The following is a 57547-nucleotide window of genomic DNA, read 5'->3' on the forward strand; positions in this document are numbered from 1 at the left end:
CGGTTACACTCTGACTGCAGAGTAGCGCCAACAATTCACTTCACTCACTGCGCATTCACACGCTGCGCTTGGCGCAGCCTCTTTTTTGTCCCTGTGACGCGGCTCGCCTCCCGCAGCGTCAGTGCACTCCGACGTGAACTCTGCCTCCCCCTGCTGTCCTCTGCCCATTTCCCACCCGGGGGAGGTGAGGGGGGGGGGGGGGGGGGGGTAAGGTCTGTCGGTCATCATGGCAACAGGCAGAAGGCTCCCTTTAGCGAAGGATGACATCAGTTGGGCGAAAACGTGGCAGGGCAACCTCAGCTCACATCAAGACTTTGATAGCGGCACGCACTCGCTCCGCGACGCCGTGTGAGTCAGGCTTTGCGTTGCGGGTCAACTCTGTTGCGCGGTTGTTCCGCAATGTCGCGTCTGTATTTGTATTCTTGCCGATGCTTGCGCAGCGGTGCGCGAATCCAAAATCATTCCAAAAATCCACGAGACGCCTCCCCGTGTCAACAGCGGAGAAAGTCAACTCTCCCGGTGACTATTTACTCTGTTCGGGGGCGTGGAGGCTCCGGAGCCGAGAAGCCCAACGGCCAAGTCCTTAAAGAGCCCGCTTCTGCCAAACCCATTTATTTCCCCTTTTAACACTTGACAAGTCAAGTAAACCTTCTTCCTGGACCGTCAACTAGCTTAAGCACTTTGCATGGAAGGCACAGGACGCTAATACTGAGCAGCACCACCCAGAAAACAGCAACTTTCAAGTGCTAGTGGCATCACTAGAGCTTTTCACGAGGAACTTGGGCAAAGCCGGCGCTTCACAGAAGAAACAGTGTGGAGGTCGAGGATTGAGTGTCGGGGTTGCGATGTTAACACCCGATAAAGTGCAGTCAGAGATTTCTTTTGAAAAACGTTAAACATGCTTGGATGGATTTGCTTTGGGCTGGCCTGGCCACTTCAGTACACAGTACCGTATTTCATCCACAGCAGTCTTTAAGCAGATTCATTTTGGTGGTTCAAACGTGTAGGCCGCAGCATGAGAAAGCTAGTCGGAGTTGTAGCATCCATTTTTGCAGGTCAAAGAAGTGATACTCGATTGACAGGTTTCATCACATTCAGCGGACCCGCCCACAGAATGATCGGCAATTGTTTTCATGCTTCAAAGTTGACATGACATTTTACAGCGACTTTAAACGTACTTAACATCGGAAAAGGGTCAAGGTAAGCAAACAGCTGGCGTCTTCACTTTTCTGCCACTTGCAGGCCACCGCGGGTATTGCGTCAGATTTGAGCCTCCTCTGTCGCCATGGAAGCGTTGTCAGCACACTGTGACGTTATCTGTGCACTACTAAAAGATCCAAACATCACCATTACCACCCACCACGAATAGCCCACACCCGTAAGTGTGTGTGTGTGTGTGTGTGTGTGTATGGACACAGTGTTTATCTGCCTGTGTAAACGGCGACGTCCAGAGGAACATATGAATGTGGATTCTTGGGGGGGCGGAGTTGGGGGGGGGGGGGGGGTTGACGTATTACATGACCCCCAAATAGAATTGGGCTAAATGAACTCATTGTATGCGTCCTCAATGCAACCTAGTGTGGCAAGAAACAAATATCAATGCCCCTCTTTACACACGCGCACACTTACACACAGACCCAGATAACTGTTGATTGATTGATTGATTTTGCGGCATATACAGTAGTTATTGCCGTAAATCCCTGTCGGGGTGTGCGTCTCAAGCATGCATGACTTTCAACCGTGTTTGGCACACGGTAGCATCGGTCCAATTATGTATGTTGACCTTTTTACTCTCATCTGTGGGAAACCTTGATTGACCCGGTTCAATTTTTCTCACGAAGGATTGGACGGCAGTTTGCTCAATTTAAAACCAAACAGATTTGGAATACGGTACACGCTAATGCAAAGCTGCTAGAGTCGCAGGCGCCAGATATCACATACTGTAAGTATGTGTGATCCACACACACGCGGTTACATTTTAGTCCCTTTGGTATTTTTGATTTGATTAGGGGGGGGGGCAGTACAGTATAGGAAGGGCGTAGTGATATACAGTATGTGCGTGATTGCTTTCACGACTGACTGCCGTAAAGTGGTGTCGTGTCGGAGCTGTTGTGAGATCCTTGTACTTCTCATTTTTCTTGCATTTACAGGACTATTAATTAAATATGGATTCTGTGAGGATGAGCGGTTAAGATAATGCAAGGTTGGAAAATTTTAAGTACTATGCACTCTCGAAAATGAATGCGGTCTCGGTCACGTGTCCTCAAATAGGAGTTTTTTTTTTAAGTACCTCAAAGCACGTATTCCATTGATTCGTTTACAATGGCTCTTTCAATAAGTGGCTCATGAAGGGAGAGGACAGGTTCGATGTCGGGCTTCCGCAGAGCTTGCTGATGATCTGATCATTTGAATCAGGCGTGTTGCAACAGGGAGACTTGGAAAACATGCAGGACAGCGGCCCTCCGGGACCTGACTTTGACACCTATGCGCTAATGTGTCAAATATGGAGGAAGGAGGGGCTTGGGTTGTTTTCAGACAAAGTTCCTGAAGTGTCCTTGATGCCTTCCAGGTCCTTTTCACGGTTGTGTGGGTCAGTCATCAAGTTGGCCATTGTGGCGTGGCTCTATCTAGTGGTCGTCTCGCGCCACGCAGGCAGACAAACACTTGCGCTCAACGCTAAGCAGGCGGTAGGGGGCGGTGTTGCCCGACGAATAAGCTTCCGTTGCCACGGAAGGAGAGACTTGTGACATGTTCAAACATCAGCTTTCAATATTAAAACGGATTGGAAAAAAGGAATCCCATACCATTTTTGGAAAAAGACATTTTCGTTTGAATTGTTTTTCAGATTTGTGTGTCAAGAAATGAACAATGTCTCAATGTTACAATGTTACAATGTTACTACTACCAGTTGGTTACACACTTCTGAAAGAGCAAATTTGCTCAAATAAGATAAGATATCCTTTATTTGTAATAAGCAAATAAGTTGGTTTTACCAAAAGCATGAGTTGCTGACCAAAAGCAGCAAAAAATAACTTTTTTTGTGAAAAGTGACACGTCAAGCAGAAAAGTGGCTTTGACGCTAAAATTATTATTATTTTTTGCTATTGCAACACTTATTTTCAAAAGCGCTTTTGGTGGGAAAATAATAATTCCCTAAATTGACAGCTCAACATAGATAAGCAAAAATAAGATAAACCTTGAATGAGCACCAGAAGGGATATTCAGCTTTTACAGTGGCACACGGAATATTGTTTGAAAAAAAAAATCAATCAATGAAACTTAATAAATACAACAACTGAGAAACTGGACTTTAGCTAGTGTCATTCCAAAACCTTGATTTTTATTTATTTTTTTCAAAGCCATTTCCGAATTTGACTTACTGGCGTTTTGGATGGTTGTCGTGCTGCAGAAGCCAAGTTTGCTTCAGGTTGAGGTCACAAACTGATGACCAAACGAAACGTCTCTCTGGATTTTCTGGTAGTCACCAGAATTTAGGCTTCCACCAATCACAGCAAGTCATCCCAGTCCTGAGGAAGCAAAGCAGCCACAGAGCATCAGAGCACCATCACCATGATTTTTGACGCTTGGTACGATGTTCTTTTTCTCAAATGCCAGGTGTAAATGAGACACAATCCTTCCCCAAATTGTAACTTTTGACACATCAGTCAATAGAATATTTTCAAAAATGTCTTTAGAATTTTGGGGTCAAATTGACCCAACTGTTGAAAAAAATGTTTGGTAAACTCGAAATTTCACAGTAAGTTAGGGCAATTCAACAAAATATTTGAAGTTTTGCTGTTGCAAAAAATTGGCTTCCCTGCATTTCACAACAAAAGAAATAAAAATTTGCAGAACGGTTGTCCATTTTATTGAACTCCACTTAAAAAAATATCAGTCAAAACAACTCAGCCAAATGTTTTGGAGCAAACAACTTTAACTGGTTTTGTTGACTAAAGCCACGGTGATGCCTTAAATGTCAATCATTTATATTTCGTTAAATTACTGTCCGTCCCCCCGCCCCCCGAAAAAAAATAGAAGTTGTGTTTTTTTTTTTGTTTTTTTTTTACAGGGTCGTGGGTCAGGCCCTTTTCGACCCAGGTGTTTTTCGTGTTCCAAAGTTCCGTTTCAAGAGCTCTGCCGACGCGTTAATGAGCGTTAAGAGAAGACGTTTTACTGCTGGCCTCCGGGAGACGTTTAAGATGTCATCACTCCTCACCTTTGACAGCTCGCCATATTGCAACATGTCCTTTCATTACAATGTAGCCACTCCTCCGCAGCACTCGTAATTATCAGCGATTAGGAGCCACAGAAAGCCCCCCCCCCACCCCCACCCTTAATTATTGCAGCACCGGGTGCAATTTTATGAAATCTTGTCATTTCTTCTAGCGCACGTCTGACACATGGCCTCTTTTCCTTGCTCGCCGGCTGGCTCTCACCTTACGAATAAAACGTCGTCATTTGGCATTTTTAATTCACGATTCAAAGAAGAGCAACTAAAGTTCCTTTGCTAGTAAAGCTGCATCGCAATTTTTCTTGGATGACTTGAGCTCCATTTTCAAGTGGAGATTTTTTTTTAATGACCTCTGAAAGACAGCTTTCATGGTGTTGTTGTGCGGAGCAGGGTTGTTTTTCATTGTCATTGGTCGTCTTATTTTTATTTATGACATTTTAAACTTGGATTACAAACACGAACGTTTCAGGAGTTCAATGCAAAAAGTGCAACACGGGATGAATTATTGCACGGAAGTTCCCCCCCCCCCCCCACCCCCACCCCCTTCTCTAACTTTTGTGGCACCGCGAAAGCAGGCATCCAAAAGAGAGCCACTTTGTGATTGATTTTGTTGAAGAAACGTTGACGGGTCGGTTTTGGCTCACGGCCAGCCTGTCGGGGTTTCTCCGCGGGAGGTTCGACTCGCGTTTGTCGCCCCCCCGCCTTGTGATGGGCTGACGAGTTTTTTTTTTTGTCAGGACTTGCGCGTTGCGAATTGGAAAAACCGACAGACGAAATGGGTTCTCCGTGTTGTTTGAAGAATTGTTTTTTGTTTTTTTTTACGAATTGTGGGATTGCTCATTTTCCTTCGCGCGATGTAACCAGATGAATCCAAAGTGGTATGCATTAAAAAAAATCTACAAGAACAAATTGACTTTAAAAAATGTCAATCATTTATTATTCTTATTGGCATTTGTAATTGGATATAGAGGATTGGAAATTCTACAAAAAAATCGACAATGATATACTTATTTATATTCTGTTACTTTTTTTTAAATTAAATTGATTTTTTTGATTTTATGCAACCTGTACTGAACACGATACATTGGGACGGGAGGTGTTTTTACTTTGGCATTTTCAATTTTGTGGAAGCAAATGAAAACAGTCATATCAATCCAAGGCGTGATTTTATTTGATGGTTATTATTTTGTGGAGCCTAATCATATGGATCCAAGTTATGATTTTCCATAACAACGATATTTTTCAATCGTTTCGGAGTTAGTTTAGTGGGCGTGAGGCTCAAGCCGAGTGAAAGCAAACTTGTCAGTTTCCCCGGGGCAGGTTCGACCCCCGGGGAGACTTGCGCCGTGTCTGGGGTTGACCACGCCCCCTCGCGCGGTGATTGGCTGCCGATCTTTTCGCTGTCAGCGGCGTCAATACAATTCAAAGAAGTTTTGCACAGCTCCTGACACTTGTTGAGAGAACCGGCCAAAAAAGAGAACACCTCCACCTCCGGCCGGCCGGCTTCGCTGCACCCCTCACCGGGAGTGATGATCGATCCCGAGTCCCACCAGCAGAGCCAGCATCACTCTTCCGTACCCAAAGGCGCCCAAGAGCCCGCCGATATGGCCGTGTACTGCGACTCTCTGAGCGGCATGTACCACCACCACCACCACCACCATCACCATCCCTCCCACCACCACCACCACCACCACCAGCAACAGCAGCAGCAGCAGCCGCCTCAGAACCTCCAGCCCCCCGCTCACCGAGCCGCCGGCTTCGGCCTGGCCGAGTACGGCTCCCCGCCCAGCCCGTACCTGTGGGGCGTCAACCCGGCCCCGGCTGCGGCGGCGGCGGCGGCGGCTGCGCCGTACCTGCACGCCGGCGGCCCCCCCGGCCCCTTCGGCCCGCCGTCGTACGGCTCCCCGCGGCCGTTCCTGGCCGGCGGCTCGTCGGCCTTCGGCGGCCCGGAGCTGGGCTGGCTGTCGGTGGCCAGCCAGGAGGAGCTGCTGAAGCTGGTGCGGCCGCCCTACTCGTACTCGGCGCTGATCGCCATGGCCATCCAGAACGCGCACGACAAGAAGCTGACGCTCAGTCAGATCTACGCCTACGTGGCCGACAACTTCCCCTTCTACAAGAAGAGCAAGGCCGGCTGGCAGAATTCCATCCGACACAACCTGTCGCTCAACGACTGCTTCAAGAAGGTGCCCCGCGACGAGGACGACCCCGGTACGTGAACGCACCACTCGCACTGGCGCCACCTTTCAAGGGCCGCTCCACTTGCACCAAGAAAATCGGAAACTTCTTGACTTGTCCAGCGCAACTTTCAATTCATCTCATTTCTTGATTATACGGGGAGCCACCTGGTATCGGTGAAAATTTACGTGATCAAGTTCACACGCGAACGTGATTTTATGCTTTACCGCAAACACGTTTGAACAGAAAGCATCAAATCTATTAGAAAACCACAAAAGTGGATTGCTGTCGCACCTGTATCACGTTCTCATAAATTCGACCCGTTTTAGCGCGGTAAATGTCATCTTTTAACCTCATAAATGTCACAGTATAACGTGATAAGTTCCGGATCATAACGTCGTCAATTTCACGACGTAACGTAATAAATTTCACGTGTCGTGATACGTTTCGCGTTGCAACGTCATAAATTTCACGGAAGAACGCGGTCAATTTCGCGTTCCAACCCGATCGTGTCACGTTCAAACGAGTCGCGTTCGAAAAGGTGAAGGGCATCGCGTTATGACGTCAGGTTGAACTTTTTCTTTTCACCTGTTGTGGCAGCAACCCACTTCCGCATAAAATGTCAACATCAAATTCGGTTGATTATTTTGACTTGTGGTCCAAGGCCATTGCGAGACTTGTATTGATTGCACCAAATCAAAACAAGAGAGGCAAACACATTGAAGCTTCTTAAAATACATTTTTAAAAACCACCGCAAGCCTATTTCAACACCAAACAAAAATTGCACGACCAGCATTATTTTCTTTCATATTTTTCTTTTCATTTCTTTACACAACCGGTTAAATGTAACAATTTTGCGCATCAAAGTTTAGTGTGTCACCAATAAGTGACATTGATTTTTCAATGATCCCGCAGAAGGAAAATTGAAACATTACAGTTTTACCTGGCGCATTGTTGAAAATATAAGAAAATAAAAACACATTGTAAGCAACCGTACTCATACCATGACTGTGGCATGTGATTTTTTTTTTTTTAGCCACAGATTAAAAACAGAGCAGCACTAAACAACGCAAGACATTTTTGTTGGAAAAAAAACAAAGTACTGAGGTCAATAGGTATCCCGCACATTTCATTGTTTTATATTGAACGGGTGATTTTTAAACGCAGATCGCAAATGAAAGAAGAAATAAAGGTTGGAAAATTTCTGACCAAAAATTTGATTTATTTTTGGGCAGCGTGGTCATCACGTTTGTTTCTTGCATGTTATATTGCGTGTGATTGAAACTGCTTCAATCACAACCAGTTTGGAGGTTTGAGGCCTTTGAGGCAACTTTGAGATCATCCCCCCATCCCCATGATTTTTTTGTTGGATTTTGATTGGGGGGGGGGGATTTCTCCGATGGTTGGCTGAAAAAAAGTCCAGATTATTTTACAAAGTATAAAGTGAACAAAGTGATTTTTTTTTGTGTTACCTTCATGACTTTGTCTTTTAATATTTGTTTGAGTTTACAACAGAGAAAAACAAAAATCAAGATTATCTTTCGATTTCGGCTGTCGACATCGAGCGTATTTAAGCTGTAAACTACGGCTACCCGAGCCCGGTCCTCGAGGGTTGCCGTCCTGCCCCTTTTTGAGGTCCCGCTCCTCCAACACACCCGCTTCAAACGCCCAGGATCCTGATCAGGCTTCCGCAAAGCTTGCTGATGCGCTGATCATTTGACTCGGGTGTGTCGGAGGAGGGGAAACATCTCAAGCGGGGCCCTCGAGGCCTGGACTCGTGCCAGTCGGAAAAGAAATTCATGACAGATGTGAATGTGCACACTCCAGGCAAGGGAAACTATTGGACGTTGGACCCCAACTGCGAGAAAATGTTTGACAACGGCAACTTCCGGCGGAAAAGGAAACGAAGGTCCGACCCGGCGTTAGCGCCGGCGCCAGGGGCCACCAAGATGGAGGACGGCACGCGGGCTCCCACGCCCAAACCCTGCGACAGCCCCCAGCTCCCGGGCCCGCCCTCGCCCTCCGACATGGACGCCCTGAGCGAGAGCCTCAAGACGCCGTCGTGCTTGAGCAACTTTTACGGCAGCATGTCCACCCTGGGGGCGCCGGCGGCTCCCGGCGGGCGACCGGCGGGGCCGCTGGGCCTGCTCAACGAGCTGTCCAGTAGGAACATTAGCGCCTTGCAGGGCCCGTACCATGCGGGCGGCCAGCAGGACTCGGCCGGGTCTGAGCACGGCGCCGAGGGGCTGCACTTCAACCGCGGCGTGTACTACAACGCCTTTGCAGGGGGGCAGGGGGGACAGTTCAACAGCCACTTGTACAACAGCTTCAGCGTCAACAGTCTCATTTACCCTCGAGACGGGGCTGAGCTATAGTTCCCCCCCCAACACACACACACACACCACCACAATCACTACCCCGGAGTAAAACTTCCCAGACACTTCATTAGGTACAGGCGAAATCAGAAATTCGGTGTTTTGTGTTGCTAAGAGACTGTGCGCGTGTACCTAATGAAGTGGCCAGTTGGTGGATCTTTTGCTCATCATCGAGCGCTCGTCTCCTTTGGTTCACCAACCACATTACATACGCTCGTTTGTAAATGTAGACGTGTGATTATGCTATGTCGTTTGCTCTCCTTTAAGCAACTTTTCTTTCTTTAATACGTACAGTCCAGCGGTTTGCTTTTTCGAGTGCTGGCCAGGCAAAGTTCAGAAATGTCGAGCTTTGGCTGGATAAAGTTCAGATAGTCGAACTTTAGCCGGATAAAGTTGGGCATGTCGAGTTTGTCTAGATTAAATTTGAAGCCGTTGAGCATTGGCTAGCTAAAGTTTGTATATGTCATGCTTTAGCTAGCTAAAGTTCAAGGATGTTGAATTTTGGCTAGATGCTGAATGATGGCTAAAGGTAGTTCCGATATGTTGAGATCCGGCTCGATCAAATTTGGCAATGTCGAATTGTAGCTCGGGAAAGTTTCAGTATGTCGAGCTTTGGCTTGCGAAAGTTGGGATCGAGCCAAGTTTTAGCTAGCTCAACTTTCGAGATGTTGAATTTTGGCTCGATAAGCTTTGAGGATGTCGAGCTCTGGCTCAATAAAGTGTTGTTATTTTAAGCTTTGACTAAATAAAGTTTAGATGGTCAAACCTCGGCTGGATAAAGATCAGATGTCCAGCTTTGGCTAACTATTCAGATATGTTTCAAATGACGCCGAGCTTCGGCCGGAGAACGTTTAAATAAGTTGCGCTTTAGCAAGGCAAAGGTCAGACGTGTCAAGTTTCGACTCGAAAAAGATCCGATATGTGGAGTTTTGACAAGATATCGTTTGGCCGTTTCGCGCTTCCGCAAGGTCACGTCGGGCCGCGTGAACCTTTTGGCCAGATCGAATTTGAATTTGTTCATTTTCGGCGGAGATAAAGTGTAGCTATGTCGAGATTTGGCGATATCAAGTTCTGATATGTTGAGCGTTTTCTGGAAAGAGATCAGATGCAGTACGTCCAAGTTTTGGCTCGATCAAGTGGACGTCTGCGCCGCTCGCGGCAAAACCCACACGGAGCCTTAACTCAGGCCGTGACGAGGGATTTCCAGATGTGACAAAATTCCCTCGTGTGAAGATGCGATATCCAAAACGCTTCAATTGCCGCCGCTTAATGAACTTGCAAATCACACGAACCTCATAGGGGAGTTTTTTTTTTTTTTTTTTTTGCCATGTTGCTCCGTGGCGGCCCGACGTGTTCAAACCTGCCAAAGTTGCCGTTTCTTTTTTTTTTTTTTTTTTTTTTGGAGCAGGGAGCATGTTTGGGTGGGGTAGGGGTTGGAGGGGGGGGGGGGGTTGGTCGCCTCACATTACCTCACAGAGACGAGACGTCTCCTCTTAGCTTCGCATGCAGTAAACATCACACCTTGTTTTGTTTTGTTTTTGATAGCAACTTTATGACTGAAACGACAGCACTACGCCTTGTACGAAGAAACAAACAAACAAAATATATTTTTGTAAATTATAGTTTGGAAATATTTATGCTATTTATGCAGACAGGCCTTGTTTTTCTTATTTTTCCTACTCTAGTTTGAAAACAGCAGATGTGTACATGACGTCTTGGGTTTGATGAACAGATCTTATTTTCTGTGTACGTATCAATCACTGCTGCCGGCTATTTTTGTTCCTCAGGATTCGATCCGTCAACTTTTCTATGGTTGCCTTTTGCAATCTGCACACACACACACACACACACACACGCAGGCAGTTTGAACTGTGATTATTACAAATAAAGGTCCTGTTGTCATAACATGTCTTTGATGCTTGCAATGTGCCACTAGCTGACTCTCGTTGAGCTTCATCTTTGTGTTGTTGACGATAATCAGATTTATGGATTTTCTTAATAGCCCATTTATAGGAAATTTGTATTCAAATACTCCGCACAATAAATATCGCATGCGTATATTTTGTATCAATTGATGTAATGAAGTTCAATGAAAAAGGCTTGAATGAAAGAATTACAATTTTTTTTTTTTTTTTTTTAGAAAAGTGACAGACGTAATACAACTGTAAATAAGTGTAAAACATTTTGTGTCTTGAAATATTTTGTCATCATCTTTGGAATAATGATCAGAATAGCGAAACTGGAAGCAAAAAGGAATTCATCGAAGGAATTAAAATTTTGACGTTATTGTCAATGATTGTTTTAGCTACATCGACATTTTTTTTGTCCATTTTATTTTTGCCGAGTGGTTGCACAAAATGGAATCATCGGGATGCAAATGATTGGAGTACAATTGAGTAATTTCAACACCACATCATTTTTTTTTTCAGAGCAGTTTTTAAACGTAAATCCATTTTGGAAGTGACGACGCGCGCAGTCGAATCGCAGGTGAGCTTTGTCGGTGCGCTACGAGTCAAATATTTCACTGACATTTAGCATTTTTCAAACGGAAGCAATTCAGAATGATACGAATTCTAGTAGAAAGCGTACGCTACATTTTCTTTGAATGACCGTACCGCGTGCGTTTTCATAAATACAAGAAAAATAGAGGCCCGCGTTCGGCATCGTCGAGGGCAAACGTTTGGCGCGGGTCCAGCGAGTTTGTCGCACGTCTTGATGGACGAAGGGGAGGGCGGGGGGACAAAGGCGCTCGTCTTTTTTCCCCATGTCCTTCGCGCCCGTCCGTCCGTCCGTCCAATTAGGGGGCTTGGCTTCTCTCATGTTGTTAGCCTTTGATGGTTAGCGTTAGCCGAAACGGATACGCCGATCTGTACGATCAGTACGCGCCGCAGCTGCGCCTGCCCCCCGGGGGACGAGATTAAGAGCGTTTATGCCCATGTCATTTTTAACGTATGGACAAAACAATCCTAAAGTGCTTGCTGAAATGATTTTATTTATTTATTTTCTTCTTGATTGTTTACTACCTTTTTTCAGGACAAATATTCACTCTTGAGGGTACCCAATAGTTCTTTTGATGTGTAAAATTTCAAACCACCGCAGGGTAGCGCCATCTACTGGTGAAGAGGACATATTTGATGTCAGATTGATCATTTGAAATCAGGCGAGTATCGGTCGTCACGTCATGAAAATCTTGTCTATGTCCGGTACATTCTCCAGAATGTTCCCAGCCTGGCAGCGCTTCGACTGAATGAGCGAATCGTCTGCCAACTTGGCAATTAGAGAAGATCTACTGACCCGGGGTCTGTTTGACCACCTTCCATCGGTCCCGGGACATTGGTGACCCCCCCCCCCCCCGCCCCCCACTTCCTGCTTACCTTCCTCATTTGGCACCGGCAACATCGGGTGACTTTGAAAAGCGCCATTGTGAAGGTGGCTGCGAAGTGGCTGCAAATCGGGCCCGGGGCGAAGTTTTGAGGGGTGATGCGTAGGTCGGCGTCCTCGAAAGACCCTGCCAGAGGTGTCACCTCGTTAATGAGAATTATATTTTTTTTGGGGGGGGGGGCAACAGAAAGAGCCAATCTCAGACCATGAAGGATGATCAGTGGCCATTTTGGGCATCTTGGACAAGGCTCAAAAACGCTCAAAGGATTGTTCATTGTGAGCATGAAATGTCATTCATAGCGGAAACATTCTTATTTTTTTATGGCAGATTACATTGAAGGCAACTTGCCCACGTTTGGTCAAAGACAACATCAGCCATTTTGGTACTCATTGTTAAAAAGTTTCTCTGTTAGCTTCATTCATGTCGGAAACATCCATGTTAGTTTTTAAGGGAGCGGGCGTAGGCGGCCATTTTGGCTAAGCTAAAAAAAAAAACATCAGCGGCCATTTTGGCTAAGCTAAAAAAAAACCCATCAGCGGCCATTTTGGCTAAGCTAAAAAAAAACATTAGCGGCCATTTTGGCTAAGCTAAAAAAAACCTTAGCATGACGTTTGTCATTTGGGGAGGAAGCGCATCACAACGGGTTAATGTAATCCACGTCATGGCGGAGGGCCTCTAGTAATCAAGCGTTCTTGTCGGCGTGTGCGCGCGCCCGCCTGTTTCCATTGTGCGGGCGGCCGCAGGTGCGAGACACGCTTTGTTGATCTTAATCCCCCCGGCCGGCGGAGAAGCTTTGAGCGCGCTTGACGTACCCCGAGCGGCGAGCCCTTTTGCTCCCCGGCCGCCGCGCTGCCACCGTCTCCCGCCGCCGCTCATGGGATCCGACAGGCGGAAAAATAATGAATAACACCTTCACCCGGAGATGACCCGGCTCCAATTCGCCGGCTCCACACGACGGCTGGAGCTACTTACCACTTAATTGAGCCGCGCTGGATCAAATCGTTCCCTGATTCGCCCGCCCCCGTCCCGACGCGTTCCCGCCTTGGGCTTCGCCGAACGCACACCCCACCGCGGCCTTCGAGAGCGACTTGGAACGTTTATGAATGGTCGCCTTTGGCTTCCTAACTTGCCGTTTGGAGGACGCGGCACCAACATTCACATGTAAGTCACAAAGAACGTGAAAGAGCTCAACACGAGCGGCACCAACAAGTAAAACAGGGCGGAGAGCGCACGGCGAGGCGTGTTTGGGCTTCGCTTCCGGCGTGTTTCCCAACAGCCGTCACTCCAATATTGTCGGGTGTGAGTCCCCCCCCCCTCCCCCCCATTCTCAGCGGGGAACCCGTCGGGGTGGAATGCGCATGGTGGCCTCATGCGCGCACCCACTGCCCGACACTCCCACCACACACACACACACACACACTTTTAATTGGGGCCTCCAGATCACACTGTCACTTTACACTGTGTAATAAGCTATTAGCGCCCCCCCCCCCCTTTCCCCCACCGCATTAATCGACATGGACGTGGCCATTGTGTGCGAACGGGACTGTTGTTCGTCTGGCTATCCGTCCCCAGGCCCTCAACTTTAGGAAGGGGGGGGGGGGGGATGCGGTTGATGTAGGTAAACAGAAATGGGGGTGTACTAAGGGGTCAAGTTGAGGCGAGCTTGTTCTTGTTGCCCCCCAGGAAACAAGAAAACAAACTGTAACACCCTCAGTGCGGTCATCTTGCTTTGGCAAAAATATGACTTTGCGCCTCGCCCGGTGACGACACACAACCGACGGACCCCCTCGAATGCGACACCCCCACCGCCAGCGCCAGCGCCACCGCCACCGCCCTGATGGTGCTGCGGTGCATTATGGGACAGAGGAGGAAATGGCATGACTGACACAAGAGCCTACTTCAAAACAAAGGTTAGATTTCCTGTGGCTTTTCGGGCGTGGCTTCTTGAGACTTTTAAGACATGTCGACCAAATTTCATGTTGCCAAGTCAACCTGGCGTTGTTTTTTCAAGCATGGCTTTTCGAAACGGATGAATTTATTTGTTAAATTCTAAATGTGTTGTCAAGACAAAATGGTGCGACCAATCAAAGTGGCAGATGTGCTGTCTTTTGTTTGTCATGACATTTTTGTGGGTCCACATATGATCCGTACCAAATTTCATGGTGCTAAGTGAAACTAGCCACTGGGGCTGATTTTGGTTTTGTCTGTTGAATTCCAGGAGGTTTTGCCCAGCCAAAAGCACCCGTGCTCATATATTCTTTTTCAGGTTTTTTTGTGTGTATGTGTATTCTTATGATCGACCAGTCGACCAAATTTCTTCCTGCAAAGTCAAACTGGCTTTGGGGGCTGAATTTTTCAAGTAATTATTGAGAGTGCTACTGAACTGGTTATTTCAAACCACCAGATGAGCTCTGTTTTTTGGGGCAAAGCTTCTTGAATTTTTTTGTGAGTCTACTCATGATAGACATGCTGACCAAAACTGGCTTTTAGGTCTGATTTTGTCTTTTTTTTTTTTTTTCTCCATTGGATCTTTCGAGACAAAAGCCAAAAGGGCCTCTTCAAACCAAAACGGCAGACTTCCTTTGTATTTTCAAGCATGGCTTCTCGAGACTTTTTTGTGGGGTCTACTCATGATTGACATGCCTAACAATTTTCTTGGGACTGAATGTTTTGGTTGAATTCAAGAAGGTCCTAACTCCCTAAAAGCACGTCTTCAAGCCAAAAAGACTTCCTGAGTCTTTTCGAACATGACTAGTTGAGACTTTTTTGTTGCTCTCCTGAGCCGACACAAAGACCAAATGTCATGTTTGTAGCTTCTTTTGGATGCAATTTTTTTCCTGTTAAATTCTGGTGATGGCTAACCGAGCCCAAGTAGCCACTTCAAATCAACATAGCAGCCTTCCTGGGTCTTTTCGGGTATGGCTTCTTGAGACTTTTTTTGTGGGTTTATTCAAGAAACACAAGTCTAAAAGTCAATTGGTTTTGATTGGTTGAAGTTTCTAGCGGAAAGCATGGTGGAAGTCTCCGACGTAACCTACAAATGGCGCTGTGGGGGCAGAAAAGTCTGGCAGTGTGTCACTATGGGAATAATTGCTAACGTGCACACACGCACACACACACGCAAACACACACGCAAACACACACACACGTAGACTTTCTCCCTCCGTGCTCTAATCCAGCCCCCTCTGAGCTCGGGGTCTCGGGGAAAAGTTCATCCAGAGGGCGAAAGCAGCCTCCATGGCAAAGTAGGAGCTGGCTGATTGGTGGGGTTACGGGGGTGCCGAGAGGCGGGGTTACCCGTCGGGCGACGTTCCGAACAGCTTGTCGGCACAATGGTTGGGGGGGCGTTTTTGGGAGTGTTACCGGTTTTAGAGGTTCATCTGGGTTCAGTACCCCGAGGGAACGGCAGGACAGAAGATGGAAATCTCCAATCGGTACGTTTCCCCACCCCAGCCATCCCGGTTTCCCGCTTGAAACCTTTCACACAGTGGCAGGCATGCCCCAAAATTTGCAGGTCGCCTTCATGACAACCAAACCCCCCTGCTCGCCCATTTCATGTCGGCTCCTTTCACACAGTCAAGCAACATTAAGGGAACACAGAAATGATGGGTCGTGTAAAAGGGCACTTTGTACCCCTAATCTGGCTTTCAACTGTTACCTTTTACGCAGCCGCCGATCCTTCTCTAAAACTGGGAAATTCCGAAAAAAAAGAAAGGTGACTTTTTACAGGCCGTGTGAAAGGGGATTTAATAAAAATAATTTTTGTGGATGAGAGAATACGGGACAAAGATGGCTTTGATGGGCTCACCTTTGTCCCGCCATCGCTCGTCGGTGCCTTTCACACGATCTCGAACAAAGACGGCATCACGCCCTTTTCCCGATATTTTTGCAATTTTACAACAAGTGCCATCTGAAAAGTCCGCTCATGACAGCACAGTCAGACCACCTTTAAACGCAAACCCAAGTTGCACAGAGAGAGGCCTAATTCCTGCCGACTGAGTGTTTCATAGGTTGCAAAAAGTGGGCACCCCCCCCATCCTCCCCAAAACATATCAGTTTCTCAAACCTATCGAAGCACACGCCTTCCTTTCTTACAAATGTTTGCGTGTGTTTGTTTGTGTACGCAGTGGCACAATGGTGGGGCGTCACCATCACGCTACTTGCTTGTTATGAAGTAAACGTCACCTCTGACCTTGCAGCAGGCCCTGCCACTCCAGCAAGATGCAAGCAGTAACGCACGCTAGTAGCGACACGCTAGCAGCAACACATTACTAGCTACACGCTACGAGGACGGTGATGGAATTAGCGGTGGGACTGTAAAAAAAAAAAAAATCAAGAAGACGGCTACTCCGCCGACTGGATTACGATGCTAATGACCAGTCCGAACTGACTGAAGTGCAACAAGCATCCATAGTTGAAGTCCCGCCTCCGTATTTGAAATCCTGCCCCGATATAGAGTTGTCAAAAGCCTTTCTGCTACATGATTAGCAACACGTTGCTAACATGCTTGACTTGTTAGCAAGAACCCAAGGACGGACGAAGTTGGAAAACGGCAACCCTCCGGAGCCCCTCGGTGCAGGTGCAATCTCAGGCCAACCGCGACGCTCTGTCAGCTTCGCGGCAGGCCAGCAATGGTGGTGGTGAGGGGGGGGGGGGTGTGATACATCGGGGAGGGGGTGCGCTTCCTCTGGTGCCCGTTTGGACAGAAAACTGGAACGCTGCCAAGGGCAGCGAAGCAGGCCGAGGTCGGGGCACGCAGCAGGGGGGGCGGCCCTGAACTCGAGATGACCAATACTCATTGGGCCGCGCACCTCCCCGCCACCCCCTCTGCTGTTGCCCACTCATCTGCTTTTCTGTGATCGGCTGAGGCTGTCCGGATTCCTCTGGATCAGCCGCGCACCCCGTCAACATTCCGACAGACACTCAAATGTTGGAAGCCATGAACCTCCGCCAATATCCTGAACAGGTGGTGCACCCCTATCCTGTGTACACCCCATCAATTTTTTAAAATTTAACCCTCCCTTCAAGAACTTGACAGAGTTAGTGCACCCCTCCCTGCATGAACTCCCCGAAAAAAGTAAAAATGTTCCTATTTTCTTCAACAATTGGGAAAAGTTTAAATTTACCAAATCATTCACCATTCTTACACAATTGGCACAGTCTCTCTTCTTGGGACTGATTTAACACCCCTCAAATTTCCAAATACTTTGCCAAACCTCTGAACCACAACCTGCCTTCAACCTCCTGCCACATTTGACGCACCCCCGCCACCAAATGTCCCAAAATGTTGAGACCTCCGCTGTTTTCGACTGCAGTTTTCGCGCTACGTGAGCTTCAGCTGCGTTGCTTAGCTTCACCTGCTAGCGTGTTAGCTAGGCTGCGGCGCGCCCGACACGGCAGGTACTAAAGGAACCTGTAATAAAGCGACGGCCCTCGTGAGTAATTACAGCGAGGAGGTGTCTCTGAGTGTCTTGTTTGCGGTGATTCATGCTGCAGTGGAGTGTTATTTGCCTGTCAACACTTTGCTGACACTTGAAAGAGCAGGAGGAAGGCTTCCTCAATTTTAACTTCGGTGCGTCACCTCACACACGGTGACCGCATTTTCTCCGGGGCGGCCTACGTTTAGAACGTTGTCACTAAAATGCCCCCCCCCCCAAAAAAAATCAACTTAATAACATTTGTGTAATGTTGCGCTCGAGTGTGATGTCACCTCATCTTGTGTCTTCTTTAGGCTAGCATGCTAGCTGATCGTACAGTTTTGATGACCCTGATGTAAATGTGGATAAGCCTTTATCTTGTATATAAAAACGCAACCAATATTTGTTGACTAACATGACAAAAGCATCACTTGAAATGAAATACATCTTCGTGACCAGAGAGGCTGTTTATCGATGGACACAAAAAAAAAAATCTTTTGGGCTCCTCTGAGCTAGCAATTGTAGTTGTGTTGTGTAATTAGAGCTAGCTCCTTTGTTCCTGCATTGCCAAATAAAAATCTTTGTCCACGTTGAAACCAGCTATGGTGTTGGATCGGCGACCTATCCTCACATTTGTCCATTTTTTTTTGAAAAGTCTGCCTTGAAAATGACTTCAATAAGACATTTATTTTTGCCATTCACAGTTTTCGCTTGTGGCTTGTCCAAATCTCCGGTCATCACACTCCATAAAAGCCGTTTATTCTTTTACATTCTCTATTATGGTGGTTTATTGATTTTCTACGACATAGTGATATTATTCAAAATTAAAAAAACAAGTAACAAATGCTTGGTGGAGGTTTTCGAGGATTGGAACATATTAATGGCACGTCAGTTCCTTTCAGTGTGGAAAGCTGATTTGATGCACAGTAAACACACTCCGTCGCAGGATCCGGGTTCACGGTCTCGCTATTTTGAGGTATTTAAAAAAAATAAAAGTTTGTCCAGTTCATAACTGTTCTGCCTCCCGTTTATTTTGGGTGTAAAACCACTGTTGACCACTAGATGGCAGAACTCTCTTTTGTTGGACACCGTGAGAATTGGAAAGAAAAAAAAATGACGACAGGAAAGTATTTGCGCTCAACCCAGTTTTGCTGAAGCTTATTGAATGGCAAATCCTCTTCAATCCTTCTTTTTACGCCGACAGAAAGCAACTGCTGTAGGTTGATACATTTTGGGGCATGTTCATTGATATGTATTTTGCTCTGTCTTTCTTTCTCTCTTTCAGTGTTTCAACAGGACGTATTTAAATGAGGTATTTGTTTATATAGCTCGGTCACAAAACAAAGTCAACCAGGACCGCATCTGCCTTTGCCTTGCTTACAGAATCCAGAGAGGAAAACTTCCCAGCATGCACCTCCTCGCCCCCCTCTCGAACAAGTCGGCCTTGCAGCTACAAGACGTCTCGCGTGGAAGCGACTGGCGGCACGGTGCGGGCGCGCGCACACACACGAAGCAGACATCAAAAAGGCAGGTGGAGTGAAACCGTGAAATTACAGTCAAGGTGTCAATTACGCTTTGAAAGTCGGGCAAGATTGGGCCCGTCGCTGGAATCGGAACAAAAAAATACGAGAGGAACCGAAGAGGCGGCAACGCTACTAATTCCTCTGTTTAATCAGAAGAGGCCCCGAACGCCTCGTCCAACGGCGACTGGATTTTTCTCCTCCAGGCTGCCGCTGCTGCTTCTTCTTCTTGAAGAGGAACACATCCACTTTTCTTCTTCTCCTCCTCGCACGCCCTTTTTTTATGACTCGTGATTAATGGCCGTGTGTAATGAAGCTTAAATGCTGCTCAACATCTCATTGACTGCAGCTTCAAAGAGCCTCCAAGTGCACTTAGCGCAATTTGGAATCCATTTTGTTCCCCTCCCCTCGAGGAAATAATGGATGTTGAAATCGTGTGCTCCGGGGTTCAACTGTAGCTGTCGTAAAAGCGACATTGAAAGTCACTTTTTAACCGGTTGTAACTGTCATACAAGTGTAAAAAGAAGTGAACCGCTGTTGCTAATTTTTTTTTTAAAAAACTCATGCAATCCAAAAACTGATGGGGCCCAGAACAAAATGGCCACCCTAAGAGATGCACGAAAACATAGCAAAATGTGTTTGAGACTTTTTTTTTTTTTTTAATTTAACACTCCTAACAATTTTTCAAAAAGGTTCTTCTTAATTTTAATGACAAAAAGAAAAGCCGATTGGTGTTGCACATGGGCCTGGTACGTCTTAAAAATATATTAAACCTGTTTTTAATTCGGGGTTTTTGTTGCAGTGAAGTAACTTCCAGACAGAGCAAGTCAAAGACATCCGACATTTGTCAACAGGTGAGATGGAAAGATGTGAGATGTCGACACTTACGTGTGTGTGTGTGTGTGTGTATTTTGTCTTTGTGTATGGTTGTTTTTGTTTTTATGTGTGCATCTGCGTGTAGTCCCGTGTGTGCATAATGAGATTGATATATTGATTGATCTTGAGCCTGATATCAACTGAAATGCACAATGTTCCCCCCCCCCCCCGCCGGCACATAGACGTGATGGTCAAACAGAGATGTCTTGATTTGCGACACCCGATAGGTTGCCTCTGGCTGACTCGTCTGAACATGAGAGAGAAGGTGAGAGAGAGAGAGAGAGCAATAAAACGATCCGCCGTGAAGCACTTCTAATATCTACTTGATGCCAGACCACACACGTGGAACACACACACACACACACACACAGTGGAAACACTGGCATTGCTCAAGGCTCAGGAATGCTGGTTTTGGTTTTGCAGGGTTCACGTGTTATTCTTGTTCCAGCCTGTAGAGGGCCGTCTGGTGTCATGTAAGATTGAAGTGCTTTCCAATCTGTCTTGGAATGCGTCTCGAAGCACTACTAATAATCGAGTCGTGGTAATAGACGTAGTATAATCCATGGATATTATTATTATGATGATGAGATCCATGTTGCTAGATATTGGCAGTTTCTTGCCATTTTCGCCTCCTCAGTTAAAGCGATTGTGATGATATCACGCATCTTCTGAGATGGTTATGTTTGTTATCGTTATATCGTGGATATCGTTGGATATCAGCAATTATTACATTATTACACACTTGCCCACTCTCGCGCAATAGCCATAATCGCGATATCACCGGAAACATGTTCCGACGGCGTAGCAAAATGGCCTTCTTCCCTTATCCTGACGGTAGCGCAATAACCGTATTGGAATTCTGTTGTTGTGAGAAAAAAAAAAGATTGCGATTTCTATGTTTCGTGATGTTGTGAGAATATCATCCATGATTAGCTTCCAATGTGTCAACCAGCACACAATCGCCGTGTGGATCCGGAGACCCGCATTGCCAGTCCACCATTTTGACCCACGGCTTCTTTCGCTACTTCCTGACGTCCCCCGGCCACATCTTGTAGCATAAAGTCACTGAAAATGTTCTTTTTGCTGTATTCCGTGACTTCCTGCCACGGAAAACGGCAAGAAAATGTCCTCATTTCCGAGTGCTGAGGTGGTTCAAGCGTCAACGTTAAATGTCTCTGAAATGCAAGTCATCGGTTTGCATAAACTTGCTTGTACAAACTCGAGGAAATCGTTTTTGGAGACTATTTTGTTTTTGTGCTTCTTGAGTTGAGTAATAGCGTATGCTTTCCTGTTTTTCCGTGCGTGTTCCCAGAAACGGACAAGAGGAGGAGGATGGACTCCCGCTTCCTCCCCGAATGCCTTTAAAGCAACCCAGCTGTGTGACTTGGTAAGTTGAAGCTCCAGCATGCCGACCGACAAGACGCTCGTGGCCTTGGGGGTCATTTTTGCAGGGCTCCTCTCACTTGGTGAGTTGGCTAAAACGCAGACGGACACGTGGTTCTTTGAATATTCAGCAGACGTGTTACAGGCTAACCGTGTTCAGGGGAGGGCATCATCGGGGGCAGGGAGGCGGCGGCCCACTCTCGGCCCTACATGGCGTCCATCCAGGTGGCCGAGGGAGACGGGATGAAGCACGAGTGCGGAGGCTTTGCGGTCGCCGACCGGTGGGTGATGACGGCCGTGCACTGTCTGCCCGCGGGGTAAGAGAACAACGCCACGCGATCTTGTTCCTCTTGAAAAGCACACACAATGTTGTCTGGATAGTTTTCAAGATATTCTGGTGGTATCACGATACAGACACTGTGAGAAGAAAACCATCTACGACATTCTGAGAGCGATTGAGTGATTGGCAAAACATTGGAATGATGTGGATGGAACATTTGACTTATTATTTTTTTTTGCCCATAAATCACATCCTTCAATATCATTTCATGTCAACAAGGGGTGGGGCGGCATTCCACAATTCTCACATAATGTATTGTGATACTGGTGATATTCCCAGAAAGCTCTTGTTGAATCTGTCTACACCAAGTGGAAAAAATGTTAATTATTGCACATTTTTCTTCCAATATGTCAACTGTCATGCAATCATACTGTCTTGAAACTTTCAATATCGTATGAAAAATGACAATATCAAAGTATCGCCATACTAGCAATATAATTGGAAAAGTTCTTGTTGATTCACTGGAAAAAAAATCGTCTGAGAATATCACAGGAGGCCGTTTTCTATATTATTGATAATCGCTCAAATCACTGTATCATGATACCTTTGATATCCTTGGAAAAATAACGCAACAATTTTAATGAATTATTTTTGTATGTTGCACTCACTGTACTGAAAGCTTAGCAGTATCACAAGACTGTAACAATATGGATTTTTTTTTTGGGGGGGAGGGATAATCACACAATAAATGTATCGCAATACTGTGGATATCACTGGACAAATATCTTGCAGATTCGTATTTTTAAATTTTATTGTTGGGTAAAGTTCTCCATCCGATCCAATCTAACAGCGCAAATGGCAGGAAGGTTGTTCTGGGCGTTCATTCACTGAGTCAAGCCGAGGATACCAAGCAGATATTTGACATCATGGAGCTCCACAATCACCCTCAATTTAATCCCGACAACTACGACAACGACATCGCTCTCATTAAAGTAAGCGCACGTTCTTGAAAATCTCTTTTCACGACCATCGAACAGGCTTTTTGCGTCCGTAGCTGGATCGCCCGTTCAACGCCTCCGAGGCGGTCAAGGCGGTGGCCTTCCTGCGAGCCGGCGGCGTCAACCCCGACACGGACGCAGAGGTGGAGACGGCTGGTTGGGGTTCCGTGGACAACCTGGGCTCCAGACCCGACACGCTGAAGGAAGCGGTCATCCGGGTGGTGAGCTCGAACCGATGCGGACGAAGCGACTACTTTGGCAGGAAGTTCACCGCCAACATGATCTGCGCCCACAAGCTGTGTCCGGACCCTTGTGACCAGCCGCACAAGATGGAGGACTCCTGTGATGTGAGTGGACAAACTGGCTTGATAACGTCAAGGCGACTGGACAGGTCTCATACTTGGCATTCCTAAACTTGCACCTTTCACGGTTTATAACCGTTGTGAGACAGACACAAGTAATGATGTCACACTTGACTCTTTCACTGTATGGTGACACTTTAGACACCGTTGGTAAAAAATACGGAGATATTCTGCATTATTTACAATTACTGTGTTCCGATACCCGTATTACCGCAGGCAAAATATTGTACATGGTACCTTACCGATCAGTGTATCATGATACCATCGATATCACGAAAAAGGTTTTTCACCAATTACTTCATGATGATAATAGCTTTAGAAAAATATTGTACATTTTCTTCCAATCTTTTGATTGTTGCATGATCACTGTATCGTGATCCTGGCGATATCGTTGGAACAATCGTACGTGATTTTCTTCCAGTGGGTTGATTAACGGTATAACCAATCTTGCATGATTTTATTCAGGTACGAGTTACTCTTGCTCAATATTTAAGCAATATCCTTGTAAAAATGCTCCAGTATCAGAAATGATTTTCTTTCAATACGTAAATTACGGCCCTATTACTGTGTCGTGATACTTGCACAAGTGTTATACACACATCATACGTGATTCCCTTCCATACAGTGTTTGTGTGATAATCAGCATAGTGGTGATACCATTCATACTACTCCCCAAAAAAAATATTTCTAGTAGTTTTCCTGGAATAGAAATGAACTTGTTACCAATATGTCTAATTATTGCTCAACGAATGCATCGTGATACTTGTGATATTGTTGGAAAATTACGACAAAAATATCCTACATAGTTTTCTTCCCGGTATCGTGATACTAGTAGTGATGCCGGACATCTATGGCGATTATATCACACACAAAAATACTTTTCTGCAGGAACGTAATCTTTATTCCAAGATGGCTTTTCATCCACATTAACTGCATTTTTTTAAACAAAATGAACATATGAAAAAATGGGACGGAGGAAATAAGAGTAAGGCAGAGGAGTGTGAAACTCAGAGCTAAACATCTGCACACAAAAAAAAAAAAAAAAAAAAAATGAAGCGCACAGTCTTCACTTTTGATTTGACTTTGACAATGTCTGCGGTATTTTTAGGGCGACTCCGGTGGTCCTCTTCTCTACAATGGCGTGGTGGTGGGCATCACGTCCAATGGAGGGAAAAAGTGCGGCCAGATCAAGAAACCAGGCATCTACACCATTATCTCGCACTACAGCCAGTGGATCGACGGCGTCATGGGCATTCAACCCGACGCTTGAGGATACCGATGCGAAATGCGATGATGCAATGCTAAAACTTACATAATCAGCAACAGAAGCAGAGGAAAAAAAAGCACAGCAATGACAACAAATGTCAACTGCATGCAGATTATAACGGTATACCAAAGCAAGGTTGTAGAAGACGAGCATTGAAATTTGTTTCCTCTTCCTCCCTGGCTGCTTTGTTGTGTTTGCCAGCAGGGTGGGGGGGGGGGGGGTCACGAGCACCGCCATCAGTGACATCATAATGTCTGGTCTGGATCCCCACGTCTTCCACCAAGACGGTTTGAAATTCTTGTTAAGTTAGGGTGAAGTGTTTCAAATCTTCCGGGAGGCTCCAAGCAGCAGTTGTGCCAATCATCTTGGTAGGTAGAGGAAATAAGGAAAGTGTATGGCAAAGAGGGTACCCGGGCTTTTTTGGGTGGCCGGAAAAATCGGGCCAAGAAGTGGGGATCCGGAAGTCCTTTGGTATAGGTCGTGCGGTTCTCTAAAGGCGGATCCAGATAAGCAAAGACAATCAGCGACAGGAAGTGTTGATACCAAAGCAAGTTGGGATCTTGAAGACGTGTGCCAATTCGGTGCAGGAATTTCAAAGTGATTCTTTGAGAGGACCATGTTCGATCCAAAGATTTGGAAGGTGGACTCGGGCTCTCGCCGGGTGTAGCGCCCCATGCCAGTCTTGTTTCTTAACTCATTCACTCCCAAAGACGTTTTTAAACGTCATTACAAAAGACGTTTTTAAACGTCTTTTCAGACTTGGTCCAGAATTGGCTGGTACTGAATGAGTTAATGGTCACACCTGCCGCAAAGTCGAATCTAAGCCGTGTACACAGTGGCTCCAAAAACTGCACTTACTCCTGCGCCAGCAGGAAGTTGTCCTCCCAGAGTGCGTCTTCGTTGTCCTCCATGGCTTTCTTCCTGTCCTGGAGCTCTTGTACCGAGAATCTCTTGATGATGTGTCCTCGTCCCCCGTGGGATGCCGCCAGCTTCTCAAAGCCCGCCAGGAGATCTCGCACCTGCCGGTAACTCGGGCCCTTTTGGGGGGCGGCCAGGGTGAGCTCATAGTAACGGCTCCCGCAGCGACGGACCAGCTCCTGGAGTGCGACATGAGCCCCCGCCACGTACTCGTGGACCCTCTGAGACCGCTCCAGGCCCCGGTCCATGTGGACAAAGAGCACCATGGCGCGTTCGGAGGCGTCCCTGCCGAACACCTTCTGCAGGTGCGCCAGCATCAGACTCTCGCACCGTGTGAAGCGGCCCACCTGGAGCACCAGTAGGAAGACGTGAGGCCCCGGGAGAGCCAGAGCCAGGCAGTCTTTTACCTCCTCTGGGTTCTCCACACTGTCCCCGTCCCACAGCTGGGGGGTGTCCACGAAGACGAGCCTCCCGCCCGCCGCGCAGACTTCCCGCCGAGTGCACGCCAGGGTGGGCTGGGGGGTCTCGTCGTCGTCGGAGTCGAGGTAGTGGTTACCCGCTCGCGCCGAGATGAGGTTGAGGGCCGATGTCTTGCCGCTGCCGGACAGGCCGAGCAGCACCACGGATAGTTTGTTTGTGTCCTCTACACACAAAACCGGTTTCATTCGTGTCACTTCCTGTGCGACTGTGTTACTTCTTGCGTAACTGTGCTCCTCCCTTAATGATTTTGTTACTTGTGTGCGACAACTGTTACTTCTTGTGTGATTGTGTTACTTCCTGTGTGTCCATGCTAGTTCCTGTGAAACGTCATTACTTCCGATGTTTTCCTTCCTCTGTGATGACTGCACTACTTCCTATCTGGTTAATTGCTTGGTCGGCTTGTTATTTTGACATGCCATAATGTGTTTCGCAACCGTCAACCTAGAGCAACTCCGGGACTGGAGTAGAATATCCCCCGATATATGGGAAGACTTGGTGGCACCTGTGCACTGCGCATGACTGCCACCTATAGGACTGGAGTGGAATAGTAAATAGTATGGGGAAAAAAACACTTTTGACTTTCGGGTACAGTATTGGTCTTTGTTTAGCAAGGTACGGATGTTTGTATGTGTTTTCTTGATTGGTTCTTACCATCATCGGGCTTGTTGTGGAGATGCAGCGTGGCCCGGTGGCTGATCACGGCCTCTTCCAGGGTCTCCTTCTTGGCCTGGTAGCTCCTCCTCTCGGCCGCCTCCTTGCGCCTCTCCTCGGCGTGCTTGGCCCTCAGCTCCTCGACCTCCTTGGCTCTCCTCTCCTCCCTCTGGGCCGTCGTCCGCCCGAAGGCCCGCATTTTTGCCTCGGCCTGGCGCACCTTCTGCTTCAGCATCCTCATGGACGTGTCCTCGGCGCTCCTGCGCTTGGCCTCGCCCGGCGTGGCCCGGCCGTAGCCGCCGTAGCCGCCGCGCCCCACCAGCATGTAGTCCACCATGCTAACCAAGGCGTTGACTTTATCCCTGGCCTCCGACGTGGTCAGACGGCAGTAGCGTCCGTCGCAGGTGTCGATCAGCTCCGGCAGCGTATCCTCGAGCGTGTTCGTCATCTTAGCGTCTTCCAGAGAGACCACCAGCAGGTACCCGAAGGCTTCGGCTCCGAAGTGAACCTGCAGAAGCTTCACCAAGCGCATTTGCCCCGCGGTGTATTGTCCGTCCTGGATCAACACGAGGAAGGCACTTATCCCATCTTGGCAAGATCAGAAGCATCCGTTAACGGCCTGGCTGACGATCTCGTCCGTGGCATCTGGTGGGATGTCGGCGCGGTGCAAGCTGACCAAGCGGTTGTCCAGAACAAATTCCAAGTCGACCCGCTTGGATCCCCGCGATAGCTCTTTGTCCATCACACTCTCCCTCAGCAGGGACACCAGGGTGGACCAGTCGTCGTCCGTGGAGAGGACCACCATGGCTTGCCTGGTGTCGACATCTGCAAGAAGAAACAAACATCTGAAGAACAACAAATTCCAACAGAGCAGATGATGTTTATAGGTATGAAAAGTACCTTTACTGGAGGACATGACTCTTGCAGGCGCCGGTTTCAGAAAATTGGCGTCGGGACGAATCAAAGCGAGCGACTGGACTGGATCCTCCGGCTCTGCAACAACACGGAATGTATTCCCTCACGACATGTTTTTTTTTTTTCCTTCTCATCAAGGAAGTGCATTCCTGTATCGAGCGGAATTCAGCAGATACGGATCAAAAGTACCGTTTTGCTGTTTCTTACATGCACCAACTTCACAGAAAAATGTGGTGAAGTGCGTTTGGCGGGGTTCCCATTATTTGACATAGTACAGTAATTGAAATACTGTAAGTTGTTACCCAGTGAGCCACCCAGCCACCGCCAAGTTCCATTAAATCGACTTTAAGTTCAGTACACAAACCTGCACAGTGGTGACTAATTCACATGGTCACAATAACTAACCCAACCATGGGTAAAATGTACCATTCTGCTCAAAAACCAAATCTGCAGCCAATGGGTTCGGAAAACAATCCAGCATTTGTGTGTATGTGTGTGTGTGGGGGGGGGGGGGGGTAAGCATAGGAATCCCTGAAGGGTAGAAACATTAGGCTGATGAAAAAAGAAGAGCTCAGCTAATATTCAGTTGTATTACAAATTTGACAACTGCGTCACGATTGTATTGTATAGACAAAACTTTATTAACAAGTGGGAAAACTTTCCCCACATGTTTCTCTGCCTAATACTTTGACCGGTGAGCATTTTGTGCTTGACGTCTCCTCACTCTTATTGGCCAATTTATAATACTTTCTGCATGTAATACACAATTTAAAATATACCGCACACACAGAAGCCAAAGGTGGTGGGGGGGGGGGGTTGACATAGTGACTGCCTTCCAAACTAAGCGGTGCTCACGCCAGTTTCCTAAATGGCTTGAAGTGTTTGAAAAATGAATTTCCTCAAAGAAAAAAAAATGAGATTGCGCAGAGATTGCGCCATCATCACATTGATGCTGTCAAAATGACCCAAAACAAGGCACGACCACAGCGCTGAAGCCCGGGGGGGGGGGGGGGGGGGAACAACTATCTGCCAAATTCAGATATACTCATCTTTTTGGACATATTTAGGGGGTAAAAAATCATACAGCATATTAAATTTTCAAAAGTTACAATAACCGACGGAAAATATCGTAAACGTTGCCCTAGATATATTCTGTATGTCCCTCCCTCTCGCTGTCCAATGGTTCATTGGTTCGCTCCGTTGCTATGCTAAGTGTGGACGTTCTCTTGGGTGATGGAGAAAAATGCAGCTGGCGCACCGCTTTTGACGATATAAAAACGTCTCACTGCGACTCCGCGACGGCAACAAAACCATGGCCGGCATACGACGAGCAACCGGCAAATATTCGGGAGTCAACCCGGCCGTCAGGTAGCGTTGGACTTCTTCGGAGATAAACCCGTGCGGCGTTGCTAACGCTCGCTAGCCGGCCAGGCTGTCAAGGGTTTGATTTCGCAGTGCAAGAAACGTCACAAACGGTTTTAGCTCCGTCAGTTACGCTTGGCTCACATTTGAAAAGTCAGGAGGCACGATTCGCTGTCGGGTTAATTTACGCCTCAGCAGCCGGTGCTCTGGAGAGCGAGACATAAACAACAACAAAAAAGCACCAATTTAATGGCAACGGGTGAATTTGCTGGTGTCAAAAAAGATACAAGCAAGAGGGCTATATTAAATATGCAGTATGCTGTATTAATTAACGTGCTTTGTTTGGGTGGATTGGAGTTTTTTTCAACATTTTTATTTTAAAATTAAAATGTTTTTTTTAGACTGTTACTCATGAATTTATTCAGTCACTTTCAGAACTTGTTTGCGATGATGACAATTTGCTTGCACCTCTGCTGAAGAAGTTGTTGGTAGACTTGCCAGGTGCAGTCTCTCTGAAGCACCAACGTGTTCGATCTTAGGTCATTGGATTCTGTTAGTTCAACACTAGATGGCCCCTGAATTCTACACACTGCACCTTTAGTGTGATTCATTAATTGATTGAAAGAAATAATTGTTCACGAGTGGCTCTAAAATTGCCGCTAATCCTATGTGATCGGTCTCAGAATTGGTATCGGCCAATCTCACTCACTCATGATCGTACCGGAATAAGGAAATGTCCCCAAGCTTTTGACTAGCGCTGTATAAGCTACAGAAGAGCGTTGAAATGTTTGCAAAATGCCTCCGTATGACTTCTACAAGATGACTATTCCTTCTCATGCAGTTGCCGCCGCCTGCGCCAAGTTCAGTCTCTGCTCGGCGTCGATGATACTTTGAGTCGTGATGGAATCCTGTGTTCTCTCGGTAGGGGCTGTGGGGGCGGAAGTCCCATCGTTATTCTTTTTAAGACTTGCGAGGATCGCTCCATGTGTATGCTTGATGAACGTTTGTCGTCAGGAATCGACAGCAGGTACAACGAAGGCTGCGCGGAGCTGGCTAAATACCTCTTCTACGGACTCTATGGAAGAAGTCCCATCAACGTGGAGCATCCCTTGGCCGCGTGTCCAGAGGATATGCTGGACGGTGAGTTTCTCAAGTCACCCCAGCCCCCCACACCAACTCATTTTGTGAACGCATGCTGTTGGTTTTCGTTCCAGACGTGATCCTTCTAATCAAGGCCGAGTGCGTTCACCTCTACTGCAACCCACTCAATTTGGCCTACCTGCTACCCTACGTGTCCCACTGGAGGAACCTGCACCTCCACTGCATGACCGAAGCCGAGGTTTGACCATTCAACAAAGATGGGTCAGTTGTGTATTCTTCGGCGTCTCGCTCACCCGCGCGTGTGCTCCTCACGCAGTATGAAGACGAAGAGGCGGCGGAGGAGTTCAAGATCTCCAGTTTTGTCACCATGGTGCAGGACTGCCATCGTATCGGTGTGCCCTACAGCTCCCCGGGTACAGACGTTTCGTCTGCTCATCGACATTTTCCTCAGTCAAATCAAGCTTCCATGACCCACCGCGCTTTTACGTTCAACTTTCAGGCCACGTGCAAAAGTTTGACATTTTCACGGTGGAGAAGTGGCCCCTCATCCAAGCTTACGCCCTGGAGGGCATTGGCGGCGGAAGCTTTTTCACCATGAAGTACAAGGTGAGCCGTGCTTTTCAAAGAATGTCTCATTGCCCCCCCCCCCCCACCCCTCTCCTCCCACTTAACTGGCAAATTTCCCCTTTTGCCAGTTGTCGGACATTAGTGAGCGACTGTGGCAGCTTTACAGCAGACTGGACTCCGAGTCCTTGGACCGACTCTTGACCGAGGTGACGCTTTAGCTTTACTCATACTGATTCTATTTGTTTATTCATCCTCTGAGCTCTTAAAACCTACGTATGACTACAATGTTGAGATTTTTTTTGGTTGCACAACCATGCTTTGCCAACTACGATCTTTGTAACAATACTAAATCGAAACATTTTTCACATGATTGATTTATTTCGATGATTCAGCGAGTCGTTTGGACCCAGTATTTTCTACCTTCATGGTCACATTGAACCTTTTGCATGCGCCCCCGAAATTGTTGTCCACTCTGTCATTTATAGGGCAGCTGGCCCTTTAAGAAGCCCCCATTTATTTTTCAGTGACATCACCGCAGCATTTTGTCCTCCTCCAATGGAGGCTGAAACAACCGCAGAAATATGTTTTGTAATTTGCATTCTATACCTGCAGTTGGATCGTGTCCAGCGGAACATGTCCACTCTGTCATCGTGAAATATCACTTGATGCCGCGACCCTTTCAGACACTCCAGAAATCTATTTGTGAAACGGTACGCGGTCATCTTGCGAGCCGAGCTGCTAGGGGAAGGCCCACCACGGCCTCTTCAGTTGCTAACATTAACGTAAAAAATGTCCGCCCTGTCAGCGAGCTTACGTTCGCGTTGGAGCTTGACCACGATGCATTTCAAACCGTACCGCAGAAACCAAAAACAACGGACGTGAAGTTCAATCGTTAGGGCCGTACGGACTCCCATTCTTTTCCCTCTTTCAGGATTTGAGAAGCTTTGAGAGGCAGTGGAGTGGCTTCTTCTCCCGCATGGAGCTGGAGAGCCACCTGTCCATCCTGGAGCTGTCCGAGGCTGAGGCTGGAGAGGTATGCTTTTGAAAAACAAACAAACAAACAATAACAAGAAACGACCGATTCTCTCCCAATGTGCGTTGTTCCTTAAAATAAAAGTATCGTATCCCCGTACAGGCCTTCCGCACGTATTCCTCCCATGGGCTGATCGCCAGCGACCTCGCAGATAACGGGTAAGTCGTAAAACAATATTGTTGTGGCACAGGTGTCAAAGTCAAGGCCCCGGGTGCCAGATCCGGCCCAGCACATCGTTTGATGTGGCCCGCCAAAGCAATTCATGCGTCAGCCTCCGCGATCCTTGCTAAAGTCTGTGCCGAAATGTCAAATTGTGAAGGTGTGATAAATAACGTTGACATTTTGCGATCATTTTGTTACCCTGTTTACACTCCTTTGAACAATAATCCAACATACAAATAGCTGTTTTTTTCTAAGACGTGTCACAAGGAAACAATGACGGGTTTGATGAAGGTTGAAGGGACGGCCGAAAAGGTCAACTCGGTCAGAGTTTTTCTGGTCACCAAAAGAGACCATTCATTGTCTGGAAAAAAAAAAAGGAACCTTTCAACCTAATTGAACAAACAGATAATTGACTTGAGTCATTATAAAACTAGTAATCCATCAATTTGTTTGTGTCCAAGTAATAATGACATGATTCCGTAATCATTTATCCGGTTTCACTGTCGTGACGGCCCTCGGAGGGAAGACGTCACTCCTGAAGTGGCCTGCGACAAAAATGAGTTTGACACTCTTGTGTTATGGTATTTGGTCCTTTAAAAAAAGAAACCTCCAAAAAGTGTTTGTGATTCCAGTAAAGATCGTCAGCCGCTGGTGCTGTTTGGTGCACACTCGTCCTCGGAGCACATGGACAGCTACTCGTTCAACTTTGCTTCGGAGAGTCACCAAGTCGGCAACGCGGGACCTGGAGGCTCCCGGGCAAGTCACATGGTAGGAAGCACAGTGAACAAGTGCCCTGCAGCGCCGCCCAGTGACGTCCTCAGGAACAGCACCCGAACGTTGCCACACACGTTTTCATTTGGAGCCAGATTTTGATTTTTCGTGGTTTGTTACCCGCAGATTTTGCAGTGCGCTGCTGCCCGAGGACACTTGGCCTGCTCTCGGACCTATTTCTTTGGAACCACGCACACCCCCTTCCTCGGTGAGGAAAGGATACGTACGTATTGTGCTTTTTCAAAAAAATTTTCTTCATAATGTATTGTTGAGACTTCAGATTAGGCAGTTTTGAGGGGGCAGTTCTGCCCCGCGCAAAATCAGCCACTTAAAACCTGGTTTAAAATACGGCCGATCCAACCGTGAGTACGGCTTGCCGTTACCGTGACGACTGGGAGCAGATTTAAAGCATTGCGAACAGGCGGACGATCAAATCACTTTCATTCGGGCAGCCAGCACTTTGTACATCTTCACCCAGCCAAGTCATGCCAAGTCATTGGTGTCGGGGTGGGATTATGGTCTGTAAATTAGTCCAATTTTGCCAAAACAACTTGCAAAATTCCAAATAGTTTCCTCACAGGCACGTTTTTTCGGAAAAACCGCAGCTTGCAAAATATTGACTTGGCTGTTGAATTCCACACTTGTAGACCCCGCGACATTGTAGACCAGCACATCAAAAGTCACTTTCACATTCCATGTCCCCAGAAGGCATGTTTTGAACGCTGTTTTTGTGTATTCAAGTCTGGTCATTTCATCCGCAGGGAGTCAACATCCCAAGGCGCACAAACGGGAAGTCTTGTAAGTGTCGTCCTACACTTTTGTGTGTTTTTGAGCAAAAGGAAGACTCATTTTTGCATCGCCGCCCCAGGTTCTTGTCTCGCGTGTACTCGGCGGCCGTCCAAGCGGTTCTCGGAGCAATTAAATGCTTCTCCGGCACGTCCAGTGCCACCAAGGTAAGCGATCCCATCGGCCCCGTTCACGCTTACTCGCTTCAATGCGGCCATCTTCCCAGGCTAAAGACGTCGCGGAGCACACCTTCCTGTCATCGTTGGACTCGTTGAATTTAAGCGCATACCGCAGTATTCTCAGGTTGCTTGTTACTCCCCCCTCGCCCAAAAAATATTTTTTAAAACCCTTTCAAAAATGGACCATCTTGTGTTTAATTTGTCTTTGTGTGTTTGCTCAGGTCCAAATGTGAATTCAACATTCAAGCAGCTGATAAGCAGGGAAGGTGAGTGCCCGCCACCCAATTAGTTTTCGCCTTAATAAGCTGAACGTTGGTTTTTGATCTATTCAGGCTCCTTCCGCTGACCGATACCGCGAGCCGCTTTGTCGTCAAGACGGTAAGTATTTTGTCTCTGCTCGTTACCTGCAGTTATTCCCCATCTCATTGATTTCTCCTTTTTTGCGAGGCTTCCGTGACTGTCCGGGACGTGCCGGATCCGCGGGGTGACGGGGGCAACCTGGGCTCCGTGGTCTTCTCCGAAGCGTTCCTCGACTCCAGCATTAGCATTCAACACAAAGGTTGACGTTGTTGCCCCGCAATTCACCATTCTCAAACTTGACCTCCTGCTGCGTTTCTAAACGGATTCGGGCCGTTGGGTTTTTCTGCGTTTCACCTTTTCAATCACTACTGCCGCATCTCAGTCTGGCGTTCACTTTCCAGCGTCGGCGCGCCATTTCGACAGAAATGTGAATTCTCTGGTTTGAACGGATTCTCTGTTCCGTTTCTCTCGGAGATGGCGCCGTGACGGCGGACAGCTGCTACACCGTCCTGACCGCCGCCGTGCCTCGCTACGCCTGCTGGATGGTACGTCATTCCCTTTTGCAATGTGTTTCTGCGTTTTTTGTTTTGTTTTTTTTTCTTTAAAAATCATCTACCGGCGCAGAAATGTTTGGTTGTTGTTTTCGCCGCAGATGGAATCTGATGTCAAGCAGTCCGAGCTGGCCCAGCAATTCACAAAGGTGATTTCGCTACATACCGCAACGACAATCCATTTCTAATGCAGCCATATAAGAAGTTAGTTTGACTCGGGCAGACAATCGACAGGAAAGTCGTCGCCCTCGTTGAAAACGGAGCAATCATTCGGCGGCGTCTCGATGTCCTCTGTGAACAGAATGAGGAAGACTCCTGCCTGGGTCGCGCTCTGACCAACGCCGATGACGCGTACGTGTTATCCGGCAGCCACCTCTCGGCGCCCGAAGATGGTGAGCGCGGCAAGCGGCGGACATTTTGTAATCCCGGCCGACTCGATGTCAAATGTTGATTTCAGGCAAGATGGCCTTCTTCTCCGGGGGGCTTCTGTTTGTCCACGCGCAATACGGAAGCATCGCTCTCTCCCAGGAACACGTCGGCGCACTGGCGTTCTACGATCCGGTACGCCGCCTCGTTCCTCTCCGTCGTTCGAGACCATCTTAAAATGTTTGCCGTTCGGACAGGACCCCGACGGTGTCGCGTCGCTCTTTGTGGACTACGAGAGCGCACTGCTGCCCCACTTGCCCTTCCCCCTCCACAGCGAAGACCATTGCCTGGTCTTCGCCCTGCGGCCCAGGTCCAAAAGCTACCGGGGCTTCTATTCCGAGGTGAGACCCTCACCGGGGATCCTTTATGAGGAATCTGCAATGATGAAAAACTGAATTTTCGACCCCTGCGCAGGTTTTGGCGCTGTGGCAAAGTGCTGAAAGTGGACTTACTCTGCGCTTGGTGGACCGGGATCAGCTGACGTGGAACCGCAAAAACATGTAAGATTTGGAACGTGAAATCATTTTTCATCTGCCTGTAAAGATTGTCACCGTTTTCCTAATGGGTGAGACAATCCTCCGTGAGATTTTCCTGATGAAAGTTTTTTCTCGCTGCAAAAAAAGTTTTTGGGATTCAATTTAGAAAATAAAATAACATTTTTGAGCGATTTAAAAAATATATATTTCAAAATTGATTTGTCTCATCAATGTATGATTTTTTTTTTTAGTAAACTCCCCAAATTCTTCAGAAAACGCTGCTAAACATTCATTAAAAAAAAAACCAAAGAACTGAAAAATAAAACCAGAAATATTTTTAAAAATGCAAATTTGCAGGTGCCGAACTGCAAATATGCATCGACTGTGTTTTTGCGTTGTAATATCCTCATTCACCACTTGATGGCAGAAAGTGCATATTTGCACTTCCACCCAGGCCTATACCCCAACGCAAGTCGGCCTGATCATTTTTGCGTCGTTGGAATGATGCAGTACCTCGATAATATTAACATTTTGAGTGAGTTGTTTTTTGTTGGGGGGTAAAAAAATGAATTCTTGCACTTAATGTTGCTTTGCTGTTCAGCAGTTTTGTGCCATCCTCCAATGGACATTTTTACACAAGAATGCGCTTTGCACTGGAAAATAAAGTGGCAGCATCAAGTTATTTTGCCGTTTGCTTCAAACCTTTTGTTGTTGGGTTAGGACGGTCGATCTTTGATCCCAGCACACGCGTCGAGAAATGTATTGTGCTTCATGAAATATATTCTGAGCGGGTATTTTGTCCACATCTGAAAACGGTATTCTCGTCATACAGGCACAGCAGGCTGCAGCAGCGGCACGACGGTCAGGAGCCTCCGGTGGCCAAACGCAGAGGCACATTGAGCACGTTGCAGTCGCACCTCCCAGAGCAAGACGTGTTAGTACTCGCTCACCCCGCATGCGTTCAAATCATCAAACTATTGTTTAGGAATTGATCACGGCCCATTTGATGGTCGCGCTGCGCCTCGGCAGGTTTCTGCAGCATTTTTCCCTGAGTAGCATCGGCGAGGCGCCCATACTGTCCGCCCACTTGGGGGCGCTCTTCCCCTCCGCAGAACTGAGCGTGGGCTCGGCCAACCCGGGGGACAAGGTGGGCTCAGACAAGCCGACAATTTGCTGCGGTTTGACGCTGACCTTGTGGGGTTTTTTTTTGTGTGTGTCAAAGGTTGTCGTCACGGTCATTAGCGGGCTGCCCGGAAGCCACAAGGAGACACTCTGCCACTTCCTGGTGCGCCTCAACAAACAGTACGGAAGGTGGGAAAACAATCAATCAAATGTATTATGATGATGATTATTATTATAATAAATTCATTTTTTCATACGGCAACATTTTTAGCTTGATGTGAGGTGAGCGACTGGTCGCTTGTTTCGATGTGCCCCGTAAATGACTGGTGACCCCCGCCCCAGAAAAAAAGATGCTTGCTGTTGCCCGCAGATGGTTGGTGTATCCTCCCGCTGCGGACGCCCGCGATGGCGCCTTCTCGGCCTCCCATCTGCAGGATTTTTTGTCCGACGTCTCCGCAAACCAGAAGAGGAGGACGGCAGGGAAGGTGCGCCTCCTGCTCCTGTCACCCGGGTAAGAAAACCACTTCCTTTCCTTAGATTTTCAAACACACCAAGGTGGTGATTTGAGGATTTTGACTCCTGACAGATACACGGATGTTCTGGACGTTGTCCAGGCCGTGCTTCAACACCCGGACTCTGCTGTCCGGGTCCGGTTCATCATTGGCACCGTCACCGCCTGCGTGGATCCGCTCGCCTCCTGCATGGAGCACAGGTGAAGCTTCTTGCATCGCGGGGGCCGATATTACACTCTGACGGGATCATCGCCATGAGCAAATATAGCCCAGCGGTAAAATTCTTGAACTTAAAAATATGCTTTTTTTAAAAATATATATATTTGGTAGAATAAAAGCACTTTTTGGGTGTGTTTTTTTTTTAAATTGAACAATTGGGACATTAAGACATGTGTAAAATATTAAGTTTATAAATAAATGAATGAATGTTACCATCCATCCATCCATTTTCCGAACCGCTTAATCCACACTAGGGTCACGGGGGCTGCTGGAGCCTATCCCAGCCGTCTTTGGGCAGTAGGCGGGGGACACCCTGAACCGGTTGCCAGCCAGTGGCAGGGCACACATAGACGAGCAATGCTTTTTTTTTTTAAATGTATTTATATACTCCCAATAATGCACATTCATCAAAAGGCATCCATGTGACCGCTCATCCTTCCACATTCGTGTCACGGCTTAACTTGGGTGAGAGGCAGGGACTGGCAACCCCCCCCCCCCCCCCCCCCCCCCGCACCCACTGTCACACCTGTGAACAATGTTGTGAAATGTTCTGCAAAGGCAATTTTGGAATTTGTGGCGTTTTTCAACCCTCGCTTTGAAATTGGGTTCAAGAAGCAAAATGCGCTGGAAAAAACTGCTTGGAAAAGAGGATCCCCTGTGTCTTTTGACAGACAGACGTTGGTCGTGAGTTGTCGTGGGGGTTGCGGGAGGAGGTCACGTGACGCTTTTATAGTTATTGAAAGTCGAGGCGGATCAGCCTTACATTTAATCTGGTGCTCTTTGTGTCCTAAGCATGCCAGCTTTAGACGGAGCTGGACTGAGCCGCTCCATACACGGCCCGCCACTCCGGTTAATAAAGTCATTTCATTTTCGGACCCGGCGCGACATCGCGTATATTAGCGCGTGTTTTCCCGGAACCCAAAGCTGACTATTTGAGGCGTCTTCCAAGCCTCTGCCGCGCTAAATTTTGCTCCATGCTGATTGGACCGCCAACCGCCAAGTTAATTGGCCTGACCCGCTCGTCACCTCGCTCCACATAGCGCAGCTAATCCACCAGAGCCACTTGTGGAATGCGCGTCTCCCGCCCCCACCGCCGCCGCCACCTGACATGACGCCATCCTCGACCAAGCTTATCAGTCAGTCGTGATAACATTTTTGGGGTGATTGATGCAGACGGATCATGACATCAGGACAGGGAAGATAAATGGGGGGGGGGGGGGCTAATGAGTCGGTTGCTAAGAAGACTTGGCCGGACATCCCCCACCCCCTCCAACTGTCATTTTAGCTCCGCAGTTTGGATGTAAAATTCGGGGACGGTGACATCATTTGACAAAAATGTCTGATTGCGGAGTCAGCGAGCAGCACGTGCGCACGTCTTTTTATTCGCCGTCGGAGCGAGTGCCTCTGTTACGTTTGAAAAATCCCGCCTCCTCGTGAGCAGACCCACCAAAAAATCAAAAATAATTCTTTGAAAGATACCGGACGTCTGCCTCCCGTTCCAGTTTCTCTCGAGGACATGACTCAAAAGTCTGATGACACGTCATCAAACACAAAAACTCCAGTCGGACCAATTTCATGAACATTTTTCATTGCTTGCAGACCCGTCAGTTGTGTTTTGTCCTGAAAACTTGTCCTGGCTGCTCAGTGCTTCTTCATCTCCTCCCTCAGGTTTGCTTTTCCCAAGCTGCTGGAGCAGTGCAGCCAAGGTAAGTGCTCGGCGTCCCTCAAGTCTCCCGACAGCGATGATTTTTTCCAATGCTTGCCACGTATTCATTCGATTCGCTTCCACAAAGAGTGAAGGTCCCAAAGGCCTTCGGCGTGTGTCTTCAAACCGAAGCAGGCAAACGGGAGACAAGTGATATGCTAATTCGATGCAATTTAACGTTTTTTTTTTATGTCACAAAGAACACTGCGGTCATTCGGCTCCTTTGTAGTAAAAAGTCGAGCCTCACATGAGCGAGAAATGGGGAAAGAAATCCTTCCACTTTGCGTTTCTGAAATAAATGCGAAAGCGGCTGCGGATGCAGAGTGACGCGTGGGCACTTTTGCTTGTGTTTGTAGGTATCGTCAGCGCGGTGGTGTTCACCGGGGCCGCGGCAGACCTGACGCATCCGCTGGCGCGGCACGTTCAGCAGGCGGTGCGCGCCGCCAACCCCACCGCCGCCTTCATCTCGGCGGCAAGAGGGGCCGTCACGAGGTCTGACGCTCAAGGATGCCTTTTTTTTTTTTGTGTGTGCGCGTTTTTAATGGTAACAATCATACCGCCACTAAGTTATCACACTGCAATCCGCAGGAAACCCCAGTTAAGTGACTCATTTAAGTCCAGTGTAATTCCACGTTCAACCACCGGATGGCGTCATATTTAGCTTGAAATTGGTGTAAATTTGGACAAAGAAGAAGGAAACAGGAAATGTGTGTTATATTTCAACATTGCCGAGTTTTTGTTGAAAGTTTGTCGTTGAGCAAACTCAGACGGGGGGGCTGCAGTGGGCCACAGCTCACAGCCAGACTTTTTCACTTCCGGTTCCGTCAGTCCGGGGCCCGCACGCGTATGCATGTGACATCCACCCCGCCGCACCGTGTACGATACTTTGGATACGTTTTCCATTTTACAATGCAGTGTTTAAACGTTTGTTTTGATGAATGCGATTCCTCGAGAGTGGGAGGGGGGGGGGATTTTCACCGACCGTGTGGTGTTCTGGGACGTATCCCCCCGGCACACTAAATGGGGCTCGACTGACTTGTCATCTTTGGATAGGAATGAAGACGTCAAGCTGATTTTGTCGCCGAGCAGCTTCAGCCGACCTCAGATGCTGCGGGCGCGTTACGTGCTCTACCCTGGCTGGTGAGAGAGAACCTTCCCTCCATGTGTTACCACTCACGTGCTCCCAATCCCCCCCCAATCCCCGTGCGGTCGGGCCACCTCTAAAATGTCTCCTTTGTACGTCTTCCAATATGTCCTCCATGACCCTCGTCGTGCCAGCCTCCCAATTAGCCTCCTTGACGTTTTCCTGTAAATTCTGCTTTATGGCCGCGCCGATGTCCTCCCGCATGCCGTCCTTGGTGTCGTGCTTGTCCGTGCATTTGTCTAACCGCAGGGGCATGCGTGCTCCTCTCATCACAAAGCCAGTATCCTCAGCACCCGTGACCCCACGTCCTGGCCCTTAACCCCAGATTTTTTTGGGGGGGTGGGGGCGGGATCGTAGAGGATGCTACTGAAGCCGGTCTGTTTTAAACCAAAATGGCAGACTCCTATGGCTGTTTTTTTTTTTTTCCTTAGGCCTTACTCCGTGTGAGTCATGTCTACCAAATTATATAGTGCGCATGCTCGATGGACCTGTCTTTGGGTGGTGTGGGGGGGGGAGGCTGAATAGTTTTGCTAAATTCTACAGGGAGCTAGCTAGGCAAAATGGCTGCCTCAAACCACAATGTATGACTTTTTTTTTTTCTTTTTGGGTAACTGTGTCTTCTCATAATAGGCATGCCTACCAAATTTCATGTTGCGAAATGAAGCTGCCGATGCTGCAGTTTGTCTCTCGAAGCTTATTGACGCAGGAATGAGGCCAGCGGGGACATTTGAGAAAGGCTCAAACGTGAGGATCAACTAGTAAAAAGTCAAAGCTTGTGCCAGAGTATAATCTTGGGAGAGGAGGAGCGGGGGGGGGGGGTTTCTGAGCACCGAGGCATGAGGACTGGATGGAACGGGTCCAGGCGGGAAGGCAATCTCTCTATTGGTACATGGCAACTGAGCCGCGTGGCCAAGAACTTGTTACTGGGCTGCGAGCGGGCAGCTGCTGAGAGAACACAAGATGCCCGCCGGGCTTTACAGCAATCAGCGGCCGCTCCGACGAAGCGGGGGTGGGGGGGGGGGGCAGGCACAGAATTGGAGTTTAATTAACAACGCGCGTCAAGGTGCTGACGCCATCTAAAATGGAATATTTGACGCATCTCCAGGCCTTAAGGTTTGGTCGCGCACTCTTGAATTAAAATAAAACAAACAAAAACAGCTCTTGAGGCCAGTTTGACTTTGCAATATGATGTGACAATTTGAGTTTTCCTCCACATAAGACGAGCAAGGCCTTTGTGTTCAGGTGCAATGGGCGCTTCCTCACCGGTTCGGGGTCTTTGGTCCTCAGCCGGCACCGCCTGGCCCTCAGCCGGCCCCTGGAGAGGCCTCTGTTTGCCGCCCGCTGCGCAGGTAAAACGGAAAGAAAGACGGCCCTCGCTCCGGCTGCCTTATAATTTGTCCTCATGCGCGTGACGCGGGGCTTCAGACACGAGCTGGCGGCGTGCGCGCTGATTACATAACGCCGCCTTGCCCTCCAAATATGTGAAGGAGTCGAAGAACGGCAGAAGTCGACGGCATGTAAATGATGTTTCGACGCTTGCGTTGATTCCAAAATGGATGTGGTGGAAATTCAGACATGATTGAGGGACTTGCTAATTCATGCCCGGTCGTCATCTGATCTCAATTCAACATCAATTTGATTGATTTTGATCTCGGATTGATGTTCTTGACGTCAGACGCCCATTGGGAAATGCATTCAAATGTACTTGGAGGCTACATGCTACAAAAGTAGCATTTTCCCCCATAATGCCACGGGAACTTTTTAAACATTTTTATTGTCATTTTCTTTAGCATTTGGTCTACATTCTAGCAATACTCTCAAAAGTTGAGGAATGAAACATTGTTTATGGGGGTGTTAACTTCTCAAATCATCAATAATCAAAGTCATGCTCTACAGACATAATAAAACCTTAAATTGCAAGAAAAAAATGTTTGTTTACATCATTTTCAAACTCGTTGGTATGTCAGCCAAATCCCAAAAAAAAAAAAAAAAAAGCCTACAAGACTACAAGTACATTCCAATGTGTTTGCCAGTCAACAAATTTTTTTTCTTTACATTGCCAGCCCGGGCGGCTAAAGTTGATAACGTTATGAATTATGAAAGTGTTTATTGGAATTTAAAATGTTGCTTCTGTCTCTTCTCCGCAGCGTTCAAGGCGTCGCTAAGGCCGAGTCCCTTCAGCGGAAATGTTTACAACGTGTGGGGAAAAATCAGGTTCTCTGGTAGGAGAATTATTATTATGTTTTTTCCTAATCGGGTTTTGTTCTTATTCTTATGCTTCTTCTGATTATTGAAGGTCGTTTTTGGGGTCCAAAAAGTCATTTTTCCTTTTTGCCCGCCTGGCGAAAACCCGGCCACTTTCGAGCTCCTCAACACAACCCCCCCAAAACTCACTCATGAACTCTCCCTTGGAAAGTTAGAAATCAGCCTGAGACACCCAACTGACCGGAAATTGGCTCGCCATATTTATCTTCACAGTACGCACACAAAAAACAAACAAAAGAAAGTCTCCATCATCCATGAGCAAAATTGAACAGGAGGTCAACCATTTTGGTTTGAAGTCACCATTTTGAGTCGGTTCCAAGAGCGGGTACTTCAACCATCTCCTCTTGGGGACTTTGCCCCCATTTGTTGTTTTTTCATGACATTCGCTTTACTCTTGTGTACACATTCTTCCGTCATTGGTCACATGCGGCTTTTGGAATGTTTGCGTTTGTGCCTCACGTGAGCTCCCGGAGCAATTTGGATCACGGCTCTTCAATGTCGCTCTCTGTGTGTGTGTGTGTGTGTGAACGTTTCCGCCTTGCGCGCGGGTCACTCTAGACTCGCCGCACGTGATGGCGGTGAGCTACAGCGCCGTGAGCGGCGACCTCCGCGCGGTCCCGGAACAAACGGCCCAGCCCGAGAGTGACGTCGGCGTCTTCTGCTTCCTGGTCTTTGATGGCGTCGGCCTGACCGAGGATGCGCTCGAGGATTGGCTCGGGCTGTGCACCAAGCAGGTCCTGTGCAGAAATAAAGAATGTGTCATTCTCGTCACGTCATTAAATGATTAGATTGGGCGCAGTGCCAAAACTGGCACCAGCCAAAAAAGAGCTACAGTCGTAGCCGCGGTTGTGTTATGCATCCACTAGATGGAGCTACGCTAAAGGGAATACAATACAGCTTTACTTCTATGAAGCTTTCCCGATCGCTGCAGCTGTAACCAAAAACATTTAAAATACTAGGTCCAAGAAGTCCCAAGATGTATTCCTAATATAAGATGATACCGTCGGCTTTGAAGAAAATGGAATTTGGGCGACCGATTCATGGAATTTCAGTTCATCTGCAATTCATTTGAGTTAAGACGCCGGTTACAAAACCAATTGATTGTAAGTCAAGGTACCACCGTGCGTCGAAAAAAGACGGATCAAATCTGATTTTCAATTGTTTGGTGCCGTCAACAGGTGCCGACAACGGCCGTCGATACGTGGACGCGTTTGGAGAGAAGCGAGAGCGCCATCCGAGTATCCTTCACCGATGACGCCGCGTAGCGACGCGTCCTCACAAATGTGACTGCGGAAATCGGGCTCGCCAACAAAATGATCGAAGCATATCTGTCTGTCCCAGATTTTTATTGATTGATTGATTGATTTATTCTGCTCCTGCAGAAATCTGCGGATGATTTTCTTTTTCCTGCTTTTTACAGATTTCTATTTGAAGGTAATTCGTGGACGGCTGCGCTTCTCAAACTTTGTAGCCCAAGTACCACCTCCCGAAGTAAAATACACTCACACACATAAAGAAAAGAGGCAGAATATATTTTAAATCATTTTTTTAGGAAATTAAGGGGGGGGGGGGGGAACTGTGCTTGAACCTTCATAAATGTTTGAAAAACTCTCAAAGATGACCTGCAAATGCGTTGCGCTTAAAGTGAAAGACAACTAAACTGTACTTAATAAATGCACTGCATAGGAATGGGAACCCCCCCGTTGAACCACGCTAACATTATCCACAGTCACCTGAACATTAAATTCACTCATTTGTGCACAGTTGCAATTGGGTTTGTAGTACTTAACTCATTCACTCCCAAAGACGTTTAAAAACGTCTTTTCAGACTTGGTCCGGAATTGGCTGGTACTGAATGAGTTAAAGGGAAGAATTTTATATATCTATATTTTTTCGGAGTGGTACTCGGTGCCAAATTTTTGAGAATCGATGCGGTCGTATCAGATCAACGCCGTGGCATCCGCGCCTCCGTTCTCCTTCACCCGCCTGTCCCCGCAGACATGCGTCAGATTGCCGGAGAGGACGCGGCCGAGGCCAACAAACGCATCGAGATGTTCAACCGCCGGCCTCTTTGATCCCTGAAAGTGAGATCAGCCACCGCCGGCACTCCTTTGTTTTTTCCAGTTGAAGGTGAGCTCGTCGCAGAAGTTCAGTCGGGCTTCGCTGTCCCGCGCCCGCCATCTTGGCGGCCTCGCACGAACCCAAAGGAAATGTCGTCCCGCGCCTTTTGCGCTTCCGTCACTTGCCGACCGAATGGCAACGGTTGCGCCGTGAGACTGTGCCCGGGACCCCCCCCCCCCCCCCCCCCCCCCCCCCGCCGGGCTTTCTCGAGAATTTGTCGTCACCCCATCCGCCCCAGCGCCTGTCCGATGTAAACAACAAACGTTACGGCCGCCGCCACGCCAAGGACAATAGCGCCGCGTTATTTTAAGAGTCCCCTGCCGCGAAGCTAATGAAAGCGCAATTAAGCGCGCGGGTCCCCCACCACTGCAGAACAGCTGAGGGCCGTCTCACGTGTCGGCCGCAATCTTCTGCCTGCATCAGCGTCCTCTTTTTTTTTTTTTTTTCCACTCATGGTTACTAGGAAGGAAGCCAGAGATAGATGCAAGATGAGTGATGAGTGAGTCTTGGACATGTGAACCAACGCATTGCAGCTTTTTGGGGTTGTTGTTGTTTTTCAATCTTTTTAAGGTTGGAACACGGGTTTCCAAACGTGTTCCTCCAGGAGCCTAAAAAAAAAAAAAAGGTAGCAGTGGCCACTTTGACCTTCTTCCCCTTTAATTGAGTAAAAACTCTAAAACATGAGACGTCCAAACTACGGCCCGGGGGCCATTTGCACCCCCCCGCCCACCACACCACCAAAAAAATTCCCCCCAACAATTAAAAATGACATTTGACATGCGCCGCAAGATTAATGAAAAAGGTGAAGGCAAGCAGAGTGAGATTGGACGTTGTCAGAAAAATATAATAATTCAATTTGTCAGGCAAAAAATTGCTGCGATTGATGAAAACATCGCGTGAATGGTCCTCATGTAAGCGTTTGCAAAATGGCCTCTTTCTCCAGGTTGCTCTTTTTGGGACTTGGACCAGAAACTGAACAGAGAGCTGATGAAATATCAAAAATGATAAAGTGGCTCTTTCATCCATCCATTTTTCTGTATGCGGCCCTCAAACGAAAATGTTCTAAAATCCCCCCCCCCCGCCCCCCCCCCCCATCTTCTTCTCCATCACTTTTTTTCTTTGCCCCATGAGTGATGCAGCGGTGGGTGATTACTTCCTTCTGCGCCAAAACATTCCAGCGATCGTTTTTTTTTTTTTAACAAAACAGTCAAAACACATCGAATTCAACTAAACTCAAGAGAGTGAAGAGATTTTTGTTCTCAGAAACGGCGCCGATCTCGAACGGGGTCGTCACGCCGCTGCCCGCTCACAAGTCCGGCGAGCCGTCCGTCCACATCGTCGGGCCACAACCCGGAATCGAATCCCGGACCTCTGCGCACGCGCTGCCCCCGCATCATGACATTCAAACGTGAAAGTAATTCGAATAAATCAAAAGCATCAAGGTGTACCACTGCGTAGGACGTTGAGAATGAGGCTTGCACGGTGAAATTCTCCCGAGTCGGATTGCCGAAATGATTTTTCGTGGTCGTGTCGGCCAGCGAGAGGAAAGGAAAACAATAAAAGTGCTTTCTCCAGGGCCACGGGGCAAAAGTGATAAAAGCTATTTTCTGCACTCTCCCTCCCGTCCGTTGCTGTCTCTATGCAGATTTATATAATCCGCCCCCCCCCCCTAACCCCCACCCCTCACTTCAGCCCAACCCAAGCCGCCGCCGTCCTAGCGTCCCGACTCTGGAGCCACCCGATCCCGTGCTGGTGCGTTTGCGCTCCCGCCGTCTTTTCCAATGGCGGAATGCCGAGAATAGCAGCCAGCATAGCAACCCAGTAAGCCTGTCGTGTATTCCGTTTCGCCTGCGGAAGAGGGTCAACGGTCGCCGCCGTGCGCTCCCACCTTTGCCGTATCTTAAAGGGGCGGGCGCTATCGAAATCCAAGATTATGATGATCAATATTACAAGCGAAGTGCAATTGTGCTTACGTTGGATCATTCCCCGACGACGTCGGCGCTGTTTTTGCATGCGTAACCATGTCATGGCCGTCGGACGCCACCTCCGTTACCCACGATGCCTTTCACCAAGAAACGGGGTACAGCAAACACTTGACATACTTGCCTATGGACAAACATGCAAAACGTATTTTGGTCAAAAGTGTCACTGAAAAAAAATCTGCGGCGTACAACAACAACAACAACAACAAAAAGATCCAGCAGTGCTTTGTACGTCATTCGATAGAACACAGTGTTGGTGAAAGGTACCTGTGGAAACATCCTGATGATTGTTTTTTTTTTTTGTTTTTGTTTTTTTGCTTACCCAAAATAACTCCAAACCAAAACTTTTTTTTCCAACTCGAGTCTGAGCACTGCAATCGAATGTACTGTAGGATGATAACGTCCAAATCTCTTTTAGGGGCATCTTGTCCGACCAAATTATGTTGTTGTTTGTTTTGTTTTTTTTTAATAGAAAAACGCGTTTCGGTACTTATTCGAATGGAACTGAAGACCGATGTAAAGTCGGGAATTGTTTTTGTCCTGATTTTGGATGCTGAACATGATTAGCCTGTGGCCTAAAGTGCGTTAAAAGTGAATTTGGCCACGATGCAAGTCAGCTCTGACCACTCCCACGGCGGCGAGGCTCTCCCTCTCGCAGATCCGCCACGCTGTTTGTCGTTCGGATTATTTCACACAAGCGCTCGTTTGGTTGGGATTCAAAGCCCAAATCTCTGAAAGATGCGGTTTGGCCAGAGCTTTGCATAACGTGACCCGTCCGTCTGCCCAAGCTTGTGTGTGTGTGTGACTAATAGAAGAAGAGGAAGCCGTCTCCAATTGAGTCGGGATGGATTTTTCATGTCACGCTGACAGAATTAGATTACGGGAACAAGAGAAAAAAACCCCCAAAGGGCTCATTTCTTCTCTCTTGCTATCGAAAGGTGCCAAACATTTCTGTCCCGAGCGGCATGTCCAATGGTATTTAGCACAAAAATTTGCTGTAACTTGTTTTTTTTTTTTCTGTGACTGATGCCTTTTTCCTGACCGTTCAGTAGTCATCACATGGTGTGAGTATTTACCGCATAAAATGTATATTAAAAAAAAAAAGTACACAGTACAAGCGGGTTTCGTCATTCTCAACAAGTTGGCAATGTGGTAAACAAAGGATGGAAAAGTAAAGCCGTTAGCATTAGCGCTACAATGCGCTGCGCTGAATTGTACTCCAAACTCTGCGGATGGTTCGAACGGTCTCTGTATTTGATTTGTGGATGGCTTTTTTTTTTTTTTTTTTAAGCTCATATTTTGGTTGAGTTTTTACAACCCAATACTCACTGTCATGATTTTTTTTTTTTAAATCTTGCCCACAGGAAACACTCACTTGAAAAAAAAAATCAAATAAAACTAATCCTAAAACTAATGAAAGCTAAACATGGAGCATTTTTGCGAATAGCACGACCTCCAAAATTCATCAACTGCAGCCTCATCTGAGATTGCCGACTGTTCGGTGAGTGTTTTCGCTCATTTCATAGACCGGATATGAAATTGCACATTTTGGCTCGTTCTCCTGATGGTGTTTGATTCTTTCCCACTTGCAAGCGCTAAAGAGCGAAAACGTGCTGAGAATGCCCCCGATGTGGCCCCGCACGGTGAGTTTTTACCGCTCCCGTTTGCACATGCTGGCTGTGCGTGTGCGTGCGAGCCAAGGAAATTCAGCGTGCGCGTGCGCCGGTATTGTTGCCAGGCAGATGGAGCGGTCCACATGGCTAACCCCTGACATCAGCCTTTCCTGTTGCCACCGACGAGCCGCCCGTTTTCTCTCTCGCCCTCCGCTGACTTGAAGGCAAGGCCGACGCGCATAAACACACCCAGCATTCGCACATAAACACGCGCGCACCTGGAGGCCCCTCGCTGGGGGCGCCTCACTTCAAATATCCACCGAGCGTCGTCGCCCCGCCCCCCCCCCCCCCTCCCCATTGTGTCGGTTTATTTGCGGACCGCCGTGACAGCCTGGTGTAAACACTCGTCACTCTCGCCGGCTTGAGTGGAAATGGGAGCGGAGGCAGGCCTCGCGGGAAGCAGGGCCGCGCTTGATCGTGACTTGGGTGGACGTGTTGCGGGATATAAAAAGTCGACACGGCCTTGTTCGAATGGCACGTTTTTCGGATCAAATGACACCAACGTCAGTCACTTTTTACCTACAATAGCGTCTACGCCTCAACTGAAAGCCCCACAAATATTTTGGAGACAGTGAGATCATATGGGGGGCGGGGGGGTGGGGGTCTGCGTTAAAAATGAACCAATCAAATTCCAACATACATTGAGTTGGAATCCGCACACTCTCGCCAGGATTTACATTGCCTCTGATGAACCCTAAATAAAGTTCGGATGTTCTTGTCGGCTTTCCCTATTAGGTTTTGTGCTAAGACTTGTTGCTATTTCCATCCATCCATCCATCCCATTTTCTGATCCGCTTTATCCTCACCAGGGTCGCGGGGGTGGGGGGGGGGGCGCGGAGCCTATTCCAGCCGTCTCCGGGCAGTAGGCGGGGGACACCCTGAACCGGTTGCCAGCCAATCGCAGGGCACGCAGAGACCAACAACCATCCGCGCTCACTCACACCGAGGGACAATTTGGAGTGTTCAACCAGCTTGCCATGCATGTTTTTGGAATGTGGGAGGAAACCGGAATACCCGGAGAAAACCCACTCAGGCACATGCAAACTCGTACTCGATGATCGTTTTACTTTGTGTTAATGCGTGCTTTTGTTGAAAGACAAGCCATGCTTTTGATTGGGATCAAATTCAAAATGAACTCGATGAGAAGGAGACAAATTTGTAACAAAGTACTTTTTCTTTTTTTTTTTTCTCGAGGCGGTCGTATCATATTTTTTTCTCATGTGGACATACTTTAGTGCTAAGTTGAAGTGGATGGATGTGGACATGACAGCACAAACACAATCGAGTTTCCTTCAATATTTATTGAAAATTAGACGATTGCTGCTGCTGCTGCAAAAAAAAAAAAAAAAAATCTACTCTATGTTGAAGTATTTGATGATAAAGCACCATTTTCTTGCCGACACACAATACAAATACATACAAATGCAGTCATGACAGCTGAGCACCAGTGAAAATGTTCAAACTATCGTCCTGAAATCTGCCAAAGAAAACGCCTCAAACTTTTTGGAGCAACCGACCCGCCGAATTTGAACCTGCGCAAAACTGGCCAGTGCCTCGCGATTTTAAGACCTCGGTACAAAAAGCCATTTGAGGTTTTATTCCAGAGTCTCGTCATCCGTCCTGAGGTCCATGTTCTAGATCAGGTCATGAAATGACGCGACGCTCGCGAGCTGGACTGCGATTGAGGATTTTTCAGGAACCGACTCTGTGGGATAAATGCTTGGAAAAGGCCGTGAAGCTTTGGCATTCAAGTCGGACGGTGAGGGGAAGGCGAGCGCCCGCATTCGCCCATTCACCAACATTTGAATTTGAGAAGGCGCACTTTGCGGCGCGATGCGTCACGACAGCCGATTGGCGTCGAGAATGCACTTTCGACACCACGCGCGGCGAGCTGGAATGAAAATGCGGGACAATATTGCGGTCACCGTGAGCCGCACAGTGCGGCCAGCTTCCAATAGCGGCCGACGCCAAGCCGAAATGGACCAGGCATGGAGAATTGGGGGTGGGGGTGAGGGGGGGGGTAGGCCAAGTATTGACTTGTACACAGCTGTTGAAGCAGCTCGTATTTAGCCTCAGTTTCTGCACAAGCGCCAGGCAACCGACGGACCAGAGTTGTTCGACTTGAATTCTTTCTTTTTGGCCAGAGAAGGAGGAGCCCCTCCTTCCTGTAGTTCGGAACGAAGCGATATATCGACGTGGGTCTGAGGACAACGAGCGTACTAGTACACGGAGCTTAAGCCGGAATCTCGAGGATAGCGAGTAAACACTCCGAGCGTCTTTACGACGGCTTTTTGACGTCGAAGGTCATCATGACCGCCATGTCCGCAGACTCTCCGGAGTTGGCGGCCAGTTTGAGGACCGCCAACCCCTCCCCGCTGAACACCTCGCCTTCCCAGACCCGGCTCTTGTTCAGTTTCAGGTCGGTCCGCCCGTGAGCCACCACGCACACTCGCCGAGCCCCCGGGATCCTGACCCGGAAGCGGACCCAGGAGTCCGCGTCCAGCAGGCCCGCGCGGGGCTCAAAGAGCACGCAGCCTTTCCTCCAGGCGGCGTAGACGCAAGGGAAAGGAAGCCCCGCTTGCCGGCAGCCGTTCCTCAGCACAAAGTCGCACATGGGGTGGAACTCTCCGCCGGGGCCGTTCCTGGCGTACACGCCCAGCCGGTACGTGCCGGCGTCCGGCAGGCCGACGCTCACCGTCACCTTGCCGTCGGTGTGCGTGCAGAAAAGGTGTCGCGCCAGCGGGAAGGCGGAAGCTTCGGTCTCGTCCCCCCGGCTCAGCGTGGTGTACAGCTCCAGGTCTCGGCGGTTGTGGAAGGTGATGTTGCATTTGCCGCGGGGCGTGCTCACCAGCGCCGCCGTGTGGCTGAATTTGGACAGCCCCGCCTGTGCGGTGCGGGTGCCCGGCCCGCACGCCGAGCTCAGATTGGGCGGGAACAGCTCGTCCTGCCCGGCCACCTTGCCCTTGCAGTGCAGCAGGAAGTTGGCGGCGTTCTGGAACCTCACCTCCGTTTTCTCATAGTCCCGCACAAAGACGGAGAGGCGGTAGAAGCCGCGTGACGGGCAGACGACGTGGCAGGTCAGAAGCTCCGGTTGGATCTGCGAGGCTAAGCAACGCTTGGCGACGGAGGCCTCCAGGCCCGGATGGACCAGCTCGCAGAGCATCATCAGCGAGCGCGACGTCCTCAGTGCCAGTTTGAAGCTGCCTCCTTCCACTTCCGCCATCTCGCTGCCCTGATTGCTCCCCGCCACTCCCAGGGAAGCCGCCGCCGGCTGCAGCCCCCACGACAGGTGGGGGTTCTCTGGGATCTCCTCGGTGGCCCTCGGTTCCAGGCACTCCACTGTGAAGGAGCACACCCAACTCAGCGGAGCGGTCGCCTTCTCGGGCCTGGCGTACAGCCTCAGGTTGTAGGCGCCGCTGGCGGGCGGCAGCAGCTGCAGGTTCATGCTGTGCTGGGACACCGTCAGGAGGCCGAAGGAGGAGTGGCTGCCCTCCTTGTGTTCCGGAGTGCCGCAGTGGAGGAAGTCCTGGTGCGGCGTGATCTCGTAGGTGAAGGTTACGGGCCGCGAGAAGCCCAGCGAAATGTTGGCCTCGCCTTCATCTGAGGAGAAACCAACGGCAAGGAGACCGGATGCAATCTTTTGCCCGACCAATCAACAATTCCCGGGTGTCTTCGGAAAAGGTCTCGGGACGTTCCAGACTTTCGCTACCGTGCGATCCGAGGTCGTTCCTGATGAAGCGACAAATGGAGCCATTCTGATGCCATCGCGAGTGAATTTTCGCAATCGACAATTCTAGCGACTTGATGCGGCTTCGTTGGAGACTCCCTACTACAGGAGACTACCGGATCATTTCAGCCCAACGACGCAAGTGGCCGTCGAGGCGGCGGCAGGCCGTCACCGAGCCACCGAACTGACGCGCAGCAGCGTCACCCCAAACGTCGAGTACGTCATCGATCAGAAGCGAACCATTTGAAATCGCTTTGACGACCGAATGTTTCAATGTAGTCTTGACCGTGAAAATCGTGGATCTTCGGACAGCCTAGTAAAGTCATGGACGGAGAAACTGGATTTGCGGCTGGATTTTGTACAATCTAGCTAAATTCCGAAGAGCCTGTTTCCGGACACCTCAGTTTTCCCCTTAGGTGGATTTTCCACGACGGTTTGCGCGTCAGACTGACCAGTGACGAGGTGGCAGTGATGAGGCTGGATGAGCCTGAGACCCATGCCGAAGAAGGCCGAGGTCTTGAAGACTCGCCGCTCAAACTCCTCCAGGGTGACGGGCGCCTCCAAAAGCTGCCATCGCTCCTCGTCGGGGAAGTGCGAATCGATAAACTCCTCCGGGTCCGTCAGGAAATAGAAGTCATCGAACCTGGTGGTGGGGGGGGGGGGGGGGGGGGACAAAGACAGGTGCTTTTTCAGACCCTGGCAGGGCTGACATTTTTTATCCCCGCGCTCGACTGCTCATCGCCGCTCAAGCAAGCAAAGCGGCGGAGACCTTTTGACGAAGCTCTGGTGTTCCATGTCCACTCGTCCGGCTCCCCAGCAGGCGTCCATTAGGAACCACTGTCCCCCCAAGAGCACGGCGTTCCACAGGTGATCCGATTTCACGTTCCTGAGGCTCTGGCCCTGGCGGTAGCCGATGCCCTTACTGTGGCCCGCCACCTCTTGGCACTCGACGCCCACCAGCCTGTCAAAACGAGCAGAGCGCGCGCCCCCGGCCCCCTCGTCTTCAATGATCCGGAAAATCCAAAGGGATCGCGGGTACAATGACGCGCTATTGTCCGCCAACGGAAACCTCGATTCAATGCGTCGCGCTGCGGAAGACGACTCGCTGCGTCCGGCGTGCCGCTTGTGATTGAAATCTCAAAATTGGCATTGCCCCCCTGAAGAAGAGCAAAATTTTCGACTTTGTCGTCCGTCCAGGCCACCCACTGCCGTCCTCGTCCATCTCTTTCCTCATCCCGCATGAAAAATACTGACCAGCACGGGTCTGGTTGAAGCCTTCAAGTCAGGCGTTACCATGGAGTGACGGAATCAGGTTCCCACGAAAATCTAGGCAAGTCGAGTCTTGGAGTCAAGCCTGGACTTTGGTGACGTTGGTGTTTGCCAAGGCATCGTGAGCCAAGGCATCTTTCCAAGAGCTCTTCTTCTTTTGTTTGAATGTCAATTGTCGCTTTGGCCCCTCGAGCGAGAAAGCATTCAAGCCGATCACGTGAGGGTCACCTGCCGGTCACGTGACTGCTTTTTCTGGCGACCTTCAAATGGACACAGGAAGTCCCCACGAATGCCGGTTCAACGACGCCAAGCGGCGAGACGATGGCAGGGCTCCAACTAAAACTCATCCTGAAATTGTGGACCCTCCAATCGCTTTTAGGGTCGTGGAGCATTTTGGATTGTATTTTTCAAAGGTCAACGGGCAAGACGAGTCAAGTCAACCGCTTCTCGCCGAGTCTCTCTTTGAGTTCTAGTCCTGAAATCGGTGACTTCAATTTTCGACATCGAAGAACACGGCCGTCACGAGAAGTCGTTACCTGCACATTTGCATGCAGAGACCCGAGTAGCCGCAGCAAACTCCGCGACCGGTCGCGATGACTTCCTCCGGCGAGCACAGCTTCTGCGATTGTCCCAGGTAGCCGCCGATGTCGTACTCTTGGAGATGGGGACAGCGGCGCGGTGATGTTCCCAACGGCAAAATGAGGAATGGAACCGAGCTCGGCGGAGATGTGCTTCCCCTCACCGATGTTGTGACAGAGCCAAACCCAGATGGCGCGGATTTTCTCCAGCTCGCTCTTGGCAACGCTGGCGATGTTCTGGACGATGGCCGCCACATCGTGAACGCGCTTATCCCGAAGCTGTAACGCAAACATCAACAAAAGTGGATTATTCCCAGGATTTGAACGCACCCCTGACAGTTTTGGGCTTTGTTTGTTTTTTTTTGTGTGTGTTCCCTGAGAGCAAATAATTCTCACTCCCACTTTTGTCACGCGAGCGTTTGTCACCTCGGCGCCGGCCCTGATGACATGCGAATCCAGCCGGTGGAAGATGTCGGAATTGGCAAAGAGGTCTTTCCTCCTCCTCCGCCTTCCCCTCGGTGCCACCTCCGCCTTGGCTTTGAGGTTCCTCTGCGGCTCCTCCGCCCTCACGGCGCTCTTCTTCACAACCGCGATGCTCCTGGAGGCGCTCTCGGTCGACAGCTGCCTCTTGGCCGTCGGCCGCTGGTCCTCGGCCTCGGTCGCCAGCTTCTCGAAGACGCTGCGGCGAGAAAGCACGGCGCTCCGCGGGGCTCGGCTCTCGTCCGCGTCGGGGGCGTCGCCCGCCGGCTTGGCGCTGCCCGCCAAAATCCCCACCGGGGCAACGGCGCCTGGCGGCCTCGCAACGGGATTTTCCGGCAGCCCGCGGCGCTCCGGGGCCTTGACCCGGATGCGTCCCGGCTGGCTGGCCTCATCCTGTGGGGCGGAGCAGGAGAAGGGGAAGGAGAACTTCTGGATTCCGACCTCTGCCGACATTATGCGGAAATCATAACGGCCTGGAGGGAGAAAGCGGAACCATTGACCACCAAACAAAAACAACCCAACTTCAAATAAACACCACCGTGTTGTCCTTCTCACACTCAGGCCGGACAGTGTCTCGGTGAATCCCGTACGACGCTATCTCTGGACGGCAGTGATGAATTGCCAATTCAATCGTTTCTATTCCTGACCGTTAATGACGGCGAAGGTTGGAGTCATTAGTCTTTGTCCAATCTTAGAGCAGATTATTTCCACGTTACAACTTCTTCCTGCTGGAACCCCGCATCTCCGCGCCGTGAGGTCAACGTGCTAATCATTGGACCACCATCTTGTTGCCATCTGTCCCGTAAGCGTGCTCAAACATACGTCGGCGCACCGTCTACTCACCCCGAGCCGAATCGAAATGCCTTCTGCGAGTTTGCCCGAGAGTGCGGCATGGAGTTGTTTCCAAGTGTTGTCGCCGGCCGGCGGTGGGCACGGCTTATATAGCCTGCCGGGACCGGGGCCCCAGAATAACGGGCCTAAAAATACAACAAAGAGCAGCCAATAGGGGTTGAGACCCCACCATGCACACATTCGTGCGTGTGCGTGTGTGAGCGCTTGGGATGTATGTTGGCTTTCGCCGACAGCCCCGGCATCCGATAATGTGTCCATCGCTGCTAAACACATCAACGACTCGAAAAAAGAAACTTGAAGCTTTAAAGATTCTTGACGGACAGTCAAAATGCTAACAGACGAGTCGGGTAAGTGTCTCGGGGCTTAGTCGCCGTCGGCTAAGTGGCCACCGAAAAAAGCACATGTCTTTGGGGAGGTTATTTGCACCCCACTTGTTTTTCACCAAGGGAACCAAGTTACCCGCTGTGCAGTTGTCGTTTTTTTTTTCTTTCTTTTAATACACCACTTAGAAAAAAAGTTGGACTTTGGGGTGACATTTCAGGATGACCCGAAAACCCATGACAACCTTGACAGGTGCACTTCATTTGACCTTCTGTCAACTTTTCAAAGCTTGTGTTGCATGCTCAAAAAAAAAAAAATGGAGCTCCACTGTTGAGCATTCAACTCTTTCCCCACTGCAGGTGTCCACATTTGACACACTTGGTCTTTCTGGCATCCGCGTCGTCATTCCAGAGAAGCCAGCTGCCCGGCCGCTTGCTAGCTCGCTAGCCTGCTAATGTTATGTGGGCTATACACACACACGCACGCACACACACGACACTAAACGAGCGAGGCGGCGACTTCTTGAACGACATCAGTCCACATACCGTGCGCTAAAAGGCTAGTCGGCTAACAGGCAAGCTGGCCTGCCCGTAAACTAGCCGCCATAAGACGGGGGTCTCCATGTATAATTTGAAATAAAACGGTAAAGCTCCAGCAGCTTAGGCTCGCTTATAAATAGCAAAGGCAGTAAATCATTTGTGTAAAAAAAAAAAAAAAAAGAACATCACCGCCTGCCGCCATAAAATGTTATGGGGTGGACACGCCGGGATGCAGATTGACGGAGTTGTAGCCAGGTCCACTTGTTGCTAGGCGGAATTCTCGGAGCGCAAACATCTGCCCCTTCAGCCCCAATAAAAATGTGTTTGAAAAACTAGCAGCCGGACAGGAAGACGTCTCCGCCTGCCCTGATTCAAACCATCAGCTCATCGGCGAGCTCTGCAGGAGCCTGGAAACCATCCGGAACATTTGGAATCGCTGTCATCGTTTTCCGCTGTATTGACAAGTTTGATCATTCAGAAGTTCCCGACTTTTATTCCTCAATAGACGAAGACTCACGTCCTGCTATTGATTCGTTTTTTGTTTCTGGCATTTCAAAAAAAATGAAAAGGTCTCATTCTCGAAGTGGCTCCTCATTTTGTTGACACCTTGTCAATTTAAAGGCAGCAACCCAATTCTTATTTTTTCCTTCTCGCACCCAATTGCGATCATAAATGATGAATAGGACCCAGAGGCGGCGTCTCTCATGAAATTTGCACATGTACTGCGAAGGGTCGTCGTCGGTGGTTTGTGGGGAGAAAATGAAGGCCTCGTGCCTGCAGCAAAAGATTTCATCCGACGGGATGTTGAGGCGCGTCCAGCTGCGAGCTTCTCCTGTGATCTCTCGCACACCTGCTGGCCTCGTCTTCTTCAAACACCCTGGTGAGGAGGAAGACGATGAGGATGATGGCGTGTCGCCTTCAGGCGCTTCGCACCGGAATCCGACACTCATCCACTGGGATGGCAAAAAAAAAAAGAGCGAGCCGGACCTTGACATTGGAAGCCTTTGTGTGTCGGTTGTCGTGGCGACGGCAAAACAAGGAAATTGAAAATGATGCGTGGTGTCACATGCCGGCATGTGAATCATGTGACCGGCGAGGCCAGTTCCAGCTGTCGCCGTCAGGTGACTCCTCTTCAAAATGGTTTCCGGCAAACGGCCCGGCTCCTTTGGAAAGAATCGCTTACACTGTCACATTCATCCCAAAACATACGCTTGGAAAGTGGAAGTTGTTGTTTAAAAAAAAAATATATATATATAAAACCTCAAATATTGAAAGTTGCATATTTAATGAGTATTGGGTGCATATACTTGCCGATCTCAAATTTGAGGTTTGGTGCCGTGTCATCACGATCAATAAATACAGCAAATTTCATTTAATCAAAACCCGCTTGGCTAAACCCACTTGATTGAGCACCGAATGAAAAAAATACAAACACAGACACACAAAATCAAACGTGGTCCTGCTCCAAATGCAAATTAGCTGCATTTTTTTCCTCTCTGGTTTCCTTGAAGGTTGTGAAAGGCGCTTATCAATAAAATGTATTATTATTATAATAATAGGCAGTGTGACGTCACGAGACAACAGAATTGAGGTTTTGCTTTACATCTAAAAGTCAACAAAGTCTCATTCCCAATCGTTCGCGTGATGACGTCACGCAGCCTGCGCATGCACGGCAGGCACCGCCGAGTGCTCGACAGGCTGCCCTTTTTTTTTTTTTGGAGTCTCGTGTTTGGTTTGCGTGCGCGTGCGTGTCTGCGTGCGCGTGTCTTTCAACTTTTTGCTCTGTTGCTGTCGCTTACTTCCGGGGTGGTGGACGCTCCAGTGACGTCAGCATGAAGCCTGAGGCGATGGATGATGGCGACGCGACACACGCAGGTCATAACTTTTGTTTTTAAATTGAATCGCGGTTGATGCGACTTGATGAACGAATTGAGCGGCTCGCGCGCCTCATTCGGGTGCCAGATTGTGACGCGTGCGTTTGTCCTGCTCGCCGTGCTTGCTTGCTGCTCTTGTTTTTGCGGGACTTCAACTCAAACAATTCAAACTCTTGATGCAGTCAACGTTCATGAAAGACGACGTCTGGCTCGCAGTTC

The 57547-nt window shown here is 48.7% G+C and overlaps 5 protein-coding genes across 10 annotated transcripts; 3 read left to right on the forward strand and 2 right to left on the reverse strand.

The window, feature by feature from the left end:
* The first annotated feature begins 5736 nt into the window (after positions 1-5736).
* Positions 5737-10129, forward strand: foxi2 (forkhead box I2). Its single transcript, XM_086127530.1, has 2 exons — positions 5737-6439; positions 8235-10129. Exons 1-2 carry the CDS (start codon positions 5761-5763, stop codon positions 8780-8782), a joined length of 1227 nt encoding a protein of 408 aa, XP_085983656.1. The 5' UTR covers positions 5737-5760; the 3' UTR covers positions 8783-10129.
* An 11160-nt stretch (positions 10130-21289) lies between these two features.
* On the forward strand, positions 21290-24439 carry cfd (complement factor D (adipsin)). Its single transcript, XM_086127886.1, has 5 exons — positions 21290-21443; positions 21521-21677; positions 22491-22632; positions 22695-22985; positions 24109-24439. The coding sequence occupies exons 1-5, from the start codon at positions 21383-21385 to the stop codon at positions 24268-24270; spliced, it is 813 nt and encodes a 270-aa protein (XP_085984012.1). The 5' UTR covers positions 21290-21382; the 3' UTR covers positions 24271-24439.
* LOC147195660 (GTPase IMAP family member 7-like) lies at positions 23876-27364 on the reverse strand. Of its 2 annotated transcripts, XM_086127885.1 has the most exons (4): positions 27217-27364; positions 26317-27141; positions 25593-25828; positions 23876-25532 (listed from the first exon to the last, which is right to left on the reverse strand). In XM_086127885.1, the coding sequence occupies exons 2-4, from the start codon at positions 26846-26848 to the stop codon at positions 25122-25124; spliced, it is 1179 nt and encodes a 392-aa protein (XP_085984011.1). In that variant the 5' UTR covers positions 26849-27141; positions 27217-27364; the 3' UTR covers positions 23876-25121. The 2 variants fall into 2 exon arrangements, with proteins under 2 accessions (XP_085984011.1, XP_085984010.1); XM_086127884.1 differs by having other exon boundaries at positions 23876-25828; positions 27217-27363.
* A 963-nt stretch (positions 27365-28327) lies between these two features.
* dnaaf9 (dynein axonemal assembly factor 9) lies at positions 28328-47440 on the forward strand. Of its 5 annotated transcripts, XR_015102641.1 has the most exons (37): positions 28328-28599; positions 29435-29514; positions 29608-29733; positions 29808-29932; positions 30011-30107; positions 30194-30300; positions 30390-30467; positions 31193-31294; positions 31397-31452; positions 32089-32224; positions 32354-32450; positions 32989-33025; positions 33096-33180; positions 33240-33316; positions 33414-33458; positions 33525-33570; positions 33640-33751; positions 33967-34037; positions 34145-34192; positions 34267-34435; positions 34501-34604; positions 34667-34810; positions 34884-34969; positions 35778-35879; positions 35975-36092; positions 36168-36256; positions 36438-36578; positions 36654-36779; positions 38467-38504; positions 38860-38995; positions 39557-39643; positions 40890-40996; positions 41795-41869; positions 42471-42646; positions 42872-43015; positions 43091-43150; positions 43911-44000. XR_015102641.1 is itself a non-coding variant. In XM_086126843.1 (36 exons), the coding sequence occupies exons 1-36, from the start codon at positions 28544-28546 to the stop codon at positions 43992-43994; spliced, it is 3408 nt and encodes a 1135-aa protein (XP_085982969.1). In that variant the 5' UTR covers positions 28331-28543; the 3' UTR covers positions 43995-47440. The 5 variants fall into 5 exon arrangements, 4 of the variants coding, with proteins under 4 accessions (XP_085982969.1, XP_085982968.1, XP_085982972.1 ...); XM_086126843.1 differs by lacking the exon at positions 42872-43015 and having other exon boundaries at positions 28331-28599; positions 32354-32435; positions 43911-47440; XM_086126842.1 differs by lacking the exon at positions 42872-43015 and having other exon boundaries at positions 28332-28599; positions 43911-47440.
* Positions 47441-48974: 1534 nt separating this feature from the next.
* ky (kyphoscoliosis peptidase) lies at positions 48975-54644 on the reverse strand. The gene is made up of 7 exons (XM_086126847.1): positions 54586-54644; positions 53689-54215; positions 53427-53541; positions 53221-53338; positions 52185-52376; positions 51868-52058; positions 48975-51288 (listed from the first exon to the last, which is right to left on the reverse strand). Exons 2-7 carry the CDS (start codon positions 54193-54195, stop codon positions 49967-49969), a joined length of 2445 nt encoding a protein of 814 aa, XP_085982973.1. The 5' UTR covers positions 54196-54215; positions 54586-54644; the 3' UTR covers positions 48975-49966.
* Between the last annotated feature and the right edge of the window lie 2903 nt (positions 54645-57547).

This window comes from Hippocampus guttulatus, chromosome 13 (assembly GCF_054856545.1).
Source record: "Hippocampus guttulatus isolate MCC_2025c chromosome 13, RoL_Hgut_1.0, whole genome shotgun sequence".
Taxonomy (NCBI): domain Eukaryota; kingdom Metazoa; phylum Chordata; class Actinopteri; order Syngnathiformes; family Syngnathidae; genus Hippocampus; species Hippocampus guttulatus.

Bases quoted from the DNA above. Each gene is read 5' to 3' on its own strand.
- dnaaf9 (XM_086126842.1), top strand. From the start codon at position 28,544: ATGGCCGGCATACGACGAGCAACCGGCAAATATTCGGGAGTCAACCCG. The intron at 36,579-36,653 runs GTAAGAAAACCA...GACTCCTGACAG, and splicing joins CTCCTGCTCCTGTCACCCGG to ATACACGGATGTTCTGGACG. The intron at 36,780-38,466 runs GTGAAGCTTCTT...CTCCTCCCTCAG, and splicing joins GCCTCCTGCATGGAGCACAG to GTTTGCTTTTCCCAAGCTGC.
- foxi2 (XM_086127530.1), top strand. From the start codon at position 5,761: ATGATCGATCCCGAGTCCCACCAGCAGAGCCAGCATCACTCTTCCGTA. The intron at 6,440-8,234 runs GTACGTGAACGC...TGCACACTCCAG, and splicing joins CCGCGACGAGGACGACCCCG to GCAAGGGAAACTATTGGACG.
- cfd (XM_086127886.1), top strand. From the start codon at position 21,383: ATGCCGACCGACAAGACGCTCGTGGCCTTGGGGGTCATTTTTGCAGGG. The intron at 21,444-21,520 runs GTGAGTTGGCTA...AACCGTGTTCAG, and splicing joins TGCAGGGCTCCTCTCACTTG to GGGAGGGCATCATCGGGGGC. The intron at 21,678-22,490 runs GTAAGAGAACAA...CCAATCTAACAG, and splicing joins GTGCACTGTCTGCCCGCGGG to CGCAAATGGCAGGAAGGTTG.
- ky (XM_086126847.1), bottom strand. From the start codon at position 54,195: ATGTCGGCAGAGGTCGGAATCCAGAAGTTCTCCTTCCCCTTCTCCTGC. The intron at 52,059-52,184 runs GTCTCCGCCGCT...CCCCACCACCAG, and splicing joins CACCAGAGCTTCGTCAAAAG to GTTCGATGACTTCTATTTCC. The intron at 51,289-51,867 runs GTCAGTCTGACG...GTTTCTCCTCAG, and splicing joins TCACTGCCACCTCGTCACTG to ATGAAGGCGAGGCCAACATT.
- LOC147195660 (XM_086127884.1), bottom strand. From the start codon at position 26,848: ATGCGCTTGGTGAAGCTTCTGCAGGTTCACTTCGGAGCCGAAGCCTTC. The intron at 25,829-26,316 runs GTAAGAACCAAT...TTTTGTGTGTAG, and splicing joins CCACAACAAGCCCGATGATG to AGGACACAAACAAACTATCC.